The sequence below is a fragment of the Sciurus carolinensis genome, unplaced genomic scaffold (genome assembly GCF_902686445.1).
Source record: "Sciurus carolinensis unplaced genomic scaffold, mSciCar1.2, whole genome shotgun sequence".
In the NCBI taxonomy this organism is placed as follows: Eukaryota; Metazoa; Chordata; class Mammalia; order Rodentia; family Sciuridae; genus Sciurus; species Sciurus carolinensis.
Genome location: NW_025920152.1, coordinates 642,697 through 714,785, shown reverse-complemented (window position 1 = coordinate 714,785; position 72,089 = coordinate 642,697). Strand labels below are relative to the sequence as shown.

Genomic DNA, 72,089 nt, shown 5'->3' with positions numbered 1-72,089 from the left:
TAGAACATGCTGGGCTGGGTGGTGCTAGCCTGTTCCCAGTGGAGCAGGGATCTGTCCCCTGGACCTGGGGATGCCAGGGAGCCCAGGGGTGCTGGCCCAGGACAGCCCCCACAGCCCAGAATTATGCAGACCCTGCTGTCAAGGGGAGGCTCCCAAGTGAGGGACTCCAGGCTGTTCTCTCTCCCCTGCATGAAAGCAGCCCAGGATGGACAGAGCCTGGCAGCCAGGCACAGGATCCATGATTTGGGGTGGGTACAGTGTCACTAAGAAATCTCTGGGCCTTTTCCTTCCCTGGACGAGGACACAAACCTGCACTCCCATCCTGAGCAATCCAAGGCAGATGAGCATCTGGCTCAATTCCCCAGGATGCTCCAAGGGTGCCTCTGCTCCCTGTCGCCCACCCCAACAAACACTGCCACCATCTCTGGCCTGAATGGCGAGGCCGATGCCAATGGAGATGGCAGAGTGGACCAAGCACCCGTGAGAGGTCCGTCCCCCGGTCTATTCGCTCACTTGGACAGGTTTAAGCATAATGGAAACTCCAGGAGGGTCTGGCTGCCACTCTGCCACTGAGATTCTGGGACTGAGGCCCCCATGGTCAGGGCAACCCAGGTGACCTGCCCCAGGTCCCACCACCTGGAGAGGAGAAGCCCATCTGCCCGCCCAGGCTGGCTGGCCCCAGAGCTGGCTATGACGCTCTGCCTGTGCCCTTCCTCCCATGTGGCCCTTGGTGCCCCTTCTCCACCCAGCACCAGGCTGAGCTTGTAAAAGTGCAAATGGAGCCTGTCCAGGTCACCTCCAGCTTACAACCCTCCAGGGGCTGCCCCTGCCCGAGGACCTCCGGCCTCCCCTTGGCACCTGCCATGTCCCCCAGGTCCTCCTGAGGTCTCTGCTCCAGTGGGCTCTGCTGGAGGCCCCTCCTGAGCCCCGGTCCCCCAGGACAGCCTCCTCCCAGCCTTCACCTCCCCCCCCCGCAGACCCCACCGCAACCCCCCTGCCATTTCTCTCCTGCTCAGCCTCCTGCGCCCCGTTTACTTCCCTGTGCACCATCTCACTTGGCCGATGGGCTGACTTTCCTGCACCTGAGTCACATCCCCACTTGGCGAGCACCCAGAGGGGGTGGGACTGGCTCCCCTCTGTGTCTGATTCCCAGAGACCCAGCATGCTGCTTGGTCCACAGGTGATCACCTCCCCCGAAAATCACCAACCCGGCCACTTCAATTTCCAGTTCCCATTTTACAGATCAAAAAGTTGAGGTGGAGGGAGGCTGAGCCACTGGGCTACGTGCACACACCAAGCCTCCCTATGTGGGCGGGAACAGGAGGCCGGAACTGGGCATCCACCCTTGCCTGGGCAGATTCCCCAGGAAAGCCATGGACTAGTTGGAAGGGCTTGGGGCAGGGCCACAGGCCAGGGAGGCACAGGACTTGGAAACTGGGGGCTGAATTTGGAGCCTGTAGAAGAGACGGTGGGAGGGGGCGTGAGGGAGACTTCTTCCCATCAATTAACGCAGGCCTCATGGAGACGGGAAGCATATTCCTGGCAGAGCAGCCACTTAATACATCATATCTCTAATCCCCGCGCCCTCTGACTTTACCCATAATCCTTCTCTTTTGTACTGCGGCCTAAACCCTTCCTACCGGGACCAGGCATTATATCCCTGGTGAGGTCTGAGCCGAAGAAATAGGGTAGCTGGGAGCAGCCCTAGGGTGGGGAGGTGGGAGAACATATTCTCCTAAGTGTTTGACCAACAAAATCTAGCTAAACTCCCTGCCAGCCATGAACTGTTCTTCTGAGAGGCCCTGAGCCTCCCAGGGTCTCTGTGGAGCCTCCCAGATCCCTTCCTCTCCCCTCCTGGCTCCCCTGTCAGAGCCCAGACACAAAGTTGGCCCTGGATTATCTCCATTTCCATATGGAAGGCTGTGTAAGCCTGTTCAATGCATGGACAGTCATTTTGTTCACAACTTTGCAGCAAGCAGGAGCCAAAGCCACTGGGAAATCAGCTATTCAGCCACCTCATCTCCTGTGTGCGCACATCAGTAAATACAGAGGACAGGAATCCGGGCTCCTTTGTTAATTACCAGGTTGGCCAGCCAGCCTCACAAGGCTGCTTCCCCTGAAATCTGTGGTAACTCCTGATTTTAAAGAGAGGAAAAAATGCATCCATGAATGTGTTGTGCAGGGGTTGCAAGCTGCCCGGGGACTCGACTCCCTTGCTTCTGTTCCTGGACCTTGGAAGCGGGGAGCGCCCTCTGTCTCTGCACCTGCCTTCCCTCCACTCAGAGAGTAGGCCGCCCGACCCCTTGGCCCAGAGAGCATCTGGCCCGTCCTGTGATGCTCATGCGCTAGCCGTCTCCAGTCCCTGACTCAAAGAGTTCACCCATCCCATCCCAGCTCACTCCACATGCATGCCCCAGTTCCATCCTGCCATGCACATGCACACACACGTGCACATACAAACATGCACACGCATGCACACAAATGCACATGCACAACCACCCTCACACATATACACATGCATATCCCCACACATGCACACATGCACACACATGTGCACATATACACACACACATACCTATGTACATGCACATGCATGTGCACACACACATGCACACACATAGCCCCACACATGCACACACACATGCACATGCACATACACACATGCACACGCATGCACATGCACACACATGCACACACATATGCACAGTCCACCCTCTCCCCACTCAGTTATAGCCCTGGGTGACTATCCCCTGCCCTGTGGGCTGTCTCACACCTCCATCTGGGTCTCCATCCTCCCCATGACCTCCAGTCTCTCTCCACCCTGACACTCTCCCCAGGACCTGGTGGGCTTCCCTGCAGCCTTTAGGCCAGCCTCACAGGCCCCCCTGCTATCCCTGAGTCTCCATGCACCTCCTGGGACTGGGAAGCTCCCCGGTCCCTGGACACCTGCCACCCACCCCCTGCTGCCAGGGACCTCTGCAAAGGTGGTGCTGTGTCCATCCCCCACACTCAGGTTGGAGGAGGATCCTGAGCCCAGGTGGCAGTGGGAAGAGGAGAGGAGAGAAGGGAAGATGGATAAGGGAATCAACAGCCAGACTGAGAGAGAGAGGGAGGGAGAGAGAAAGGGAGAGATAGAGAGGGGGGAAGGAGAGGGGAGAGGGAAAGAGGGAGAGAGAGAGGGAGAGATGGAGGGGGAGAGAGAGGGAGAGGGAAAGAGGGAGAGAGAGGGAAAGAGGGAGAGAGAGAGAAAGAGGGAGAGAGAGAGAGAGAGAGAGAGAGAGAGAGAGAGAGAGAGAGAGATATCAGAACAAAGATAGGCCAGGCCAGCTGGGGGCCCAGGGGCTGGGACTGGACCTACATAGACATCACACCTGTGTCACTGTTTCTACCGGCAGGGAGGGTAGCCATGGATGGAGTGCTGGGCTCACATCCAGGGGCTGCCAGGGCTGCCAGGGACCTGGTACCACCTCTCCTCAGGGCAAATCCCCTTCACCCGTCTGAGGGCCACTTGTCTCAGCTGAGAAAGGGGCCAGGACAGGGCTACCCTGGGGCTGCCATCTGCATCTAGTGAACCATCAGCCAGGCAGGTGGCTGTGGCAGCATGGCTCTGCAGACAGGGAGGGAGGTGTCAGCTGCCATGGTGCCCTGGAACCTGGCACACAGTAAGTGCTCAATGAACAGTGCACACCAAAGTCCTCGCTACGGTGCCCAGTGCCTTGGGGGCTGAGATGCCCAGGACAGCCCCCATCTGCATCTGTGGGTCCATTCAACCAACCACGGATGGAAGGTACTGCGGGGACAATGTGCCATGTGCACAGTGCTCTCTGGAGGGTCCTGATGTCCTGATCAGGACGGTGTGGCCACTGCCCACAGAGCGTGCACCTCGTATGAGGTGTTGCGAGTCATCAGGATGATCTGACGTGTCTGGGAAGAGGAGTGGAGGTTATGTGTCAATGCTCTGCTGTTGACGCGAGGAACCTGAGCATCTTGGAGGTGGGTATCCATGGCAGGTCCCGGAAGCAGCCCCACGGAGGCCCTGTGGCGATTGCAAAGTTCGCTAGGGCACTTCTACCATGATTACAACTTCTTCTATGGACCAAGCCTGGCATACACCAGGGGCTTAATAAAGAGTAGCTGATATCATCCTTCTAACCAAGAAACCCAGTAAAATGGTCCTGGCACAGGACGCACTGATGCAGGAGGAAATGACCGAGGATGAAGGGCTGTTTGGCCTGGGAGGCTCCCTGGGGCGGGGCCCTCTTGGCAGGGCTCTGTAGGGTGGGTAGGAGTTGGATGGCAAGGCTGGGCTGGAGTCTTGCTGATGGGTGAGGCTAGGAGGACTGGACAGGCTGAGGTCATAGGAAGAGTGGTGGAGACTCCTCTAAAGCTGGGGAGGGGACATTCTGGCTCAGCCTCCCCCACCCCAATGGGCAAAGGGAGTCCTGAGAGGGAGAAGGCCTCTGTGTTTTGTGAAGGCTGAGAACTTGCACTCTGGAGTCAGAGTCCAAGTGCCTTTGGCTCTCAGAGCCAAGGGTCCTCATCTGTGAGGCAGGGGTGGCACAGGAGTCTCCCATCAGGCTGATGGAAAGAGGAGGCCCAAGGTGGGCATGCCCAGCATGGAGCACAGGATCAGGCACCAGCAGGTGCCAAAGAGGGGCAAACAACTGGCTTCCATCTTGACCAAAGCCCTTCCTGCCCTGGGCCCTGGACGCACCTCTGGGCATTTCCACAGCACTTACTCCCACGGTGTGGGCCTCCCCACCCCAGGCCTCACACAGCTGGAGCCTCTGCAGCCCCATCCCTGCTTTGCTCTGGCTCACCCACTGGCCCTGTCTGCCAGTGGGGTCTGAGGTTCGTCTCGGGGGCCCTGCATTCTGTGATTTTTCCATCAAGCGCATGTCCCAGGTCAAAACTGTCACCTAGCAGTGCCAAGCCGGGCTGTCGCCCCCAGTGGTTGGATACACCCACGTGAGCCACTGATCCCTGTGTCCACCATGTGATGTCGGAGCCCCTTCCTGCAGGCCCCTAAGTCCTGGGTCCCGTCCAGCCCAGCACCCGTGACCTGCCTTAGATGTTGTCTCCAGGTGTCCCACTCAGTGCCTCCCGCCTGCCTCCTCCAGAAAGCCTTCCTGGTGCCCAGGAGCCCAGGCTTGAACTGTGGTCCACCAGGTCTTCCAGGCCTTTCCACGTGGGTGGTGCTGCTTTGTAACTGATGGCGGGTCTGCACACCGGTCGTGGCTGGCTGACCTTCCACAAGGCTGAGACCTTCTGCCTGGCCTAACTCTTGGGGCCTCCATGTTCTCATTTGCCTGAGGAGAAATACGGAGCCTCCCTCTTGGGAGCATTGGGCGTAGCGGTGCTCAGGCATCTTAAAGCTCTGCTGAGAGCAGGGACCCAAGCCAACCTGGGCTGCTGTGAAGCTGTCTTCTGCAACTGCAGCAGCACCCAGGGCAAATCCCAGCACACAGTAGGTGCTCAGATAATGCCTAAAGATGCAGGAAGAAAAATACAGGGTGTCTCTAGCTAGGTGGTCTCAGGGCTCTGAGGCCCCTTAGATCCAGCACCTGTGAAATGGGAGTGATACATGGACGTACCTTGCTTGGGCTCCTTGGAGAGGTAGGTGACAGCCCCAGGCAGGACTTCAGGGCATGTTCCGGAGTGTCAGGCCCTCCTATCATGCACTGAATCTTCCTAACCACCCCTTGACGGAGGGTCTCCCATCACCACCATGAAGAACCTGATGCACAGAGAGGTGAAGCCACTTGAACCAAGTCACACAGCAGGAAAGGCAGAGGCAGAAGCTTGGTGTGGGCCCCAGGGCCCCTGCTCATATTCATGTTCTCTGGCCTACCATGATAGCTGTTCCTTCCCACCCCCAACTTTACCCACCTGCCCCAGGGGGAGAGCAGCTCCCAGCTCTGTGTCTAGAAGATGGTTGGGCAGGTACTTGGCCTCTGTCCGTGTCCTGAACGTGCAAATCACTTGCTAACCTGAAAAGGCAGGCTCTGGGAACAGCATGGCAAGGTGCTTCAGATCACAGACTTCCAGGTCGACAGACCTGGGTTCCAGTCCCCACGTTGCCTCCACTCTGCTGTGTGCCCTGGGGCAAGTGAGTGTCCCTCTCTGAGCCTGAGTTTCACATCTGAATAACAGGGTAGAAGAAGATGCCCTCCTTATAGGGCTGGGGTGGGACCTAGTGAGGGAGACCCTTGAGGCCCACAGTGCGCCCGTGGCCTCTCCTGGTCCCCCAACCCATCTTGTCCTGCACGCAGAGGGGCAGTGGAGATTCCAAGATTGGCCAGTGGGCTTCCAAGCTGCCACCTGCCTGGTATCAGGCGGCATGATGGATCACCTGGACACACACAGCAATAGCTGCAGACACGCTATTATGCCGTGATTGTCTGCCCGTGGCCCGGCTCTGCTGCGCTGCCACAGATAATGGCCTGGAACAAAGATGGCAGCTGTGCGTGGGACAGACCTGTGGCAAGTGAGATAAAGAGGAAGGAACAGGCGAGGGGTGGCAGCAGGGGATGCGAAAGGAGCAGGGCTGGGGTGCAGGGAGGAGGCTGGGAGGCAGGGAGGTTGGGCGTGGGCTCAACCCCGAGGAGACCTGGGCGACATAGTCCAACAACCATGACAGCATGGATGACGGTAATAATAATGGCCCCACTTGGCCAGCTGCCAGTCACGCCTTGGTGGCTGGGGCCAAGCTGACAATCGTCCTCCCTGCCTTACAACCACCCTGGCTGGCCTCTGGGAGTGGGTGGGGGTCTGCATCCAGAGGTCCCCCCAGTAAGGAGGTCCTGTTTCCAGCCTCCAGCCTCTTTCCAGGCTGAGAGAAGGCCAGAGACTGGGAAGGGGAGGGGTTCTTTTTTCAGCTGGGCGGCTCCTTGTAAAGAATCTCCCAAGACCCCCTTTCCTGCCCAGAGCCAAATCCAGGATCCTGGATATAGAAGGCAGGGAAGAGAGGGCCTCGGTGGGCACTCAGCCGCCCCCTCAGCCTCCATAATGAACCTCTCTTGAGCGTTTTGACCTCCCTTGACCCAGAGTAACCTTGCCGCAGGTGCTCCCTGGAAGGTGCTTTGCAGTTGGGAGGACGGAGGCTCAGAGAGCTGGAGGTCGGCTGAGGCCACACTGTGGAGGCTGGCTGGACCCAGCACTCGGCTCCAGGTTTCTGCTGGGCTCCTTCCCTTCCCCAAAAAAACTTCCAAATGAGCCACCTGCATACGTGGGGGCTGCCATGGGCCCAGTTAAGAAGTGGCTCCTTGCTATAAGGAGAGAAGGTGGGGCAAACTCAGGGAGGCAGCGAAGGTCATAGCTGCAGAGTAAGCTGGGAGTGGGGACCCAGAACCGGCCATCCCAAGGCCCAGGGACAAGCCCTTGTGGGCACAGGATGTGCTGTACAAACAGCACCTCTCCAAGCCGACCCCACGGCCCACAGCAGGACAAACGGATCCTCCCTCCCAGGGCATCGTGGGGCTGAGCAAGGCCAGCTGAGGGACATGCTCAGAGCAGAGCCAGTCACACAGCAGGTGCCCTGAGTCCTGAGTGGCTGAAGGGCCACTGTGAGGTCCCCTGGTTAACTTCTGGGCCACATCAGCGCTGGCCAACTGGAATGAACTCCCAGCAACCCGCTGGACTCTCCATCAGCAACAAAATCCTGTGGCCTCCTAAAGCTCCTACTGTGCTCCTACTGTGTGCACAATCCAGAGTCTAAAGCAGAGGCATCCATCACAAAGTGGGTGGGAGGGAGTTCTATACATCATCACCACGTGCCAAGACCCATGTGTATGGAAAGCAGAGAACCCAAGAGCCGGCTGAGGTGGTGGCTCAGTGGGGGAGAGAAATAAGTCAGTGACATAAAGTCCATTGCCAACTAAAAAAATATTTAAAAACGCAGCAAGAGACAGGTGGGGCTGCCTTCAGCCGCACGGGCTGCGGGTGCCTCACCACCTGCCTCTATGGACCGTGCCTCTCACATTTTCCCTGCTAAGTTTTGCATTGACAGCCGGACTCGATCCAGACCGGCCACTGCTCCAGTCCCACAACTGTGCGGGGCCCATGGCCACAGCCTCCGGTCACATGATTCTAGACCAAAATGGCTTTTTCCTCCACTGGCTTGGAAACCAAGTGGTTTAAATTTTTTTTTTTTTTATATTTTAAGGAAATAAGGGCTTTAGTCCATCCTGTACCCAGTCTATGTTTATGTTAGAAGGTGTTTCTCCAGAACATTCTTCCAACAGGCCCTGAATGGTTGGCAGATTTTTTTCCCTCATCCAGAGAACCTGGCCACAGGGATGCATCCAAGAGAAACTGTGGTGTCCTTGTCACCCCTGAGCCCTTGCACAGGCCAGCCCCCTCTCTGGAGAAAAAGATATATAACACCGAACCCTGTGAAATTTGCCACTGTGAGAACATTTAATTTTTCACACCTAGACAAACTGACTGGGTTTGTTAAAGCCCAAGATAATCAAATAATTATTATAACTCATCTTTGCCCCACCTGTCTCTGGCTATTTGTACCATTAATGTCCCAGTGAGGAGCAACTCTGGGTTAGCTCAGATACAGCCTATTTAGATAACCTTCTGGCTGGTCTCCTGAGAACAAATATCCCTCCTGGAAATCTTACAACAGATGAAGCGATCCTCTCTAATCTTCTTATCATTGTAGCCTCTGCTCCACGCCTGGTTATCGCACAAGATTGCAAGAGAGAGAGAGAGAGAGAGAGAGAGAGAGAGAGAGAGATTGAGAGATTTATACATATATATTTATGTTGCATAGAAATTTATATCAGTGTATATAGATTCAGGAAGTAACAAAGGGGAGATAACAGGCAGGACCGGCGGGCCCTCCCTCAAGGCTGCAGGGCAGGGAGGTCCTGGCCTCAGCCTGGCCAGGGTGTGTGGCAGCTCCACTCTGCACCAGCAGCAGCGGCTGGTTGCACAGGGCTCGGGGCTGGAGTGGGGGCCAGCGCCCAGGTGGCTGTACTGGGACCTGCCTGCACCGGGCACTTTCCCATGCTTGCCCTCCCTCCTTCCTCTCTCTGGGGTTTTTTTTGACTCTGGTATTTTCCTTTTCCTGCTTCTCTCCTTCTCCCTCTCCTGGACTCTCTCCCTCTCCCTCCCTCCCCACCTGCTCCATCCTCCTCTCTTCTCCTGCCTCTGACCTGGCCTCCCTCCTCCCTCCCAGCTGCCCCCGCCTCCTCCCCACCAGCCCCAGCCCCTTCCCCTCCCGGCCTCCTCCCTGGCCCCACCGTCCCCCCGGTCCCTGGCCGCCTGGCCACCTCCCTCCACAGCCTCCTCTTACTGACCCCATCACACCCACCTCTGTCCCCCTTCAGCCTTAATTTCTGAGTAATATGTTCTCAGTCAAGGAATGAAAAAAAAATAGAGAGGAAGCGGGGAGAGGAGAGGAACCTTCTAAATAAGCCATTTCGTCATGTGAGGAGCTAATCTGTAAATGACGAGCTGTTGTGGAGTTTTTAGCGCTGCATGTTAAGTAGGGATCGGAGGTCGATTCAGACCCTCGGAGGCAGCACAGGGGAGGACTGAGCACCTCCTGCCCAGAGAGAAACCAGTGGAGAGAAAGGTGGGAAGCCCTGGGCCTCATGGGGCTGAGCTGGCATCTCGGAGTCGGGGACCCAGGCCCAGCCCTCCCTGCCCGTCGCCTGTTGCTCCCTTCACAGGTGGGACTGGGGGCTGCAGCCCAGCCTCTGTTTCCTCGCCTGGACCCTGGGAGCCTCAGGGTCAGACATGGGAGGAGGATGGTCCCTCCCATGAAAGGAATCAACCTTCAGAATCAAACCCGAGATTCGTGTCTGCCTGGAGGTGACAGACGCCCTCTGAGTTATTCTTCACAGAAGGTGGGGTGCCCTGCCAGGTGGGGCGAGCCAGCGGTGGTTTCACGGGAGCCCGTGACGCAGGCCTGCTGCAGATATGGCCACCCTGGGAATGGGGTCTGCTCCTGGGTTTGGGGGTGTCATGCCAACCACACAGGCTGGGCCAGGCACCGGGCTCTGATGCTGCTCGGTCGAGCAGGATCCACGCCTGACCCTGAACACTCCTCTGGGAACAGAGAGGACAGAGCTGGAGGCGCCGCAGGGACTGCCCCCCAGCTTGGGCCCTGAAAGGGATCCCTGCTTCGGGGGTGAAGGTGGGTTGGGTCCTGGAGCTCAGCTGCCCCGATTTGAATCCTGGTACTGCCATGTTCCCAGTTCCCAATGGGAGGTGGGTGCAGTTAGAGCTCATGGCAGAGGGGTGGAGGCAGGCAGTCCAGCCGCAGCCCCGCCCTGTGAGTGGCAGTGACCCATATATCCCAGCCCTGCTTCCGCTTGCCGACCTCCAGGGGGCTAGGGAGGGGCAGTGACTGAGGCTGACTCCCTGGCAGGCAGCTGGCCTGGGTCTCCAACCCCAGGATCTGGCTCCCATGTGCTTTCTGATTACGTCCTTCCTGGGCCTCAGTTTCCCCACCTATAAAATGGGGATGATCAGGGTGGATGTGGAGGCTGTCCTTGCACAACGGGAAGGTAGTGGTCATGTTAGTAGCTATGACTAATGGTGCAGAAGGGGGGACTCAGGGTGCAGGCCCTGGGTTCAAATCCCAGCACTATCCTTTACTACATTACTAGCTGTGTGACCTTAGGGAATCCCCTTCACCTCTCTGTGCTTCTGCATCTCACCTGTGAAATGTGCCTGCCTCACTGGGCTGTCCTGGTGTTTCAGTCTGGACTCCATAGCTAGGATTTCTGATCTGGAGGCAGGACCCAGGTCTTGGGCTTCTCTGTGGCTCGAGGTTCAGGGCTAGAAAGTAGAGTGTTGTGGATTGATGCTTTGTAAAGATGCGAGTCACAGCTACGGCCAGAAGCGGCCGGAGTTGCTCGGTCACTGCACATGCCTCCTGTCCCCCTCTGGGTCGTTCAGAGGGCACTTCTCGAATGTGTCAATAGCATCCTACCCCTGCCACCTGCTTCTCTGTGCTGTGGCCTTCCAGTGACCACAGGTGTGAACTTGGTCCCCACACAGGGTATACTGGAAGTGCCAGGAAGCTCACGGCCCAGGAAAGACTTGGAATCCATGACCCGGGAGGTTGGGTAGGAGCATCTCATCTTCTTGCTCCCTGAGCGCTGTTCACAGCTGCCAAGGCATCCCTGCAGACTGCACCCTGCTCATCAATGCACCTGCATTGATCTTCTTCTCTTCCCCTCTTACCTGGGGAGCACCCGACTTCTGAGGGTGGCCTACATTGTATCCAGCAGAGGCCCTTAAATTCACCCTTTGGCAAAATGATTTTCTCCCATTTTACTCTGTTCATTCTGAAGGACACTTTCAAGAGGAACAAGGAGTGCTGAGAAATTCCAAAGGGCAAATCTGCCCTAGACTCGGGAGAGGTGGCTCCCACAGGCAAGTGATGTTGAATAAAAGAAGTCTGAAAGAAAATCAGAGTGTGGTAATCAGCTTTCTGTTATTGTAACAAAACACCTGACATTATCAACTTAAAGAGATAAAAGGTTTATTCTGACTCACAGTTTCAGAGGTTCTGGTCCATGAATAGTTGGCTCTGTTGCTTTGGGCCTGAGGCAGCCCTACATGGTGATAGTGGGGAAAGTGTGTTGGGGCAAAGCTATTTACTCACAGCAGCCAGGAAGCAGGGGACAGGGGCCAGAGTCGCACTATCCCCTTGAAGGGCATGCTCCCAGTGACCTACCTTCCTTCCACGAGGCCTCACCTCCTCATAGCCTGGAGACCAAGCCTTCAACACATGGGCCTTGGAGAGCATTCAGGATCCAACTACAGCAATGAGTTCATGGAGTGGCAAAATGGGCACAGCTTGGCAGGGGCCCTGTGGTGGGGGCAGAGGGAACCATTTTGGCCTCTGTTTCATCTTCTGTCAAGTGGTCCAAAGCCACCTGCCCCCTCTCATTGCCTCTGCAGAGCAGGATGAGGGACTTAGAGGTTCTAAAAGGGAACACCCCAGAGTGGGACCCCAGAACAAGGATGCAGCACTTACCACTGAGGCACCAGGCCAGGCCCTGCATTTAGTTTGCTGTGTTTTCCTCCAAAGCCGTTGCCCTCCTGGAGGGACATCAGTGCTGTGGGGTGGGGGACCATCAAAGAATCACATGCCAGCAACTGCCATACACCATACACGGTAAGAAATTCAGTGAAGGACAATAAAGCGAGAGAAGACAGTGCAAGACAAGGGAAATATTCTAAATAAGGTCTCTGGAAACAGAGACTGGAAACAGGCAGAGGAGGTGACCCTGTGAACACTAGGGTAAGAGCAAGCCAGGAAGAGCCAGCAGTATGTGCAAAGGTCCTGGGGCAGGAGGGATTCATTGGAGACACTGCAATGAGGCTGGTGTGACTGGGACATGGTCAGCAAGGTAGAAGGGAATGATGGGAGAGGAGGGTGGAGAGACGGTGGGTTCAGGTCCTCCAGGGCTTCATGGATCCACAGCAAGGGGTTCAGATTTTAACCCATGTGAGCAGGAGTCCAGGACTCACAGCAGGCCTGGATGCATCCCTGATTCACAATGACAGGTCATCCCACTGACACATGAGAATGGCCCAGCGTAGGGCAAAGGAGGAGGCTGACTGATGGCCCTGCCCCACCCACTGCCACACATCTGCTCCTGACACACCTCACCACAGTGCCCTGTGCCCGGACAACGTGCCAGCCCCAGGTGATGAGCTGCAAATGAGTGGGCCGGCCAGCGCCTCTCATTTCCACCAGCACCATGGGTAAAGGCTGTGGCGACAGGCAGTTAAGTTCTGAGCTCTGAAAATGCAGACATAAGGGGGACATGGCCGAGGAAGCTGCCTGGCAATGCAAATGAGACCCAGCTGGAGCGCGGAGTGTCGGGAAGGTCTCTCCCGAGATCTACACCAGCAGAGAACAGCCTCATTCACCAAGCTAACCAGCCAATGTCGCCAGACTGCTAGCACTGTCGGTGGAAGAGAGGGACCCGGTGGCCCCTGGGGACGTCTCTGCAGAGCCCGACCAAAGGGGACGAACGGTTGGTCCTGGAGACCCGCTGTGTGCCTGGCCTTTGGAATGTGGGTTGTGGGAATTAGAAGGGGTGTCGTGTGGATCCCCATGAGGAGCCTCATGAGGAGACTGAGGCACAGGGTGGAGCCGGGACTCGCTCAAGTACAGGCGGCGAGGGACGTGGTGCAGCGCCCTGCGTCATTGGAGGCCCGACGTGGACACCTGGGTTTGGTCAGCTTCTCCACACCAGCTCTGGTCTGCGTGGCCATCAGTCTGTCCTGAGGGTCCTGCACCCCACCCACGGCCACTGACCTTCCCCTGGGCGGGCTTTCAATGTCACCAAGGCCGCAGGGGCTCAGTGCCTGCAGGAGCAGGAAGGCCTGGGCAGACCCAGCATAGCCAGGCAGCCGGGACGAGGACACCCAGCTCTGGTCGGCATGGCCCCCAGAGTCTGGCCCCATGGCAGCTGGAACTGCAGGTCAGTGACAGGTGTCAGCAGTCAGAAGGTGGTCCTGCCCATTCCTCCTGGTTCTGAGATGAACTGGGTCACAGACGCCCAACCAAGCGCCTGTGTCTGGAGCCACGATGCCACACAGAGGCCCCGCTGAGTTCTGTGTGCCCTCTTTGGCCGCATCTGGCCGGGCGGATGTGAGACTCAGGCAGTGCCACGCTCCCAAGGTCAGGCCAGACTTGAGAGCAGGGCCTGCCCTGCGTCAAGGCTGCCCAGGGCCCCGCGGCCCTGCCCAGCCTGGCCTCCCTCGCCCTTGCGTCCCCAGAGGTCCTTCTGACCACCCAGGCTTGTCTCCACACCCTGCCCACGGCACACAGCCTTCATCCACTGGGGACTGCTTCCAGAACCCCCTCTGCCCAGTGTTACCTGGGCTCTGGTTTATCCTTTACTGAGAGTTCCTTTAAACTCCCTTTTCTTCAACCTCGTGATTTTAAAAGAACACTTGGAACCAGCGCTACACACACAATGCACTTCAGCATAAATAAAAAAAACAGAAAGGAAAGAAGCAGGTGGTGATAAACTGTAGCCTATGGACCAAATCTAGACCACTACTTGTTTTTGTAAATAAAGTTTTATTGGAACACAGTCCCCCCCAAATAAAGGAAAGAGAAAAGAGAGGAACTCCATACAGTGAGCTCAGCAATGGTGTTACATTCCAACCAGTTGGAGTTTGACAAGGCTCTGTCTCCTGGCCTCTGCTCTCTCTCTGTTCAAATAGAGCCAAGCTAACAAATGCCTACCTGACCCTGGGACACCTGGCTGTGCCCAGCTGAAACAAATTTGTCAATGACCTCCCAAAACTATTCTTCCAGCTTTATTCCTAACAGTGCCAAAGGCCAAAATGGAAACCATCCAAATGTCCAGCTACAGTATGATGGAGAATAAACAGAGATATGTTTAATTGAGGGAATATTAGAAATGAAAAAGAATGACCTGTGAACCGAGTACAGCCAAGATGAACCTCACAGAAACAACAGAAAGCAAGAGAAGCAAATTCAAAATGTGTGCATTTGTCCACCTGTGGATGAACAGGTAAATAAAATGCAATGTATTCACCCAGTAGACTATTATTCAGCCATAAAAAGGAAAGACTATGGAATCACGGGTGGATGAACTTTGAAAATATTATGCTAAGTGAAATAAACCAGACACAAAAGACCACAGATTGCATAAATTCAAAAGCACGAAACATTCAGAATAGCTAAATCCATAAAGACAGAAAGCAGATGAGTGCTGTCAGGGACTGGAGAGGGCAGGGGACTTTGGGAGTGATAGGAAGAATACAAGATTTGTTTTGTAGGTGATGAAATATTCTAAAATCAACTCTGGTGCATTTCTCCAGTATCGTGAACATACTAAAAGCCACTGAACTTTAAATGGATGAAGTATGTGGAGTGCAAGTCATATCTCAATAAAGCCCAGTGAATACTATCCAGTTCCACTAAAGTGAAGTTCAAGAACAGGCAGAAGGACTCTTGGGGGCCAGCAGTGGGAGGGACGGGCAGGCGTGGAAAGGGCTGGGCACACCCCGCTTCTCCCAGCGGCTACGTGAAAATCTTTGCACTACCCGCATAAGAGGTGTGCATCACCGCCGGTGTTGGAGATGGGGCGGCTGCAGGTGGAGCCCTTCTCCTTGACGGGGCTGGTGGCCGAGAGCTGGGAGGGACTAACTTCCTGACCCTGCAGCTTAGCACTGGTTAATGCTGTCCCCTGAGCAGCAGGGACAGGGGCCCTGCCTCTGACCAGAAGATCAGCTGGGAGCAATCCTGGAGGCTGTTATCAAGGTTCCCATTTCGCAGTGAGGAAACTGTGGCCTGTGGAGTCCTCAGGACTGCTAGGTCCCTGGTACAGCCGGGCCGGGGTTGGCCGGCCTCAGCCCTGAGATTCTGCCATGCGTTTTTCTGAAGCCAAGACACCCCTAAAGTCCTGCCAGGGTGTCACCGAGCTCTTCCCAGGGAGGAAAGCTCGCTACCCCTACAGGGGACTTGTTCCACCACTGGACACTGTGGTCCCCCAGCCACCTTGAGCCTGGGCCCTGGTGCCTTCTGGTGGTCACTCTTGTTGCCATGGCCTCTGGACTAACTCTAACAGCTGGACAGAGGGAGGTCACCTCACCTCCCCCCAACACACACACACCCAGCAGATGCCCCTGGCCTGCCTGCATCCAGGGTCCTCCACCCGAAGGACATGGTCCCAAGGCTCAGGGTCACCTGCCGCCTCCCTGGGTCTATATCCCATGGCGTCCAGAGAAGGAGGCACAGTCTTGTCCGCTGCTTGCTGGGATCGGACACCTCCTGGGTCTGCAAAGAGTCACTGTCCCCTTCGGCGCCTCAACCTCCTGATCAGGAAAAGGAGGGTCACCGTGGCAGCGCTCCGTGGTGGATGGCGAGGGGCCACCAGGATCTTGGCACAGTGGCGTTGCTGTTGGTGGCAAGACCAGCGTGTCTAACCAGCCCATCTGCGGGTCTGTGACCGCACCTGGGCAAGCCGGGCACTAAGGCTCTTTGTAAACTGCAGGCACTCAATAAGTGCAGGTGCTTCTTGAGCAGACAAAGGTGCAGAATCTCCAAAGCCTTAGACTTCTGCGTTTCCAGTGTCGCCTCCTCTTGCCCAGCCTGTCCCCCATGCTCTGCTCCATGATTCTCCCCCCAGGGAGGTCCCCCATATCCCTGTCTCCCGTATCCCCCAGACTAGTGCCCACCCCACGGGTTCTGGGGCTGCGTCTCGGCTGCCACGGGGGGTTTTCGGGAACAGCTGCCAGCAGCCGAGATGCAGTCGCTGCCTGGAGAGTAATTAGTAGATAATTAATACTCACGGCACAGAGCCACGACTTCTGGGCTCCTCCACCACACAACCGGGCCTCCAGCCCTCCTCTGGCCAAAGATCCCTGACCCTCAGTACAGGAATCCCTGGGGCAGTAGGCAGGTCCTGGACACAAGGGCCATGGCTTGGTGGTCGGGGTCTGTCCTTGGGGGGCTCTGCCTACAAACAGTTGTTGGAGCTGGGGAGCCCAGGAGGCCTGAGGCTGAACACACATGTCATCAGCTGGTCACAGGGGGCAGCAGGGCCAGGGTGCAAGGTGGACGCAGCCCTTCCTCACACCTGAGGCCAGTTGACCTTTGGTGGTTGCCATGGTGATGGTCGTCCCCAGCAGCTGGGCAAGGATGTTGCCTCAGCATCTGTCATGAGCTTGCGTGAGAAGCACCGCCTGGCCCCCATCCACCCGTGCTCCATCTGTGAGGCCAGCCACCTTGCCTCCCTGAGTTGCCACACTGGGCACCTGCTGCATGTGCCGCCAGGCTGGGGTCGCAACTCTGGTCCGCCCCAGGAGCCCATCAACCTTCCCAGAGCCTCAGTCTCCAGGTTTATAAAATGGGCTCGCCATGCCCCGGGCGGCGCTGAACGTGGCTCAAATGCTCGATTCTCCCAGATGGGGGGGGCTACCAGTTTACAAGTTAGGTGGCTTCTCCTTCCATCGTGTGCATTCACATCATCTCCTGAGTGCCTACTGGATACTGACACTGCGCTCCACTGGTGACGCACATTCCTTTGGCTCCATCCTGTCCGCCTCGCATCTTGGCCTGTTTAATTTCCCTGCTGTTCATGCGAATTTGGCCTCAGCCTCCCCACTGGGTGGACGGAGAAACCAAGGCTGTGAAGGTCAAGCCCCTGGATCCTGAGGTCTCCCCCTGCAGACTGCTCCAGCTCCTTCCGGGTTGCCTCCTGTTTGCCACAGACCTGGATCAGAGCCTGGATCTACTGTGTCCTTGCTGGGTTACCTGAGCCAAGGACACCTCTTCACAGTGCCTTGGCTCCCCAACCTGGGATGCCTCCGGGGCCGCTCTCCGTCAGTGTGCAGGTGAACTGCCCCTGCATGCAGTGTTTGGTTTGGGAAACCTCCCCTAACAGCAGCTCTTATTTTCACTGTTGTTATCGTTATTATTTCTCCATCTGTGGGACTTGGACACTGTAGGGTCCTGGTCTCTGGCATTCTGGGGTTTGAGCTGGCATGTGTGGCCGGGGACCTGCCCCTGGAGGGAGGTGGTGGCAGGAGGTCTGCGGTTCTGGATTCTCAGTCTGCCTCCTAATCACCCACCTGCTCCACCATGCAGCATTAGGCTGGGTGTGGGAGCTTGGAGGAGGCTGGGAGGGGGCTCCCTTCCTGGGAGGTTGCCTTCTGTCACTAGACAAACACACACGTAGCACCCACACTCGCTCAGAAATGGAGCGAGGTGTTAAATACAAGAAAGTGGCAGAGGCTGAGGGGCGAGGGCGCCTCCCTGGCCTTCCCTAGGCCCAGCTGGCTGTTGCTCAGGAAGCCACTCATGTTCTCTGGCGCCTGTGGCCACAGCCTGTGCCCTCCCAGCAAGCTGCAGGAAGCAACCAGAGGTTCCTGTGGGCTGCACTGCCTGCCTGGAATCTGCTGCTGCCCCTCTGGAGCATGGTAAGTGACCTCCCCAGGTGTGGTGGGGGCTCCGATCCCTAGGGGCCTCTCTAGGTGCAGGACTGTCTTCTTCCCATCCCCAGCTTCTCAAGCACAGCTCCTGCCCCCACTACCCAGGGTCCTCACGGTACAACCTTGGGAGAAACAGGCTGTGCCCACCCCACTCTGCCACTTAGATGCTGTGTGACCCTGGAAAAATCTCTTCACCTCTCTGAGACTTCTCTCTGTTAAATGGCACTGTCCGAGGGTCAATGGTGTCAATGAGGATGGCCATGGTTTTGACTGTGGAATCTTGCACAAGGGACCTGAGTCTCACTTTCCAAATCTGACCAACGAAGATAGTCACACCCCTTCCCTTGAGGGTGGTAAGATAAAGAAATGGGGAGCCGGTCCTGCTGGATTCATTTTATTCAGTGATAATAATTGGCGCTGCCATTTGGGAACACCTGTACTGACTTAGGCCTGTGTTATCCAAGAGGTATTTTTGTGGCTATTTGAACTGAAATGAAATAAAATGTAAAAAGTCAGTTGCCTGATTTTAGTTTCTCTATTGCAAGTGCTCAATGGCCTTGTGTGGCTAGTTGCCATGATGCTGGGAAGGTGAGAAACTTTAAATCATTCCAGAAAGTTCTTATGGATGGCACTGGGTTCCGCCATGTGTCTCAGACTTGATGTGCCTAAGATTCCCTGGAGAGGGGGTTCGATGCAGATCTGGGTTTGGAAGACCTGCAGTGGAGCCCACAGCTCTGCGTTTCTGAGTATCTTCCAAGTCTAGGGACCACACTCTGAGTAGCATCAGTCTAGGTGATGCTGTTTTGGGTTTCATAGGCAGAGCTCTCTTGGAAAAGGTGACACTCACACAGGGATGGGAGGCTGAGGATGGAGGATGAAGACCTGAGGACTCCTTAGCGGGTTCAAGTTCTAGCACTAACCTGATACCCCTGGGAAGCCTTAGTGTCCCCGCATAGAAAATGGGCATGACTCCCACCTGCTCCCCACCTCCCTGGGCTGGTGTGAGGAGCGCAAGTGTGGGCAGGGGGCATGTTCGTGATGACCTGGGTCCTGCCAGGCAAGGGGAGGGGGCCTGGCCCAGTGGCCCCCATGGTGGGGCTCCCATGTTGCCATGGAAACAGCCCCAGGGATGCTCTTCATGGGGGTCACTGCCCTCCTTCCTCTGAGGACGGGACGGACTTCTGTCTTCCTGCTCCTGGGTGGCAGAAAGGGGGACCCGAGGCTTGTCCCAGAGGAGCCCAGTTCCCCTGGCTCAGAGCCACAGTGTGCAGCAGGGCCACCCAGGGTGCAGGCAGTGCTTGGTGCTGCTCTGGGATCGAACAAAGGCCATGGCACTGGGTCAATTCCAACACCATTGTCATTAAGCCCACCTCCCAGAGACCAGGACCTGGGCCCAGGGAGCTGATGTCACTTCCCCAAAGCCACAACCCAGGCGGCCGAAGAGCTGGGCTGGGTCCCAGCCTGTCACCGCCACAGACTGGTTCCTAGTCCCAGGCTGAGGGCTGATCCTCCTCTCAGGACCCCAACTGGGCTCCCAGTTGTGCAAGCAGAGGGGACCCCCAGGGAAACCCGTGTGCACACCTGACACATGCATGTGCATGTACACACACACAAACACACAGTGCCCTCCACCCAAACGGTAACCTCGTGGGCTGCCCAGCCCCCTTTCTAGGTCCCTTCCCATCCAGGAAAGCCAAACCAGCCGAGGAGGAAGGGGGTCTCACAGAAGGGACCCTGTGTCCCTGCTGCCACCAGGGCCACCACTGTGGCTGGGAGGGTTCTGTCGTGCTGATGCTCGGAGGCCTTCTCTCAGCAGAGCCTCCGCCACAGGCCTCTCTGGAAAGGGGAAGAAGCGTGTTCCATCATGTCCCGTCTGCTGGGCAGAGGAGCCAGGGGGAGGTCGTGGGTGGGAGGGGGTCCAGGCCTGTCTCCCGTGGGGCGCCCATGCGCTGCATGTGACAGAGGTGTGGCCACGTGCGAGCATGTTGGAGGTTGTGTGTGCATTGTGAGCGAGTGTGCAGGAGCGTGTGTGGGCCTGTGGGAAGTCCCCTGTGTGTTGTCTGTGCTGAGCTGCAGAGCAGCCTGAGACCCTCGCCAGCCCCTGTGCACGCTCTGGGTGAGTGCACCAGGTGAGGCAGCCACTGCCAACCCGCCGGGCCCCTTGGCCTCAGGACCTGTCTCTTCCCAGTCCGCCTTTCCCTGCCTGGGTCCCCTTCTCTCTGCGGTACTCCCCAGCTGATCTCATGGTCTGAGTGGACCCCAGAGTTAACAAAAGTAAACACAAAGGACACTGAGGGGTCTCTGAAGGGCCACTTGCCATCCTCAGCCCCTTAGCCTACAAACTCATGATGTCCCCCTGCAGCCTGGGGAGGTGGGCCCTGTGATGACCTCCCCTGGGGACAGGGCACCGGGTCTGGTCCAGAGCTGAGTCCCTCAACTTTCACATTCGGGGCTGCAGACTCATTCCCAGTGGGCCAGAGGCTCAGTCTCCAGGCTTCGTGGCCAGTTCTGTCACGGCCATGGGCTCTGCTGCTGTGGAGACAGAGCAGCCGAGATGAAAACCCAGGCCCTTCTCTCCAACCGCAGCTGCCCACTCTCATCTTACCCACAGAGCGATGGATGGCAGATCTGGACCCCAGAGAGGGTGTTCTGGTGGGAGAGAGCCACTCGCTGACCATTAATTTTGTATGTATTGCCATGTGCCCAGCTCCATGTGGGCCAGAGAAAACCATGGGCAAGATGAAACCCCTCTTTTCTTCTCTTCTTTCTTCCTTTCTTGTACTTAGGATTGAACCCAGGGCACTTTACCACTGAGCTACATCCCCAGCCCTTTTTATTTTTTTTATTTTTAGGTAGGTTCTCTCCCACTAAGTTGCTGAGACTGGCCTCCACTTGTGATCCTCCTGCCTCAGCCTCCCAAGTTGCTGGGATTATAGGCATGCACCACTGCATGGACCAGAACCTGCATCTCCATCTGAGGTCTGTCAACGGTCAGCAGCAAGGGGGCCAGGTGCCTCATTCCAGGGCACAAGCACAGGGGCCCTTATTTCCAAGAGAGGGGCAGGGAGTTGGGGAAGGGGACAGAAGGACATAGGAGAGGGTGACAGTGGGAAGGCCAAGGTTAGGGAAGGTGCAGAGGCAGCAGGGACAGGGGAGAGGCTGGCAGCTTGAGGACCTGCTCCTGATGAGGCATGAGTGGGGTGGGGCCTCGAGGTCTCCCATGCAGATTCCTCTGTGGGCAGTGGGGGCCCTGGAGGCATGAAACCCACAGGAAGCCCCTCTCCTTGCCTCTGTCTCCAGGCCTTGGCTGGGGACCCCTGACCTTGACCTCGCCCAGTGTGGTGAGCTTGTCATTTAGCTGCTGGCCCGTGGCGCTCCCTCTCACTGACACGCACTGTCTGTGCCTTGGTGGCTCTGCTCACTCCCAGGAGGCCACTCTGGCACCGTGCCTGGCCCTGCACTGGCTGAGGCCTCCTGGATCTTTGGTCTGCCCCTTTCTGCTCTTGTCCCAGAGCTGATGACACCTGTTCCTGCAGGGCCGTCCCACTGTTAGCGGCTCTGTGTGAATCAGCCAGGCGCCTGCTCCACCCAGCCTAGCTCCAGGCCCGTCACCCTTACTCGTGGCTCCGGCCCACAGAGCTGGCACATAGTAGGTGCTCACTTCACCAACATGGAATGAAGGACTTGACCCCTCTCACTGCAAGGAGAGGACACTCCTGCTGGAAAGTTTGCAGGAAGGAGGGGGGAGAATATAGGCCCTCACCACCTGCAGGTTTCATACAGGGACACAGACCATAGTGAGAGGCAGGGGCATGGATGGAATGGCTGTTGGACTTTCTTCTTGAGTTCAGAGCATCCATGAGTGGGACATGAGGCCCCTTGAGGGAGTCTCATGTGGTCCTGGGGGTGAGGCAGGGCCTCAGGGCAGTCTAGGAAGTGGGTGCTGAAAGGTCACAGGGGACTTCTGATCCTGGCCTAGGGCTGGACCTTCATCCTGGCTCTAAAGTGAGCCCTGAATGTTGCTCCAGAATGAGCCTGTCCCTGTTACAGTCTGAGCCCTGATCCCAGTTATAGTCTGAGCCCAGATCTCAGTCACAGCTGGACACTCTGACACTTGATACAGTCTAAGCCCTCAGTAGTCATAGATTAAACCATTAGGACCTGAACCCTGATCCCATTTAGACTGATCCTTCACCATAATCCCAGACTAAGCCCCAACTATTGACAAAGATTGAGTCCTGACCCCAGTCACATTCTGTACACCAACCCTTGGTACAGCCTAAGCCCTCAGTAGTCATAGATTAAACCATTATGTCCTGAGCCCTGATCCCAGTTACAGACTGATCCTTCACCATAGTCCCAGATTGAGTCCTGAACCCAGTCACATACTGAAGACTGACCCTTGTTGCCAAGCAAGCCCTACCCATGGTACAGGCTGAGCCCAGAACCTAATCCCACACTAAAGACCAACTCTGCTATAGACTGAGCCTTGACCCTGGTCCAGCCCTAGACTGAGCCCCGACCCAGCTCCCTTGCCCCCAGGTTGGCCTGCCAGCTCTTAAAGTTCCTCTGTGCACACAGCAGCCCTTCTGGCCCCACGAGTCTGTGTGGTGGCCACAGGGTAGGACTGCCCTCCTCCTGCCTTGTTGCTGTGGCCAGTGAGCTGTGGGCAGGGAAGCCGGGCATGCCAGGTGGAAGTCCTACCTGCAGTGTGACTCTCCACCCTGCCTCCTGCCAGAGTAACCAGGGATATTCCCTAGGGTGGGGCCTCCATCCGCCTGATGCCCTGAGCCAGGAGAGTAGCCCTGAGCAACCACACTGGACACAGCCTGGCCAGACGGGAGCCTTCGCCCACTTCTCGGGCACTGAGATCGGGGGCTGCTATCCCTCCGCACAGCCTGACCAATACATCCAGAAACATTCTCTTCTTGAAGGCAGCCACCCTGGGTTCTGCCCCTTCCTGAGCATGATCAGGAGGGCCCAGGACCTGGAGCCAGGGAGGGTGCCAGCCAACCATGCCCAGGCCAGGCCCATGGGGGGCACTGCACTAACGCTGGGGCTGGAGCTGGGAACCCCACCTCTGCCTCGGCCTTGCAGGAAAGTCTCATCACCCCCCACAATGAGGGGTCCTGAAGAACCCTGACCCATCCCCAGGATGGGCAGTGAACTTGCCACCACGGTGCCTGCAGTGGAATATGAGACGGACCCTGCCCATGAGGGTCTCCCTTCCAGGTTTCTCATGAGATCAGGCTGGTCCCACCCTCTGCGGGCACAGGTCCCACCCACCGCCATTCCTATGTTTCCCCACTCGGCCAGGCGGTGGTCCCTGCGTGGTCGTCATTGTGCCTGCTAATCTTTGCCGAGAGCTCTTGCTGGGCGCTAGGTCAGCGCCTTCCACGCCTCCACCCCTTACAGGACCGAGGTCAGCTCTGCCCCCTCTTCCTCCCAGGCTCCCCCGCCGTCCTCCCCATCCCACCCCTTCCTCCCTGTCATTCATTCAACTGCAGCCCCCAGGGTGGTTGGGGACAGGTGCTCCAGACAGGGAATGTCGGCTTCAAATCCCAGCCTCAACCTCTACTAACCAGTGTGTGACCCTGGACAGGTTCACACACTCTCTCTGCTCTGGTTTCTGTGGCTGTAAAATGGGAAACAGAGTCCTGCCTGCCGAGGATTGGTGCAGAGAGGCAGAGATGCTTCCAGTCATGTGCGGTACAGAGTGAGCCATCAGTGATGCCCCCATGGTTATTCAGAGGGCCAGGGGCTTAACCTTCAGGTCTTGAGTTTCTGGTGGGCCAACCTCCAGGTTTCAGAGATGGGAAAAACAGGTAAATAATGACAGTGGACATAGGAACGTCACTGTATGCAAGGTCAAAATTCAGTCCTCTCAAAATCCTCATGAAATGTACACTAATTTTATCATTTTGTAGATGAGCGAATTGAGACACAGAGAGGTTAAGTGACTTGTCTGAGGTCACACAGCTCATAGTGGGTGATTGAGCACACATACTAACTAACAGGCACCACAGGCAAAGAGGTGACCCATAATGCACAGGGCTGAACCTGCGAGCAATGAGGGCCAGCTGGCCACTGCCTGGCCCCCTCAGCAGGCCCAGCTTCCTTGCCTCTGTTTCATCCAGTAACATATATTATTAATGGTAACAATCATTGTAATTGCTTATCGATCTCTCTGGGTGCTCCCAGCACTCCACCCAGCCCTGAATTTGGGTCATCGACCAGCAAATTCACAAATATGTCTCCAGCAGTACACTGCATACAGCTGGTGCCCAACAGAGATCCAGTCACATGACCAAGTGCACAGTCGGCCACATCCAGATGCACACACTGGTCCAGCCGGTGCCTGACACATGGTCAGCTGGCAGCTGCACAACGTCCCTCTCTGACCCAGAGGAACTTATCACTTGCTTCATTTTTTCAGCATTTGCCCCGGATCAAGAAAGTGCTCTTGTGGAATGTAAGCGAGATCAAAGGAAGATGTCATCTCTGTGCCCCAGGGTCACTGGGGACAGTGCTTCTCAACCCTGAGCATGCAAGTCCTGGCATCTTGCTAAACTGTGGATTCCAGTTAAGTAGGGCTGGGGCCCAGCCTCTGCACTGTTTTAATTTCCATTTTTGTCTTGGTCCTGGGATTGTACCCAGGGGTTCTCTATCATGGAGCTACATCCCAGTCCCTTTATATCTTTTATTTTGTGACAGCATCTCACTAAACAGCTAAGGTTGGTCTTGAACTTGCCATCCTCCTGCCTCAGCCTCCCAAGTACCTGGGATGACAGGCATGCACCACCACGCCCAGCAGGCCACATTTTGGAAGAGCTCTGGCAGATGCTGAGGCTGTGGGTCTGCAGTGATGCCCTGAGTGGCAGGATCTTGTTAAGGACTAACAACATTCACCTGCAACATAAGTAAGGGTCACGAGGGGCAGCGGGAGAGAGGTGGGAAACAGCACAGGTTTTGGAGTTCGGGGGTTTGGCCCTATATTTTGCTGACTTTAGGCGAGTGGTGTCATGTCTCTGAGCCTCAGTTTCTCTGTCTTTGGAAAACATGGATAATGTTACCTATTGCAATGTTTCTTTGGGGTGGCTTTAATGAGATAATGGATGTGAAAACTTCCTGCACAACTGGAGGTACTTCCAACTCTCTCCTTCCTTCCTTCCCACCTTCCCTCCCTCCCTCCCTCCCTCCTTTTTCCCCTCCTCTCTTGCTTCTATCTGTCCCTCCCTACAGTTTTGTTCAGCACATGTCACTTAAAACCATTAAAATCGTTTGAATCTGGTCACTTTTTAAGGGGACCATGATGGTGGGGTGGCCAGAGGAGACTTGGGGTGCTTCTGAAAGGCAGGTCTGCTCAGGGCGTTGTCATTGGAGACAGGGCAGAGGCTGAGGAGTCTGCACCCCGCCAATCTCAGAACTCACCTATAGCAGGCACGGACTTGGATGACCCTCAGCTGCCAGTTGCCACCCCATCCAGCATTCCTGATGCCCTGCTTTACTACTGGGGCTCTTTCTCCAAGGGATGCCACCAGCTGGGGCATCGCCTGGTGGCCACCTGAGGACGGGAGGTGGAGAGGGGTTTCCCAACTGCAGCGACCCACAGAGGGGGACTCTGAGGGTCTTCAGGGTCCCCTGGGATGGAGCCCCGGCTTCCCAGGCCAGTAACTGCTCTTTAACACCTTTCCTCCTTCCCCTTCCTCCCGAGAAAACCACCTGCTCCCAGCACCCTGCATCAGGTCTGCTCTGGGGGCACCTGATCAGCTAATCTGGCCAGGGCTTGCTGTCCTTGGTGCTGATTAACAAGGTGTGCCTCTCTCTCCCTCTTCCTCTCCTCTCTTTCCCTCTCTCCCTCCCTCCCTCTCCCTCGCCCTCTCTCTCCTTTACTCTCTCTTCCTCTCCCTCCCTCTCCTCCACAGCTCTCTTGTTTCTATTGTTGTTTTGCATGGAATGTTCCCACGCTGCCTACCTCCATGCACAGAAGGGCTCACATCTGCCTCCCATTCCACAGAGGCGCAGACTGAGGCCTGGAACAGGTAGGCTCCTTTAGGGGTTCATTCAACCAGAATATGTTGGGGACTCAGGTCAGGCACCGCATTGGGCACAGCCATGGATGGGGCTCCATGGCTCCCCCAGCATTTGGTGGACCTCACTGGGCATCAGGACCCCTCTGGGAGCTTGTTCAAGTGCAGATTCCTCCCCTAGAGAAGGGGATTCAGCAGGTGCGGTTCAGGAGGCCAGAAGCCTGCATATCAAAAACAAGCCCCAAAGAACCACAGGTGGTTTTGGGTCAAGGGGTGCTCCCTGGAAACACCTCGAGAAGCACCAGCTCAGAAGACTGGCTTTGGGCTTGGCAGAGGACGTGTAGGACTAGCTGTTTCTGGGCACTGTTGCCCTGCCCTCCGGGGCTCCTGGCCACCCTCCAGCAGGCCCAAGCCTCTGGCATCCCAGCTGCCAAACAGAGGCCACCCAGAAACTGCCTTCCTCCAGGAGCTGAATCAGGCAGGGACGGGTCAACCAGAGTTGACACTCTAGCTTCCTCTCCCGTGGACAGCACTCTACAGTTTACAAAGTGCTTGCCATGGTTTGAAGTGGCACATGAAGGATGCTACGGAGCTCCTCATCCCCACAGCCGCTCCTTCTCCAGCCAAGGGATGAGTCCCAGGCACCCAGCCCAAGGGCCCCCCCCCATGAGCTGAGACCAGTGCCCACCTGCCCCACGTCCAAACCCCAAGTTTCTCTCATGAGGAGACCCCAGAGGACAAGGTGTAGCCCAGCAGTGCATCTAATCCCAGAGGACCAACCCTGCCACCCACAGAGGACTGTCCTAGCCCCAAGGGCCCCAGTGCCCATCCCACGGGACTTCCCCTTACCCAGGGCTTCCTGCCTTCTGGCACTTGGAGCAACATCTTTGTCACTAGATGAGGCCAGCTGTCTGCACATCCGCCCCACCAAGCCCCCCTCCACTTTTCAAAGAGCCCCTGTTCATGTAGCAACTCCAGCCAGCCCTGACTTTCCCCCGACAACCTGTATCCTGAGTATCTTTCCTGAGTCACAGAAGCAGAACCAGATGGTCCCGGAGGTCAAGTCACCTGCCTGAGCTCATATCTGCTAAGCCAATGTGACAGACCTGGGTCCAGATCTTCCTAAGTCCTGCACCAGCACACTGTGTGGCTGGGCTGTGGTCTCTGTGCTGTCCTTGAAGCCTGGAGCCTGCCCACAGTCCTCAGGTGAGCAGAGACATGGGCAGGCCTGTCCCCAGAGCAGAGGGAAGGGCTGTGTCTCACTATTCAGACCACCACCTGGTGGAGCCCACCTGTGGGAGTTTGGGAACCTGTCATTGCAGAAGGCTGTAGCAAGGACCTGCACAGGAAAACAGGGGCGAGGGAAGGGAGGAGGGAAAGAGGTGGAAAGAGACAGAGAGAGACCCAGAGACAGACAGGACAGAGGGAGAAGTGGCTGACCCAAGAGCCCTTTGCAAAGCTCCTGCATTGGCAGTGTGGGAGATGAGAATGGCCTTCCTCCAACCTGCTGGGCTACGCTTAAGAGATGACTGGACAGTCCTAGAGATCAGGTGTGATCCAAGAGCAGCAAGACCATCCATGGCTCTGATCCCCTGTGTGACTCCAGCAAGCAAGTCCTGTGGGTCAGACAAGACTGCCATGTACTGATGGACCTTGGAATCTTTGCAGAAGTGCCAGGTGAGGGAGACGCAGGGAGGGAAGGGCCTGCTGGGAGGCCACACACTTGGGCAGTAGGATACTCTTCTGTAATTTGCACAAGAATGTTCTATGGGCTGATGATGGTCCCAGCTCAGGGCTGCGAGAGCCAGGTGACCAGCGACTGGTAGGGCTTCCCCTGGAGCCAGCAAGAGTCTGCAAAGAGAGACTCAGGGTCAGCCTTCTGAACAACAGGGGAGCCTGACCTCACCCCAGGGAAGGAATGCAGACCACCAGAGTAGGGACTGGCTGCCATGTTTTCTATCAAGACAAGCCCCTATTGCCAGGTGAGTGCTGGTTTTGTTTGTTGGTTAGATTTTCTTCTTTCATAGTGAGACTTGCCTTGTTTCCATTTTGTTGGGGATGATGTTTTAAACTGGTTTTATTTACATTCGAGACTTTCTTTTGGAGGTTCGAAGTATAGTAAAGTGAGCCCTTCCCCACCCCTCTGGCTGCTTAAAATCCTCCATTAATCCATCCATCCATCCTTCTGTCTATCCTCATCCATTCATCCATTCATCCAAGTATCCCTAAATCCATTACCCATCCCTTTATATATCTATCCTTTATCCATCCAACATCCATCCATCCATAGTCCATCCATCCATCATCCATCCATTCACCAATTCATCCATCCATCAATTCATCCACCCATCCATTCACCCACCCACCCACCTATCCATCCATCTGTCCATCCATCCATCCATCCATCCATCCATCCATCCATCCATCCATGCATCGGTCCATCTATTCATCCACCCACCCATCCATTCACCCACCCATCTATCCACCCACCTATCCATTCATCCATCTGTCTGTCTGTCCATCCATCCATCCATCCATTCATCACCCATATACCCATTCATCCATCCACCCATCCATCCACTCATCAATCCTTCCATCCATTCATCCACACATCCATCCATCCACCCATCCATCCACCCATCAATCCTTCCATCCATTCATCCACACATCCATCCATCCACCCACCTATCCACCCACCCATCTATCCTTCCATCCATCCATCCACCCATCTATCCATCCATCCATTCATCTACACACCCATCCATCCACCCATCCATCCACCCATCAATCCTTCCATCCATTCATCCACACACCCATCCATCCACCCATCCATCCACCCATCAATCCTTCCATCCATTCATCCACACATCCATCCATCCATCCACCTATCCATCCACCCATCTATCCTTCCATCCATCCATCCACCCATCTATCCATCCATCCATTCATCCACACACCCATCCAACAAAGGCAGTCATTCAGTCATTGACTCAACACAAATACCAACTGAGCACCCCACTGTGTGCCAGGCCCCCTCTTGGCACCAGGGATCCAGTCTACACTATGCAGGTCAGATCCCTGCCCATAAGGGGCTGGCATTCCAGCACAGACAGACAGACCACTGACAGGCCAACATCATCCATGCCAGCAACCAGAGCACGTTGCCTTGTGGGGCTGGGGAGGGATGTCTGACTCTTGGCACCCACAGGGTCAGGAAGGCCTCTCCCAGGGAGGACTCAGACCCACGACCCACATTACAAGCGGGACACTCTTCCATGCAGACAATCAGTTGTGCTTGGATGACAATGTGGTGCATCAGCGTCATCAGCATTAAAGTCCTGTGGTTGTTTTTTTTTTTTTTTTAAACCTGGAGATAGTCACAGCCAGGCTGATGTCAGTTGGCAAGGTTAGTCTTTCAAGGTGGCAGGAGGCACCTGGCCTTTGGTAACTATCTTGAGTTGACATCAGAAGCCATTTGTCCATCTTCTCGATGACCACAACAACCTCTACTTGAGGGGTGGAGTGAGGTGCCAAGGGAGGGTCAAGGGGATCACTTCTGTTAGCCCTTCCTCTGCTGCTGTCACTTCTAATCCTTTCTTCCAAGCATCCAGTCACATGGTGCTTGGATTTCTGGGCAACAGTTCTGGCTCCATCATCTATAAGCTGTGTGGCCTTGGGCAAGTAACGTTGCCTCTCTGAGCCCCAATTTCCTCATTTGAAATGGAAACTTCCCTGTGTCCTTGATTCTAAAATACCTCTATCCCCCACCAGGTCCCTGTGTGTTTTAATGATTCAGACATAGGATTCATAATCAGTTCTTCTCACACTACAGGGTGCACAACAGACCCCCTGGGGAGGGGGAGCTAGTTAAAATGCAGATCCCTGTTTGGCATGTCTGCACTTCCACCGTGATCTCAGGTGACCACGTGACTGCACTAGTCCAAGGACCACCCTCGAAGTAGCAGGAAAGCTGCTGACTTAACCCATTTCATGTGGCTGTTATCAAATCAAGGGGAAAAATCCCCTGTGGATGGAATTTTTAAGTTCAGGAAATACATTAACCCTGTGTTTCATTTTATCCCCCGCCTCCGTAATCCCATAAAAATGTTTGTAAAGTGCCCAGCACATGGGCTGGCCCATGGAAAACATTAATAGATGTTGGCTGGCTCCTTTGGAAACCTCCAGAGCCAGTGCGGGATGTGAAGGCAGATGCTGGAGCTTGTATTTTCCTTTTACCTTTGTAGTTATCTTTGAATAATCAATGTGCAAACAATATAATGGAATGAATTACATTTAATTGTATGCAAATGGCTCTTGAACACCTTAGTAAGTATGCCAAGGCAATTATAAATAATTTTTTTCTTAGTAATATAAAAATAATACAAAGTGTTGCCATATCTAGGGTTCACTGGAAAAGAGCCATAGTGCCATCCTGGGAGACCACCTCTCTAAAAGTTCACACTTCAATTGTGAAAATTCTAAAGTATACTAGTTTCAGAATATATAGTCAAGCAGAAGGTTATGTGGGTTAAAAGTATTTATTCTTGAAACTTGGCAGGATCTTACCTTTCAGTCATTGCACAACCCCTATTATTTTCACTACACTTAGGTATGCAGCAGACTTTCAAGTAAAATTCAGGTTCTAGTATTTTCAAGCTCATTACCTTTAGAATAATAAATACTATCTCTTCAGGAGAGCCAATTCAGACACGGATATAGTTAGCAACCTAACAGAATGGCGAAATTTTTTATAACATCCTAAACGTTGCAATGAAGCGTTATCCTACATATGCAACCTTATGTAGAGAAAATTTTAGATCTGAGAATATTCCAGAGGAAATCAGCCTCAGACATATTCTTCATGTGAAAGTTTACAAGGCACTCCCCTCTCCCAAGAAACCATCAGATCGTGGATTGGTTTTTAGGCAACAAATAAAAAGAATAAGCATCTAAGTTCCTACTTCAGTTATTTAAAAAATAGAATTTACAAATACAACATAGATAGACCTGAATATTTTGTTTATATAACAAGAGATTAACTGAAAGAAGCATATAATCAAATACTTTTTCTCATAGGTAAAGTGTGTATTGCATAAATATATGAAAAAATATTATTTATAGTCAGTTTTATAACTAGAATTCGAATTTGGCTAATAAATCTTAATTTTATAAGTGTATTGATTTTGAAATACAACATGAAAGAGTCAGTATTGTCGGATGTACAATTGAATTATTATAACAGAAATAACAACAATGAACAGAGAAAGAGGATTCTGATAGAAAATTCCTTTTGTTATCAGTATATAGAAACACCTGAGTGTATTTCAGATTATTTTCATTCAAAGGCTATCAGAATTCACTGCTAAGAATATTAAATAGCTTCTGGAAAAATCAGCAACACTCAGGCAGCTGTAGCATTTACTTGGTCTCATAGAGTAATTTGCTAGAGAATAAAGCAGAACTCAGAGTATTGCAAGTTTTAAGAATAAATTTTTATCCCATTTTATTGAAGCTAGCCTCTTCACAACTTCTGATTTTTATGGGACTTGGAAGTGAGAGGATGGGAGGAAGTGGACAGGGAGTGGGTATGGAGGAGGGCATGACAGATCATGGTGACAGCCAGGGATATACATCAGCTCACACTGAGTTCAGCAAACCCATTCAGCCTCACTTCATAAGGAATCTCTGACCCTTCACAGCCAGAAGCCAACTTAAATGTCAATGTTTTTAAAGCTTTGGCATCATCAACAATCTGCTCTAAGTTAGGAGCCCCTATAACTACATCAGGACTATCAACCAGGCCAGCAGAAAAGAGCTCCTGTGATATACCATTGACCATATCTCTTCTTTGAGGAAACTCAAATAAATATTATTAAGTCCCTTCCTGGAGTGTCTCAATCTTAAAACATGGTTCACAGCACAAGAAGCATCTCTGTAGTCTTCACTCACATTGTGTTGACCCCAAGATTTGTGAACAGAGGATGACTCTATTTGCTGGGGGATGCTGCTGATATTCACCAATACCTCTGGATTTTCTTAGTTTTTATGACTTTTCTTGACAAGTAGCTGTTTTCCCCTCTTCACTTTTCTTGTCCACCTTGTTGTCACTCCACTCCCAGTTCCTACCTTTAGTTTTATGGAGGTGTCCACTTGACAACGGAACTACTCTTACCTTCTTGGCTCTTTGGGCTATGTCTGGCAGGTAAGCAGACTCTCAATCAGGTACTCTCTGCTGTTGGATTTCTGGAAGTGTTTGTATTTTGAAAGTTCTGTTGCTGTAAGCCTTTTGCAAGACACAGTGAAAGTAATTTTCTAAGGATTTGCTGTAATTTTTCATCATTTATCTTCTACTTGGGTTTCTAAAGTGGGTGCATAATTTTGCAAAGTCAGCAATAACACTTTCATGGAAGGGTATTTGTGATAAGGTGCTGCTCTTGATACTATTACAATGGTGTAATTCCCAAACTCCACATGTCAATCTTGAAGTCATAGCCTCTTACGAGTTTCATGACTTCAGGTGCCATCCAACAAGGCATGCCAAGACATTTTTCTTACTTTATTACTTGTAATATCACCCCCTGTTGCTGAGAATGCACTTACCTCCAAATCTGCTATTTGTGCCAAACCATCCTCACCCAGAGGAATATTACCAATTTCAAATCCCTGTGAATGTGACCATTTCTGTGTAGATAGTCTAAACCTTCTAAAACCTCTTTAAGAATTACTGCATCTTCCAGAACTCTGTTCTTGAGCTGTCTTTGGTTGACAATGTATCTGATGACATCTAACATTGAGCCTTCACTTATCAATTTCATGACCAGCCAAAGTTCATCTTTTACTCCAAAAGAGGTGTAATAGGTCACTACATTGGGATGGCTGCACTGACCCATGGCTTGAATTTCTTTTAATGATTCCTTCATACTTGTCTGTCATTTTTCTGCATAACTTTTCTGATAACTTTATTGCTACACATTCTTGCCTGGGCTTGCACAGGGTAGGCTGAATCACTGTAGTAAGTCTACTGTCCATAAATTTCTGCAGCTTATATGCACCACTCTAGATGGGTCAGCCAACTGTCTGTGCTGCCAGGGCCTGGGCCTGGATCAGCTGGGACTGAGGCAGGCACTGCTGTCATAGTCAGAGGAGCCTCTTGCTTGCTGTCCCATGGGCCACCTCCTAGGGAAGCTGGATATGCATAGGCAAGCTGCTGGGCTCCAGTGTGATGCTGCCAGAGGAGAGCAGGACAGCAGAAACCTTTTACTTGAAACTTCCCTTGCCTCAACACAGACACCTCTTGGCCACCACACACCCTCCCTGCCTGAAACTGCCAAAGAATTATTGATCATTCTAATTGACATGTGCAATAAAATTCTATAAACCAAAGAGTAAGAAAACAGGTCATTCTCAATTCAAAAAAGGAGAGCTATTAGGTTTCAATACAAAAGTTAAGATATTGGAAGTTTTCTTTGTATAGGAAATTATCAATTCAGGAAAAATTAGCTATAAATGTTGAGGAGTGATGTTATTCCATAAGAAGGGAAATTATCACCTTAGTTCTGTCCACTAATTAAAATACATATGCATTTCAATAAGATTTGTTTTACTACTTTTAAGGCAACTTCATGAATAATCAAATATATGCAGGAAACAACTTGCATGAAAACAAAACAAAACCAGATATGTAATAAATTCAATTTCAAGGATACTAAAAACATGCAATAGGAAACAGAAAAAGAAGATTTTGAATCCATCCAATTTATTGACTCTTGATTTTACTTTTTGCATTTTAGGGATCTTGTTAAGGAAGTCAGGTCCTAAGCTGACATGGTGAAGATTTGGGTCTACTTTCTTCTATTAGGTTCAGGGTCTCTGTTCTAGTGCCTAAGTCTTTGATCAACTTTGAGTTGATTTTTCTGCTGGGTGAGAAATGAGGTTTATTTTCATTTTGCTACATATGAATTTCCAGTTTTCCCCAGATAGTTGAAGAGGCTATCTTTTCTCCAATGTATATTTTTTGCACATTTGTCTAGTAAGAAATAATCATATATGTGAGAAAATAATTACAACATGCACCTCAGATAAAGCATGAAACTGCAGTATATATAAAGAACTTAGAAAACTTAACACCCCCCCCCAAAAAAACCCAATCAATTAAATGGGCTAAGGAATGGAAAAGACACTTCAGAGAAGAAGAAATATAATTGAATAACAAACATATGAAAAAAGTGTTCATCATCTTTAGCAATTAAGGAAATTCAAATCAAAACTATTCTGAGATTTCATCACACATCTGTCAGAATGGTAATTATGAAGAATGTAAGCAATAATAGGTGTTGTTGAGCATGTGGGAAAAATGGTACAATCATACATTTCTGTTGGGGCAGCAAATTGGTGCAACCACTCTGGAAAGCAGTATGGAGATTCGTCAGAAAACTTGGAATGGAACCACCATTTGACCCAGTTTTTCCACTCCTTAGTTTATACCCAAATGACTTAAAATCAATATACTACAGGAAAACAGACACATTAATGTTTATAGCAACTCAACTCACAGTAGCTAAACTATGAAACCAAACTAGATGCCTTCCAACAGATAAATGGATAAAGAAAATGTGATAAAGAAACAATGGAATATTATTCAGCCTTAAATAAGAATGAAATCATGTCAGTTGCAGGCGAGTGGATGGAGCTGGAGAATATCATGCTAAGCTAAATAAGCCAATCCCAAACAAACAAAAACTGAATATTTTCTCTGATATACAGATAATGATTCATAATGGGGGTGGTAGGGAATAACAGAGGAACTTTGAATGGTGCAGAGAGGAATGAGGGGAAGAGGAGGGATGTGGGGAACAGGACAGTGGAATGAGATAGCCATTAATACCCTCTACACACATATGATTACACTATGGATGTGAATCTGCACCATGTATAGCTACAGGTTGGAGTGGTTGTGCTCCCTTTGGGTACAATGTGTCAAAATGCATTCTACTGTCATGTATAACTAATTAAAATAAGTTGAAAAAATTCAGGAAACAAAATATAAAATTATGGGAAATTAAAAAACCTTACACTCTAAGTGTAATACTGTTTTACATAATAAAAATATACTCTTTATAGCATCATTGAGTTTTTCTATACTTTCAAGTTATATGCTACCAAAAAAACAAAAAAGGAACAGAAAAATTAAAACATATTAATATCCCAAGACATGTTTTAATCATACAAAAACGTGATACTTTGTAATGGTAATTTTAGAGAAAAAAACGTAGTACCCAAAAAAGGAAAACTTAAATAAAGGTGTATTTATTTAGATAAAGTTACCAATGCAATGGAAGCCAAACAAAACATGTAAGTATTTATTTCTCAAACTTATTGTTTCACACAGTTGTCTGTAGCAAGTAGTTACCTATATTTCATATATTAAATTAAATGTAGATAAAATATCAGAGAATATTTTGCTGAGGAGGTTACACTTGTATTTCAAAATACCTGTCTGTTAAGTTCTCTGTGCGTTCTTTCTGAGAGGTAATATTTAAGAAAAGAAAAAGAAGAAAGAATAGTGAATTAATAAGAATCAGAGCCAAAATTAACACATTTGAATAAAGCAGTATGGTGGAATAGGTAATGCATGTATATGAATATTAAATCATATTATGTAAATTTTGAAATAAAAAAATACATAAATATAAGATGCATGTATGATTATACCACATGTAAAGTGTAAAGTGAATGTTATATTACAAATGTATAAGTGAAAATAATAAATATTAATATAAGATATTTAAATTTATAAAAAATATATTCAACATATTATATTGTATATTTTATACTGCTAAAAATTATACATAAGTTCCTACTGAACCATATGAAAATAAAATTAGTTATTTGTAACAAATAATTTTCTAGAAAAGCTGAAAATTCTGAGAGTTGATGACAAAACATTTGGAAATATTATCATTCAGTATAATGAGAAAATGCATAGAAAGTTTAAAAGAACAGCCCATAACCAAAATACCATTCCACTTTATTCAAATAATTATTTGAAAGATAATTATAAATCATTTAATAATATTTTAAACATATACAAAGAAATGTTTATAATTCGAAGATAACTTAGACTCCATAAAACCCCCAAAATAAACACAAGTCTTAGAAATCCTACTGAGAAATATTCTGAGCACCTTGGCTAGGAGGAATTCTTGACCTTCTTTTCGATGTCTGTTTTTCTTTCTGTGTTCCATTGCATTCTCTGCTGCCTCTGCTACATCTGCCTGAAGTACTAGATTTACTGATTCTGACATGTCTTAAAGAACCAGTGGTCTCTCTGACCATAATGCAGTGCACTCTGTCCCCAAATCCATAAGTTGCAAACAAGAGATTGGATTAAAAAAATGTGGAGATAAGTGCTCTATTTGAGGTGCATGTGGTACGGATACTCTCCCATTCTGTGGGCTCTCTCTTCACATTCTTTACAGTAGGAAGTTGAATCTATTTGGAAAACTGTAGATGAGTGGCATGAAAGGTATCAGAAAAGTTGAGGGAGCATGGAATTGCTGAGTTTTAGATGCACTATTTTTAAGAGGGCATTTTTGGAAAACAGTACAAAATTAATGCAAATTGGTGTGATATTTTTAATGAAAAATTTTGCTAAGCTGTGAAGATCAGCTTTTATAAAGTAGCTGGAATGTCTTTCCCACTTGATTTGGATTCACATTCCTTTTGCTTTTTAGAATGATTCACTTTTGGTTTTTCATCTTAGAAATAAATTTAAAGGTGCATTCTATCCATTTTAAGCTGCTTTTATTTGCTTTTCACTTGACTCAGCAGATTCTTTGGGGGTTTTGCTTTGTTCTTTCAGAAAAAGCACTAAAGGCAGAAAATGAAAAAAATATTAATGTGTTCTTTTTGTTTCTGAACAGCTACCATGTTTACTACTACAATATATTTTGACTAATCAGTGCAATGTAATGAATCTTAAAGTTAATTGCGATCAATTGAGTCAATAAATCTTTTTCTTTCTTTCTCTTCTTTTTTTTTCAGTGTGGGAGGCTTTATTTCACTGTGGGGAGCCTGGACAGAGGGCGGCAGGTGGGGTTGGAAGGGCTGGTGGTCAGTGGGCCTGGGTGGGGGCGGGCTGCCCCAGGCCTACTGAGGAGGAGAGACTGAGGCCTGGCCTGAGCCGGACCCGGGTGGGGGCGGGTTGGGGAAGGGTGAGAGCTGGGTGGAGGAACAAGGGCTCCTCCTCTGGGCTGCACCCCACTTTCCTCCTAGGGGGCCTCAGTCCCTCCTGCTTCCTGGGCTTCATGACCCCCAATCCTGGCTGCCCCCAGTCCAGAGGGAGCCAGGCCACAGAGGACAGTGGACAGGAAGCTGGGGAGTCAGGAGTGCAGGGTGGGGTTCACGGTGTGCAGAGGGGTGGCGGCCACCGGGTCCCTCAGTTCCTGGCAGCAATGACCACAGAGAGTGCCACGTCCACCAGAGCAACAGCCGTCCCCCCTGAACAGCCACTTCCAAGGGATGGACCAGGTGCCCTTGCCGGGATACTTGGCTGGCAGCAGGCTGGGGTTGCCCAGCATTTTCCGATAGGGAACCGTCTCTGTGCTGCGCTGAGCCATGTGCTTCTTCACTACTTTTGGCAGCTGCGCGTGGATCATCTTGTTGGAAGGTTCCAGCTTCAGGGCTGCCCTCAGGATGGGAATGGCCTCACTGTATTCGCCTTGCTGAGCCAGCACCCTGCCCCTCCAGAAGAGTGCCTTGATGTTGTCGGGCTGGTGCTCCAACACCAGGCTGCAGGAGCGCAGGGCTTCAGCTGCGAGGCCGCCAGGTTGTTCGACACTTCACCTTCAGTTGCAGGAGCTGCTTCTCCTCGAAAGTCATGTCCACTTTGGCACTCAATGTGATGGCCTTGATGGCAAGGTCGAAGGAGTTGGCTGCCAGTACGAAGTCTGCTTGCTGGTAGTGGGCGTTACCATACTCCTGCTTCTGGTTGATCAGGGCCACCCGCTCCTACCGGGTCAGAATCTCCAGGTCAGGCCCATCCACAGCTGTCTTCAAGGTGACCTCCAGACACAGGGCTGCGTGGGCTGGGGGATGTAGGGGCTCCTGCTGCCCTGGGAGCCATAGCAGTACTTGGAGTCAGCAGTGACCCTAGCTGTCTCACCCATGTCCATGAGCGGGACACTGAGGTCCAGGGCCTGGATGATGTCGCAGTTGCCCAAGGTGAACACCAGCTCTGGCTCCTCCTGTACCTGCATGACATTCTCCAGCAACATCTGCAACTGCATGGTGACCATCTGCCCCTTGGCTGGCCGGCTCGAACCAGGTAGGCCTGGGACCAGTGTCTTCTTTCTCAATAGCCCATTCCCCAGGATGTCCAGCCTCTCTTCTGGAGCTGGGACTGGAGCAGGCTCCGGCTCCATGGCTGCTAGGAACTCTTGGGTCAGAGCCCAGGCTGCTCAGCCTCCTCCAGAGGGGACTGTCCCATGTCCTTGAGAGGTGGCAGCTCACTCAGGTCATCACCCTCCTCTTCCTCCTCTTCTTCCTCACCCTCTGCATCCTCAACCCCATCCAGCACCTTGAAGTCTCCAAGAGGTGAGACACTAGAAGGCGGTGGGACACAAGAAGGCGGTGGGACACAAGAATGCGGTGGGACAGTGGGCTCCGAGGATTCAGCACAGGATGCCATACTGCTGGGGGGATGGGAACTGACCCTCCAGATCCGGGACCCCCGCCTGTGGTCCTGCGACCCCCTCCCTGCCCCCTGGGTCAGTAAGTTTTTTTTCTACTATTGTTAATTTATTAAGTGGTACTGGGTAATCAACCCAGGGCCTGGCACATGCTGAACACAACCTCCACTGAGTGTCACTTCTGTTCTCATTACTTTTATTTGTTGTAAACCAACATTTAAAAAAAATCTAAAATAATTCTTACAGACCACATTTTGATTCATTGTACACAAATGGGGTACATCATTTCATTTCTATGGTTGTGCATGATGTAGATTCATACCATTCGTGTAATCATAAATGTACATACATGTAAATCTTTGATGGATAATTTGCTTAACTGGAAAACCTAGGTACCCATAATTAAAAAAAGAAGATTCATTCTCTATGAAAACTCTTTTGTAGGAATCTGTTTTCATTTTCATTTGGATTTATTTCTGCTCTAGGATTTGTTTTGAATATTTTGTGAATATAATCACTACATTTTTAAAACTCTACCTTCATTAACAGTTGATAAGACCCTTTTCAGGGAAGTTCGTTGATGTTTTATTTTTAAAGGAAAAATACTCTGTTCACAATAGTGTTTTGAAAATGAACATGATAACAAGGACTTTCAAAATAAATATACCCAATTTATATTTGATGACAAGTAAAACTTCCTGCTGCTGTGATCATTTACAATTCCTTATTTTTAAGAAAACATTTCCATTTTACATTATCTTTAAACGTTTAATGGGCAAATGCTGGTTATATTAAAAAGTATCATGACCACAGCACTCAGTTTTTCAGCTGACTCTTTTGAGTCTGTTTATGATCATACTTTCATTAGGTTGAAATAGTTACATTTATAATTGATAGAGTGGGTTCACTTGGCTAAACCTGAGGAAAATTGGTGCAACTTTCTATTAATGGGGAGCTGTGTCTTTAAGGATGACTGTACTTTATCCACTGATACTGATTTGGCAGTTGGTACTGTTGAACATTTTTATACATGCTACTGTGAAGCTATGTACATTAGTGTTGAAGAGGCTAAAGGGTATCCTATGAATTTTGGTGTGTCGACTGGCTGTGATTTCCTTTACATTTGGATACTTACTCTACAGAATACTTACTCTACAGAAGTTCACAGATTAGACATCAGGCAGTAGTTTTTGAAATTATAGCCAGGACAATAAGAAAAAGTAAAAATATTATTAAAAAAAATTGGTTTTATTAATTTCTGTCTCTCTTTTTTGACTTCCCCCTTTGCTCAACAAATACACATAAAGGAGTTTGTCACATTTCAACTTTAACTTTCCCTGTGTTCTGATGTTAGTTGACATGTATATGACTGGATGTGTTTGTTTATTATGCTTCTAAATATCATGAAGTTCATCACTTTGGAGGAGCATAGATAAAATTAAATTGATAGCATGTCAGAGTTATTTTTCTATGCACCATGACATCATTAAAATAAGTGGTATAATGTTAACAGCTTCTCAGGTTTGTAAAAACAAAACCATAAATTACATTGATATCAGATATGAGTTGAGTATCTATAAAATATAATGTGCATCTCAAAATACTGGACTGCTGTTTGATGACTGGATATTGCTACATGATTTTTTTCTTATTCTTTATATTCTTTTGGAGAGAGAGTTTTAATGGGATTTGAAATGTGCAAGCTTTATAAATAAGATGCAGTCAAATAAAGCATGATTAATTTGTGTTTGCATTTTTCTTTTTCTTAAAAATATTTTAGTGTATTTAAATTTTTAGGTAGAATATGAAACCAAATTAATAGCTAGTACCACAGAGTGGACTTAAATGTTTGGTGTTTAATAAAAACAGCTTCTCCATAGGATCCCAAGAGATTTACAGAAAAGGGGTAAAGTCCTAATAGTAAGCAAATAAAACTCTTGTTTCAAACAGATTATATAAAAATTAATTTGTACTTTATTTCTCTTTTTTGATATTTATAAAGTGCAGATTTAACTAAATGTAGTCGTATCCTTTCTCTGTACAATGCCAAATATAATTATGCAAACAATAGTCAGTCTGTTACCCCAAAATCCCAGTGTTTAGCTCTCAAACTTTAAGTCAATGAATTGAATAAAGATTAAAGAGGGTTAAATGTGAAAAAACTATGACACATTCCAGATAAAGGGAAGCAACCAATACATTAACCTAACAACAATAGGTTTAACATAAAACTTTTCCAAAAAAGCTTGACAACATTTCATTATTTTGTACTAGAATATTATGGATTATTTGGCAATGCAGCTTTTTACTACTAACCAATTATAAAGTCAAATGAGGGGAAAACCTAAGAACAAAAACCAGCATGACATATGAAATTGTTGGCACTATCTGAAAATTCATGAATCTTCAATGTAGATAAATCCCTATGTTTTTGTTCATGTAATCCAAAAACTCATTAAAATGTGTGTCACAACACAAAAAGAATTTTCAAAGGAAGCTTCTTTCCTAAACTCAGACATGCTTGAATTGAATTATCCTAATCACAATTACTCCAACAAAGGTATCACCTTAGGATGCTAGCAACATAGCAAACTCAACCTACCCTATCATAATGATAATCAATGAAGTAACAAGAAAGATGCATTGAAGAATGAACAGGGTTAGAAATAGCTAGAGGTCTTATATTTACATGGGAAGACTTTTGTTGTCCTTTTTCAAAATCCATGTTTGTTCAAGATTTCTAAGAGGGTATGACCATAGGATTTAAAATTAATAATATTCTAAAGTATTACTACAACTTAGGGTAAGAACAACTTAAGACAGAAAAAGTGTTCCTCAGAGGCCAACACATCTGGCAAGCATGTTAAGAAAATACACTTTGTTTCCCACTTTTTTAAAAGAATATTTACTGGGGTGCCAAACTGCCAGAGTAGTTGCCAAAATGAAGACTGCTAAAATTTAGATCCAGAGTTATTCTAAGAAAGTGAATAGGATATACACACAATTAAGACAAACCACACCATCCAAACACCAGAGCATGCATTCAACTCTTCCATTTCATAAACTCAATGGACAGACAGGAAAAGAACAAAGGGAATCAGAGGTACATAGAAGTAAAACAGTCAATGAAATAATCTGGGACAGAGGTTTTAGGGAACAGTATACATGAAAGGAAGAAAGCAGTTAAGTGATATTTGATATTAGGCAGTTAGAATTTATCTTTCAGTTTAGTTAGCAAGTTACATCAGTGCTTTACGTTAAACTTGACAAACTTACTAATTTCCCTCTTTCATTTTAAAATAACTCATACCATGAGGTGGTGGGGGAGGAAAAGCCAATAAAGCATCATACAGGAAGATGAGACCCAGTGAAATAAGAGGCCAAGGAGAACTGGAGGTGGGAGCAATTTGAAATAACAAGACCACTCAAAATTTGATTCAGCAAACCAAAGTTGTCATTTCTGCAATACCCTTTGTCCTCAATTAACTACACTTCAATTTACACCTAAGTAAACTACAAACATTGTAATGGTTTACATTATGTCTACTGCACATTCTTCCACCAAAACAAAAAAGGAAAAACCAAAGAAGTTCCTTTTCATATAAGGTACAGGATTAAATTAACCCCATTTTCATATTTAAGGTGAAAGTGAGTGATTTTCCAGCTTTCATTTTTCTTTTGCTATCAAATGCCTATAGATTACAGGGACTCAAGCACGTTAAGCATGACAGAAAATTCCTCTCTTGTAGAAAATAAAAGTGTTAAGTCTAACTTTTACACAATTTGTAGAATAGTTGACATGATTGCTGTAAGTTTTAATGTAGTTAAGAACTGGACTATAATACAACTGAAACATGGTGGTGAGCTGAGCAAGTATAATAAAAAATGAGGTAACATACTTGACTTTTCTACATGTTTTTGTTTGAATAAAATTATAAAGAAGTCAGCAAGAAGTCACAGATGAAAGAACAAATAAAATAGGTGAATTGTAGAGTTATGATGAGAATAAAAATCTGTTTAAATGGACATAGTAGTTTATTTTGCAGCAAGAAGAGAGACAGGTGGTGGATACCAAGGGCGGAACAGGAGAATGTTCAGCAACCTTTGCTCTTCCAGCCTGTCCCACCTCCTCCACTGCTGATATCTACATTTTCACTGCTGGGCTACTTTACCAGGATCGTTTGAAGGACACCTTCAACTAATAGAGGAATGCCTTTCCATGTTTATTTTAACTTTTGCACTAGTCTCTAAAAACCCTAATGCCATGCTCCCTTATGATCTATTCTCCTTTGCCTTTAGGTACAACTCTTTCACTGTCCATATCACACTTGTTTCCTAGTAACATTCTTTCCATATCTTCATTGGTATGCTCGTCTATGTTTCTAAGCCATTTGGTGATATTTTTCAAAATGTTTACTATTGATGGTGTCACGTCCTAGCTTGATACCCATTGCTCCTCTGTAGTAGGATATTGTGATGGTGTAAAATCGCTCCTGGCCTGCTATATTCCATATCTGTAACTTGATATTATTTCCTTGTAACTCAACTGTTTTCATCTTAAATTCTATTCCTATGGTGGAAATAAAGGTAGTATTGCATGTGTCATCCAAAAAAGGATGCAGGTATTCCCAATCCAGAGACCTCAGTCAGGAGTAGCTTGAAAAGCAGGTTGTTTGTCTTCTTCGACTTTTGGAGGAGCAGCTCAAGCTCTCAACCCCAATGACCCCAAGGGAACAGTCCTTCTCACCATGACCAACTTCTCACAAGAGTTTTCTTGGGTTGGAGAACTGTGGAAGAATGGGAGAAAAGGAGGGTTCTAGAGGACACAAGTGACCTATAGCCTCCTCAATGAAGCCTCATCCATGGCCTTGTCCTGTGCCTCCAAGGGTGGTGACCAAGGCTCCGCTGCTTCTCCCCGTTATTCTGACAAGTTCCCATGTTTATATTTTTCTTTAAAAACTTTATAACTCAATACTAACATTCCAAAAATACTGAGGAGGATGAATTTCAAGACAAAAAATTCAAAGGACGAATAAAAAAATACTCAATGAAATCTGAGATAATACAAATAAGCAGTTTAGTGAATTAAGAAAAATAATACAGAATAAATGAGCAATAAAATAAACATGTAGAAATTGGGGAAAAGAAACAAACACAAATTTTGGAAATTAAAAATCTCAATAAGTCAGATTAAAAATTCAGTTGAATACAGAAACAACAGAATGGATCAAAAGGAAAAGAGCCTATCTGAACTCAAAAGATGATTTTGGCAAAATATTATATTCAGAATGAAATAGAGAAAAAAAAGAAGCCTCCATAAACCATTAAAATATCAAACATTCATATAATTTGCACACCAGAAGAAAAGTTACATTCATAATACATAGGAAACAAATAAAAGAAGAATAAAAAATTTCTCAAATATTAGGAAAAAAATGGACCTTCATATTTCAGGTCACTTAGAACCCCACACAGAGACATAGTCAGAGATGAACATCTTTATGAAATGTCATAAATAAGTTTCCAAAAGTGCAGAAGAAGAAAGAATATTAAATTTGCAAAAGATGTGTCATGCCACAATAAATGAAAACCCATTTGACAAACATTTTACAGTTGAATCTCTAAAGGCCAGAAGGGCATGAAATAATATAATTCAAGTCCTGAAAGAAAATAACTGTCAACCTAGATTAATGTAAGAGCAAGGTTATCATTCAGAATTTAAGAATAAATAAATACCTGTTAAGCATAAACAGAGGTAATTCATAACCAGTAGTCCAGCATTATAGATTATATTTAAGAGAACTCTATCTACACCCAGAAGAAAAATAAAGACAATTGCAATCATGAGAACATGTGAAATAATAAATCACAATGAAGGGGTAGACAAGTAAATAGATATAGGAAAGAATCAAACATTATTAATGTTGTAGACCATCAAAATTCTAAAAAGAGTAAAAGATGAAGAAATGAACATAGAATATTCAAAACAACCAGAAGAAAATTACTGAAATGGCAGAAATAAACACATATCTTTTAATAATAATTCTAAAATAATAATATAATAATAATAATTCTGAAACACATATCTTTTAATAATAATTCTGAAATAAAACTCAATTCTCTGAATAAAGAGCAGACTGACTGAATACATTAAAAACAAAACAAGATTCAACAATATGCTGTATATAAGAAACTCACCTAAAATGGATCAAACCCAGTGTTTCACCCGTGCTAGGTAAGCACTCTACCACTGAGTTACACCCCCAGCACCTGTGTATGCTCTTATTATGGGAAGACTTATAAAGTACACCTGAGATTTCTTTATATTATTTATATAAATACATGTTAATCTACATTTTTCGTGATTAAGAAAAACCTGAGATATTTCAAATAAATTTTTTAAAAAATTGTCTACTTTTAAAATTCTTCTGAAAGTTTTCGTCAACAAAAAATGTACTTTAAGAATGATAAATAATGGTCCCATGCTGGTGGCGGCCCTGCGCAACAGTCAGGTCTGTCAGCAGAGCGGCGCGGAGGGCGGGACCTGCGGGCGGGGGAGGGGAACTGCGTGCGACCTTCAGGGCTCTAGTCCCTGTGCCAGGGCGAAGGTAACAAGGAGAATCCCTTGGGAAGGCCAAGCTCCAGTCGCCTGTATGGGGACCCCTGCCGGGGCGTCAGGGCCACGCTGCTACGCTTCCTGGCGCTATATCACTTGAGTTCAGAGAACTCTGGGAGATCTCGCTGCTGGAGCAGGAGGTACAGAGCCTGTGCAGCAAGCAAGATATCATGTGCTGGCTCATGGGTGTCAACAACTGCTGCGATGGCCTCTTCCAGGTCTCTTATGAGTATGTGATCCAAGCGCCCAAGCTCGGCCCAGCAGGAAGTGGCTGCCCAGGTGCCCCAAGTTGCTATGCTAACTGCGCCTGGTGGCTCCCAGTCCTTGCTCTCTGCGCCCCGCGCCTACTTCAAGTCGCTGAGCAAAGCCTTCCAGCGGCTGTTGCAGCTGCAGCAGGCGCGGCCACCAAGCACCTTCCAGCTGCCCTGCCTGGGTTTTCTGTAAGGCAGGGGCGTCCTGCAGCCTTCATCTCAGCAGTTCTGCAGTGGTTACCACACCAGCCAGGGTTAGCGAAGATGACTGGGACGATGAGTGGGAGGACAGCTCCATGGTGGCCTATGAGCCTGGTGCGCTGAGCATTGAAGCCTATTCTGACCAGGGCTTGTCGTCTGGGGTCTGCAGTGTGGCTGACCTCTACTGCTTCTTCATGTGCTGGGATTTGTTGCTGATCCGAAGGTAGATCTGCATCTCCGTGGTACTACCATTCAGGAGCCAACAGCTCGGCCATGGTGAATGGCAACTTCAACCTCTTCTTTACTTCTCAAGTCAGGTAGAGAGGCCTTCGTCATGAATATGGATATGCTATACATGGTGCTAGGGCCCTACAGTCCTAAGTGGCAGGAAAACCCTAACCCTTCCTGTGCACCATGGAGGAACCCACCAAGCAGACCAAGTTCAAGGGTAGGAAGAGCTACATCTCCTACAAGCTGGTGCCCATGCATATGCAGGTGCTGGTGCACCAACAATACAAGCAATTTGGCTGTATGTTTGCCTGACTGAGAAATTTCCTGTCATCTCTGTACCACACCTTCTGGAGAAGCAGAGCACTGACTTCTTGGAAGAGGACTTCCTCTCCAATGCAGAAAAGACCTGATCTGGTGGATGAACCATATGGCCAAACCACCCAGTGCTGACACAATGTGATGTCTTCCATCACTTCCTGACCTGAGATGTCCCAAAAAAAACTCATGTGTGAGAAAATCAAGAATGTTTAGGATTTAAATGATTGGGTTGTAAATGCTCTGACCTAATCAGTGCATTAATCTCTTGAGAGGGATTAATTGGTTGTAAATCAAGGCAGAAAATGTGTGGCCAGAAGAGGTGGGTCTCTGGGGGTGTGCCTTTGGGATTTATTGTGACCCTTGTCTGCAATGTCTCTCGTTCTCTCTGTGTCCTCGTTCCATGTTCCCAGCTGTTTTCCTCCTGTGCACACTTCTGCCAAGATGTTCGGGAAAAAAAAACAAACAAACAAGGAATTTTATTCAAGTAAAAAGAAAAAATTAATACCTAAGTATTTACTTCTCTAGAGGCATAGAGTAGAAAGAAAATGGGAGAGTTTTAGGGGTATTTAAAATTGACTATATTTCCATGCCTTTTCTATGATAAAGAAACATTGTTCATTTTATTTGCTGGTTACTCATATTTACATTTTCTTGAAAACACAGCCTTACAGGCATAGAGACATTGCTCAACAATAGGGAATACCTTACAATTTTGACTTTTTTGCTTTGTTTTGTTTTTTGTCTTTTCTTTTTTTCCATTTGAAAATTATCATAGAAGCTAGAAAACTAATGCTGCTGTCTTTGGAACTCCAATGGACTTATTTTCTCAATGTAGGATTTCTGTATCCTTTTTGCTTGATCACATGTGCTTTTGTTAAAGAGAAGACAGGGCGGCTTGGAAAATTGTGTGGGTGATAATGGGGAAGAGAAATCTAAGGAAATTCACTTATTCTATACCAGTCTAACTTTCTTGCTGATATCTAGGAAAACTTCAGGCCTGATGTTATGGAGAAGAAAGGGAAAAAATAATCAGCACATATGGATACGAATGTAAGTTGAGTTACTTCAGTTATAAAACTAAGAACACATTTTAAATATATGTTTATATATTTCTGGGTCAAAGGAAAAAGTCTAATTTGTGTCCTTTCCCAGAGATGGAGAATATTGTCTACAGAATCTACTTGCTATTTAATTTCTCCCAGGAATACAGATATTTTTCAAATATATATATATATATATATATATATATATTTACTTATTAAGAAGCAATAATAGATTTTTGAGAAATAAAAGCCACCCGTTTGAGTTGCAATGTTTTGATGCTAGGTAAAGTATTAAAGGAAACCAATGAAGCTCATTATCTATTGATTGTAATTGGGATAATAAAGTCACCTCCTGATGCCTGTAGAATTAAGCTTTACTTCAGGAAGATCTTGACTGTGAGTGGCTGCAGTGCCTCACATGCCTCGGTTCTATATAAAAAAGGGGACATTGACCAGCTCTCAATCTTAAAAGAACTAGGTTGTCACAACCATAATAGTATCAGCTCATATCACTGTTGCTTTTCATAGTCCTATTTTCACTTACTGAAGCTTAATGTTTATAAAATATATAATATGATTCATAGATATTAAATGTTTTTATCAAGTTAAATGATTGTTTTTCTACTTGTTTATTGTGATAGGATTTGTTACTTAAAACAATGTGTCATACAGAGAATAAAACATTTTTCAGTTTTTTGACAAACTAATGATGTAGTCTGTTTCTTTAAAGAAGTTATTAAGAAAAGAGGTTTTTATTTCTCCTCACATAGTAACAGGAAGGTTATTTTTCTTGAATTGGGTTATTTCTTTAAGTGGGTCAGGGAGCAGAAGGTTACACTATTTCAGATGAGAATACAATTCAAGGATTCACATAAAGAAAACTCATCAATAATAATTTTAACAAAAGAGATACCTCCAGCTGAATAAAATGACAGTGACGGGAATTCAGCCTGTCCTTAAATTTGTCAAATCAATAAGGTGTTAATATAATGGTCAATGGGAACATGGCCATGTCAAATATAAGCAGCTGCTTCCTGTAGTTCTGCTTTTAAAAATAGCAGCATTCAGCAATGCATTTACATATAAGCCTTTCAACGTCAAATTTAGTCTAGTGCAATCAACACTTTCTGCATTCATAGCCATTATCATATTTTCTTCTTGGGAAGAAGGTGAGAAAACCATACCAATATCAAACTTCAGATACTAATATTTATGTCTTTAATGGAAACAAATTGCTACCTTTTTACCCTTAAATCAGGCTTACTAAAAGTTAACTTTTAATTTTATTCCCAACCTTAGATAATTTAGCTAAAAATGACTCACAATTTACGGAGAATGAATGTGATTTTTCATTATTAAATTGTTTTCCATAAATATTTAAAGGAAATTTAAATATTGAAAATAGACAAAAAATCTTGCTTGATATAATCATTTAAATATCCTCTTTAGACAACACTAATAATTCACCAAAAGTAATTTGCTTACTTAAAATGTAACATTTTATATTAAGGAATCTGGAGGCTAATACACTAATAATGTCAGATTGAGTAAATCCTTAAAACATTTTATTTATAGAGGCACAGCGAATCCTAAGTGTTGATTATCAAATGTTTTTTAATATATAGATTCCAGGTCCCAAATCAAACATACATCAAATCTTACTTCTCAATTTGCTTATCTTTATACAACCATATTTTGAATTAACTATTCTAGAATTTAGCATAGCATAGTGTCTCAAACCACAAATTCCACACACCTAGTTCTCCCTTCCTCCTCCTACCACATATCATGGGTCATTAAGTTCTATTGGTTTTTCAACTTTGGTGACTCTAAATAACAGCACCTGCTAACTGGAAATGAAAATACAAATTTGTCGGGGTTTCGGCCGGACCCCTGGCCCTAGGTGGAGCCTGGCCAAGATGGCGCCTGGCAAGCTGCCAGTGCGGTTGAAAAACTGCTATTCTGCACGTATACAACTAACTTCACCTTGAGGAATTCTCAGTAATTGGTCAGGGCCTCTGCATGATTCTTGCGTGATTCTTAGGTGCTTCAAGTTATACCCATATACGTCTATCTTCTCCCCACATATCATGAATATTCTAATTAGTTGATATAACCTATATAAGTGACAATAACTTCCCTAAAAAGAAAAAAAAAAGAAGAAGAATCTGCTGTTAATAAAGAAGTTTGCCACCCATCACGTCTCCGGGTCGTTCTTGCTGGCGGGAGCGACACAAATTTGTATCATCTTTCTGCTAAAATATAGTGAATTCTACTCTGAGTCCCTCATCCATGTTTCTTATATTCTGTAACCCATCTTCAGCATTATAGCCACTGAGATTATTCTAAAATGTAATCATCATCGTGTTACTCCCACCTTAGTTGACATTATTTGTTCAATCTTCTCTGTGGTTCCTACTGCTTAATAATAAATTCTGAGTTTATTAAAGGACCATGCAATATACTCCCTAATTTCTCTTTTGCCTATTTTGCTTTTGTTATAGAAATATACTGTGCATTTCAATCAAACTAAAACTCTTCAGTTCCCTTAACTGTCTGGTGTATTTCTACTTTGGCAGATGCTACTCTGCCACCTGATCAACCTCTTTTCTCATCACCAACCTCTCAATATCATTCTGCTCCCATCTGGAAATATTCAACTCCTCTTTTGTGATCCTTAAAAATCTCCCTTTTTTGAATGTATACATACCTACAATCAACTTGTTGACTTGCTGATTTAAGTCAGTTCTATTTTGGAAATATTTGCAAAACTGCACTTACTACTTCATATCAAAATTATTTACTCATATCACTATCTTCATTCTATCACCATGAAAGTCAATAATGTTACATATTTATCTGGTTATCCCTAGCACTTCTGACATTGTCTGAATATATTGTGATGAGAGAGACATTTGTTGAATTTAATTGACTTAAAATGAACCAAAAACATGTACTTATCTAAGGTTCTACCACTTAAAGTATCACTGTACTCTAAAGACTCAGATCTTTAGAGTACAGTGCTTTGAGATATCTGTGGTCCAGCAAAGACAGTTGCCCTTTACTGAGAAGAGCTCATATTGATTACAAATAGATTATTAAAAAAGGAGTTGAAGTCTTATAAATGAGACAGAATAATGAGAATCAGTTTTTATTTCATTTTTCATTGGTTCTTTTGAAGACTCAAACTATCAATCTTCTTTTCTACTTTTTTTAAAGGTAGAATAACATTAACCGTCCTGAGAATCTTTGCTTGTTCATTGCATCAGTTTTGAAAAGTACTTTCAAGGAAAAATGCTAATAAATTGTTATTTGATCAAAAGTGATGCTTGCCTTTTTGTGGGACCAGCCTACTTCCAATGTTTCATTTCAGTTTATCCTCCCTCCATGGATGTGAGAAATTGTACATCCTCAAGACTTACAGAAACTGTTAGAGAGTGGCCAGAGAGATGAGACACTAAAGAAATAGGATTCGCATCAAATAAAATTGTACAAGGTAAGAGGAAAAGAGCAATTTGCTTCTGTGATGTTGTATATGTAATATAAATAGAAATCCTTTTAAAACCTTTACAAAATATTTAGGGTGCTTCCTAGTCATATGTTCCATATCAGTTGAAAATGTGAAATTTTCTAACTGAAAAATTTCTCCACAAGACATTCAATGTCACACTAGCTTGACTAAATACAATTTCTTTTCAATTACTTTGTGTATACAACATTTTAAAAGGAGCATTCATGTTTTATCTTAGTGCTTCTAACTCTGTGTTTGTGTCACTATACCTCAATTAGTAGCTCAAGAAATGTAAACCAAACCTTCTGAGTATTCTAAAGTGAAATAAGTTCAACATTATGTTAGCAGCCAAATGACAATTGAGAATTTTCAAAAATAGCTTAGGTTTCATCTGATTTACCAATAAAGGGCATTTCTTTATATCTATTATATGTAAAATATACTTAAAATGAATGATCATGTTAATATAAATAATAAATTGCCAGAATTCTCCATGTGCACATTCTAATCTGTGGAATAAAGCAATGTAAATAAAGAGCAAATGAGAATAAATATGTATTAAATAACAATTAAAAAACCAAGTAGTTGAACATTTTAGAAATGAGAGGTAAAGTATATAATCAAATACAGAAGATAACTTCAGTGCTAGAAGATAGACATAGTGGAAGAAGCAAAGACAAAAAATAGATTCAGAGGCAATTTTACTAAGAAATAAAATGAAATTCCAGAATTACCAAGTAACGAACAGCAACTTTGAAGAAATGGCAAAATTTCTGGATTACAAGAACACTTTTGTAGAACTGCTTAGAACTGCTTTTCTGACTAAAATGGAAATAAACCCTATTTTATTATAGGAATCCTTCTTAAGAAGCTCCTGAAATAATCTTTTATGTTTCCTATATTCCACCACAACCAAAAAATATCTGTTATTATACAAATCAACAATTGAGTTTACATATTTTGAAAATTATAAAATTGCAATTCACATCACAGCTGAGTTAGGTAATACTACTATAACATTGCTTATGATTGGATTTTCTATAATTAATCAAAGTCTTAAAGGTGGCACTTATAAATCTGGGACATCATTAATATATTTTATATCAATTTTATTTGGGTATAATTAACTACAGTAAAATACTAACATTTAATTTAAAATTAAATATGTTTTGACAAATTTACAAACCCTGTGACCACAAACATTATTATGGTATAAGACATTCATCATTTCCTTGGAGACAATTTCTGCCCAGCTGGTCTTAGTCAACTATGTATGATTCTGTTAGATTACATCAATGTATTCTTTTCTAAAATTTCACATAAATAGAATCATGTGATATGTACTTTTCATATCTGGCTTTTTTTACTCAAGGTAATAGTTTTATGAGATTCAGTTATTAAATTTAGATCTGAATACATTTTAATGCAGAATTATTTTCAATTGTGTATGTGTGTGTATTTATTATTATTACCAGATATCTGTTGAGGACTCTTTGTGTTCCCAATTAGAGCTAATGTTAGTAAGTGTCTCTTGGCATTGCCATTAAACTATTTACATTTGCATAATTTTTCACTTGCTTTGGATAAATACCTAAATGTGAAATTGTCTAGTTGTTTAAGTAAATGAAAGCCTGCTGAGCAATTTTCCAAAATAGTGCTTGAAATATTTTAGACACTCATTACCACAGTGTGAGAATTACAGTTCCTCCTTTCCCTTTTACATTTAGTTAACATCACTCTTTCTGATTTTGTCAGTCTAGTGAGTCTATAGTCACATATATTGTAAAAAATTTCCATAGGCTATTTGACAATTTAAGCAAGATACCTGTAGGACTGACATAATTCTTTCCTGATATTTTCCCTTGTAACTTCTTACTCTTTTTATCCATTCACTTACATCAGACTTCCTAAAAAATGATTTGCAAGAGGTAAAGCCTACAAAAATAACTTGTTTCTCCCAAACAAAATAATCTACATTTTTTATTTCTAATATTTTAAAATTAATTTTCTACAGTGTTATTTATTTTATTCTCTTATGTATCTTATGTAATTTGCATTTGAATGTATTTCCATATTCTGCCTTGAAAGGTGAGAAGTTTAGGTCATTAATTTTAGAATTATTTAGTTAATTATTATTTTATTAATATATAAGCAAAGCAATGAAGCATTGCTTCAGAGGGCTTGAAAAAAGTTTGATAAGTTGTTTGTATTATCTCTTATTCAATTCAAAATATTATAAAATTTTGTTAGGATAATCTAGAAGCATGTTATTTAGTCAATCAGTATTGGATATTTTAGTTTATTTAATTTTTTAGTGGGCAGTTCACTATTATGCAAATAATAAAGAAAAATTGTATTTTTAAAAAGAGTTTATACTGTCATCTAATTTACTCATTATAGTGACAATTTTTAAAAAATTTATTCTTACTACATATTTTTAATGGAATCCTGGAACAGAAAAGGAAATTTGGAAAAACTAAAGAAATCTGAATACAATATGGACATAGTAAATAATTATATAAAATTATTAGATGTTTCACAATTATAAATTTATCACTGCTAACACAAGATGCTAATATTATAGAAATTGGAATTAGGGTACATGGTTACTGTACATATTCATAATTTCTAATGAATGTCTAAAAAATTCACCACAGGATTACAAGTTCAATTAAAAACAATAGTTCTTAAGTAACACCAAATTGATTAAATGACAATAATTTTAATTACCACATACATTTTACTGTTTGCAGTTCTCCAATACATTCAACTCTTTTTACTCTGAAAGAAGTGAAAAAATGAGGAAGTCCCTTTAAATTGGTCTCATTAGTTTTTTTTATTATTTTATTGTAAACAAATGGGATACATGTTGTTTCTCTGTTTGTACATGGCGTAAAGGTATACCATTTGTGTAATCATAAATTTACATTAGAGTAATGCTGTTTGATTCATTTTGTTATTTTTTCCCGTCCCCCCATCCCTCCCACCCCTCTTTTCCCTCTATACAGTCCTTCCTTCCTCCATTCTTGCCCCTCTCCCTAACCCTAACTCTAACCCTAACACTAACCCCTCCCACCCCCCATTATGTGTCATCATCCATTTATTAGCAATATCATTAGTTCTTTGTGTTTTTGAGATTGTCTTATCTCACTTAGCATGATATTCTCCAATTTCATCCATTTGCTTGCAAATGCCATAATTTTATCATTTTTTATGGCTGAGTAATATTCCATTGTGTGTATGTGTATATATATATATATATATATATATATATATATATATATATATACCACAGTTTCTTTATCCATTCATCAATTGAAGGACATCTAGGTTGGTTCCACAATCTGGCTATTGTGAACTGAGCAGCTATGAACATTGATGTGGCTGTATTTCTGTAATATGCTGATTTTAAGTACTTTGGGTATAGGCCAAGGAGTGGAATAGCTGCGTCAAATGGTGGTTCCATTCCAAGTTTTCTAAGGAGTCTCCACACTGCTTTCCAGAGTGGTTGCACTAATTTGCAGCCCCACCAGCAATGTATGAGTGTACCTTTCTCCCCACATCCTCGCCAACACCTGTTGTTGCTTGTATTCTTGATAATCACCATTCTAATTGGGGTGAGATGGAATCTTAGGGTGTTTTGATTTGCATTTCTCTTATTACTAGAGATGTTGAACATTTTTCCATATGTTTGTTGATTGCTTATAGATCTTCTTCTGTGAAGTGTCTGTTCATTTCCTTAGCCCATTTGTCGATTGGATTATTTGCATTCTTGGTGTAGAGTTTTTTCAGTTCTTTATAGATTCTGGAGATTAGTGCTCTATCTGAAGTATGATTGGCAAAGATTTTCTCCACTCTGTAGGCTCTTTCTTCGCATTGCTGATAGTTTCCTTTGCTGAGAGAAAGCTTTTTAGTTTGAATCTATCCCAGTTATTGATTCTTGCTTTTATTTCTTGTGTTATGGGAGTCCTGTTGAGGAAGTCTGGTCCTAAGCCAACATGTTGAAGCTCTGGACCTACTTTTTCTTCTATAAGATGCACGGTCTCTGGTCTGATTCTGAGGTCCTTAATCCATTTTGAGTTTAGTTTCATGCATGGTGAGAGATATGGGTTTAGTTTCATTCTGTTGCATACGGATTTCCAATTCTCCCAGCACCATTTGTTGAAGAGGCTATCTTTTCTCCATTGCATATTTTTGGCCCCTTTGTCTAGTATGAGAAAATTGTATTTATTTGGGTTTGTGTCCGTGTCCTCTATTCTGTACCATTGATCCACCTTTCTATTTTGGTACCAATACCATGCCGTTTTTGTTACTATTGCTTTGTAGTAGAGATGAAGATCTGGTATTGCGATACCCCCTGCTTCACTCTTTCTACTGAGGATTGCTTTAGCTATTCTGGGTTTTTTATTCTTCCAGATGAATTTCATAATTTCTTGCTCTATTTCTGTAAGGTACATCATTGGGATTTTAATTGGAATTGTATTGAATCTGTATAGCACTTTTGGTAGTATGGCCATTTTGACAATATTAATTCTTCCTATCCAAGAACATGGGAGATCTTTCCATCTTCTGAGGTTTTCTTTAATTTCTTTCTTTAGTGTTCTGTAGTTCTCACTGTAGAGGTCTTTCACCTCTTTTGTGAGATTGATTCCCAAGTATTTTATTTTTTTCGGTGCTATTGTGAATGGGGTAGTTTTCCTAATTTCTCTTTCTGAAGATTCATCACTTATGTATAAAAATGCCTTAGATTTATGTGCATTGATCTTATATCCCGCTACTTTACTGAATTCACTTATGAGATCTAAAAGTTTTCTGGTGGAATTTCCTGGTTCCTCTAAGTATATAATCATATCATCAGCAAACAGGGATAGTTTGAGTTCTTCTTTTCCTATTCGTATCCCTTTAATTTCTTTGGTCTGTCTAATTGCTCTGGCTAGAGTTTCAAGGACAATATTGAAAAGAAGTGGTGAAAGAGGGCATCCCTGCCTTGTTCCAGTTTTAAGGGGGAATGCTTTCAGTTTTTCACCATTTAGAATGATATTAGCCATGGGCTTAGCATAGGTGGCCTTTAAAATGTTAAGGAATGTTCCCACTATCCCTATTTTTTCTAGTGTTTTGAGCATGAAGGGGTGCTGTATTTTATCAAATGCTTTTTCTACATCTATTGAAATAATCTTGTGATTCTTGACTTTAAGTCTATTGATACCGTGAATGACATTTATTGATTTCCTGATGTTGAGCCAACCTTGTATTCCTGGGATGAAACCCACTTGATCATGTTGCACTATCTTTTTAATATGTTTTTGTATGTGATTTGCTAACATTTTGTTGATAATTTTTGCATTGATGTTCATTAAGGATATTGGTCTGAAATTTTCTTTCCTCGATGTGTCTCTGTCTGGTTTAGGTATCAGGGTGATATTGGCTTCATAGAACGAGTTTTGGAGGGTTCTCTCCTCTTCTATTTTATGGAATACTTTGAGAAGTATTGGAATGAGCTCTTCTTTAAAGGTTTTGTAGAACTCGGTTGAAAACCCATCAGGTCCTGGACTTTTCTTTGTTGGTAGGCTTTTGGTGACAAAGAAACAATACAAAAAATTGACAAAATAAATAGTTGGTTCTTTGAAAAAATAAACAAAATTGATAAACCTTTAGCCACACTAACAAAGAGAAGACGAGAGAAAACCCAAGTTACTAAAATTCAGAATGATCAAGGAAATATCACAACAGACACGACTGAAATACAAAACATAATTAGAAGCTATTTTGAAAATCTATACTCCAACAAAATAGAAAATTTCGAAGACATCAACAGGTTTCTAGAGACATATGAATTGCCTAAACTGAACGAGGAGTACGTACACAATTTAAATAGACCAATTTCATTAGTTTTTTAATTATAAAATCACGTCCTATGGAAAGCAGCATTTTATGTATTCATTATTATTGATCCATACCTATGCCAGAATAAACAGTAAATATTTTGCCTTAAACAGAACATTACTCAGCTCACTATGTTATTAATATTTAGAAAAAAACCCCATAATTTTTTTCCTTAAAAAGTAAAGGCTTAAAGAGGCATATTAAAATTACCAAAGTGAGAATTCATAAAAATCAAGGCTGTCTTGCATCTATTATCTATTCTTAGGCATCACATAGTCATAAAATTTAGGCTTTCACAATGACTCAATGGTTCTCAAGAATTAATTGCATTAGGGACTAATTAGAGGATTGGTTGAAATTGAACATGTAAATTTTCTCAATAACACATCTGACAGTTTGAACATTCCTCATTAAACTTCATAGCCTTCACTATTATTTTATGAGCTCACAGGAATGTTACAGATGGCACAGTTGGAAACTTCAAGGAAGCTCCTGAGGCCTGAACTCCAAGTTGTTATAATATAAGTTTCATCACATTTACTTTATCAAAAAAAATCACAGGTCTTCCCTCTGGATGTAGGATCAACAATGCTGTGGATACTGCCATATATATTGGACTGGAAGGAATATGCGGACTTGAAATAATGTACCACAAATGCATACATTAGCATCAGGTGTATTGACAGTGTATAAGCAGGAGGAACAACTGGTATGACAGAATTGTTTCACACAGTTGCTCTCATTCTCAACATCAATATCACCATTATCATCTTCACTATTAATTCTGATTCCTTTGAAAAGGAAAGCACTTTTCTAAACATTTCCTAATTATTTTAGCATAATAAAAGTTCTGCAATATTGATTGTATTATTCTTATTTTAATCAGGTTTTAGTATATGTATTAGGAAAACATTTTTATTAAATGTTCACTTATTTTTTTCATAATTGAGATCTTATTAACTATATTGAGAATCAGTACACAGACATTTCACTCTGTATACATTTTTTTTTCTTTATGTGGTTCTGGGAATTGAACCAGGGCCTTTTTCATGCAAGGCAAACACTCTACCAACTGAGCTATATCCCCAGATAAGCTATATCTCACTTTGTACACAATTTTTAATACACATACCAGAAATCTAAAAAGCCTTATACTGTGATTCTTTTTTAGTTATTCCTGTGACTTTCCAGCTTTGCATTTGGAGGCAAATATTTATTAATTAAAATATCAAGTACTGGTGTCCTTGAATGCTGTTGTTACTTAGGTCCTGCTAATTCAAAATGTCACATACTCAAATTTTCCATCTTTCACAAAACATTAAAATTTTATTAGAAAAACTAGACTTTCATGACCAAAGATGTTACAGAGTACACATGATTCTAACAGCAATGATCCAGTAGTAGTGTTCTTCAGGAAACAATTCTAAAAAGCACAGGAATAGAAGTCATTTAAAATATTCAAGACATTAAATGCATGACCGTGGCTCCAATTGCCATTTAATATGCTTTGAATTGTAGGATACAAAAAGTAAACCCCACCTATGGAATGTTAAGCTAACAGCCAAAAGAGCGTAAGCTTCCCATAATTCAATATCCCAAAATTGTATGTACCCGAAAATAAACAAGTAAATAATTTCACTTCTAAAAATAATCACTTAGAGTTTAAAAAAATGGGATGAGCTGGGAGTCTCTCCTTTTTAAAAATGTTTCTAGAGTACACAAAAACTTGCATTTACATAATAATTGATAAAAATATTCCTCTGGATTGTACAAGAAGGGAGACAGGATCACTGTTAAGACATGGTGTACAAATGATTAATCTGACTTGGCTTCTTTCTATTCTGCTTCATCAGAGGTTGGACTCTCATGTTTTCTTTCTACATTTTCTGCAGTTAATTCTCTAATTTCTAGTTTAGCCACTTCAGTCTGTTTTCCATTTTCTCCCCTTTTCCTTTTTATTGGAACATTTTTATCCCAAGATTTACCCTTGCCCACCCTCTTCCTGGGTCTGATATTTGTCTTTGTAGGAGCAAGCTTATAAGACAGACTTGGGGACCTCCTCTTGGGCTCCTCCTTCACCTTGCCTTCTGCTGAGCTGACCTTCCTGAAGGGCATCCCGGCTGAGCACAGGACACGTGTGGGTGCTCCGGACCACAGCTGGCTGGACCCTTCTGAAGCTGTGCCGCCTGTCTGTTGCTGCTGCTCTTGCCTCCTGAGCTGCTGCAACCCACTAAATATTCATTTATTTTAATGCATTTTTTTACCATAACTGGAGAAATAACTATGGACGATTTCAATGTCTCTGAACTTTGTTATTTTAAACATATAAAATAAGACAGTAATAATAAAAATTAAGGTCACTACCAGTTTTGCAGTTTGAAACATTCAAGAATGCCCTTTCCTATTGATCAGATCAGCATATATCTTGTATTCAAATACACATATCACAACATGGAGCTTTTTGCCATTATCCACCAATCTCCATACTATAGAACGTGTCAACCATAGAGGGCATTCATCACAAGACACTTTCTTAAACCACAATATGGCAGATGTATCTCAAGAAACTTATTTTAGGAATAGGATGTCAATTTTTTTATATTTATGAAATAAATTTCAATATAAAATAGAAAAGAATTATACACTATTGATTTTGGATAAGATCCTATATTTAGGCTTATAAATCATTATTGATGGATAAGTATTTTCAAAACCAGGATCAAAAGTGTTTTTCAACTCTCTTACCTCTTTATACCTATTGACCAATTCCAGTAAATAAATTTGCATCATAAATTTTGTTTCATGTAACGGATATGGTAAAATTTAATCCATCCCTTAATATGTACATGTAGAAGCTGTACCCATTATTCAGATACTGTAAATAATGTCATTATAACCATCTTGATATATAAATATATATAAATAGTGGTTTGTTTGTTCATCAACAAACTTGCCATATTTTGGAAGAATATTATGAGTTAAAAGGTGTTCATATTTTTAGTAATTTTTCATATAAGAAAATACATTAATTTGCTCTTAGTCCATTTGCATCTTAAAATTTGTCCATTTTCCTATATATTTTACAACACAGGTCTTTTCATTTATTAAATCGTGAAAATAATTAAGACATTATTCTGAAACCACTCTGAATAGACAAAGAAAAATTTAAAAAAACAAAATATATTCATTAGAGATAATCTTTAATCTTTGTGACACTCAGGTTAGTTCTAGGCTCTAAAATCAACAAAATTCCAGGCATATTTATAAGTTGGTAATTATCTAATAAAATAAAAATAACTTTTTGATTTTCCTTGTTTTAGCTAATATTATGACTTTTGTGTATGTAGTAATAAATTTATTGTTTTTTCACCATAAGTAGATGAAATTTAAATCCAGTAAATTTGATCATTCTGCTGTGCATTGTTTTTGTTTTTTTCATTATATTGACTAAATTGACGGATTTTGATTGCTCCTCCCTCCCTCCCTCCCTCCCTCCCTCCCTTCTTCCTCCCTCCCTCCCTCCCTCCCTTCCTTCCTTCCTTCCTTCCTTCCTTCCTTCCTTCCTTCCTCTTTCCTTTCTTCCTAGTTGATAGCCAGCACATTTTAAATCTCTAATTCTCTTTCCCTTCTTTCAAAGCAAAGTTTTTCTTTTAAAAAGTTTTTGTGTCGGCGGGACAGCGGCTGGGAGCTGGGGGCGGGGGTACTGGTTATGTTTCCCTTTGGGCCCCGGAGCCCAGGTGGGGACTTGGCCGCCGGGGTTGAGGAGCCGGCGCCGCTTGGGGAACAGGCGGCAGCCGCCAGGCCGCCACCTCCCGCTGCCCTGCCCGTGCCTGCGCAGCCCGGGGCTGACGCGACCCTTCCCCCGCCGGCCGCCGGGAGACCTCGCGGCCCTGGCTCTTCCGCTTTGCCCCGGGCCGCGCTTGTGGTAGAGCTAGCGCCGCCCGGAGCTGTAGAGTCCTCTGCAGCCTCCGCCCAGGGAGAGCCATCACCTCCCTCCCCGCCGCGTCCGCGGCCCTGGCGGACTGCAGGACCAGGAGCCGGGGTCCGTAGGGCCTCAGCGCGGTCCTGGGTGGCCCTGGCGCCAGACTGTCCGGGTGGCTGAGAGAACGCAGCCTGGGCCGCGGGCTGTTTGTGGACCCGGCGGCGGACAATTTCCGCACCATGACTAACCTCTATGGTTCCATCCACCCCGCGGACTCGGTGTACCTCAGCACCCACATCCATGGTGCGGTCTTCAACCTGGAGTACTCGCCCGATGGGTCAGTGCTGACAGTTGCTTGTGAACAGACTGAAGTTCTGCTTTTTGACCCTATATCTTCAAAGCACATAAAAACTCTTTCTGAAGCTCACGAAGACTGTGTAAATAATATCAGATTTCTTGATAACCGGCTGTTCGCTACCTGCTCTGATGACATTACAATAGCACTATGGGATCTGAGAAAATTGAACACCAAAGTATGCGCTTTACATGGTCACATTAGCTGGGTGAAGAATATCGAATATGATACTAATACAAGACTCTTAGTAACATCAGGATTTGATGGAAATGTCATTATTTGGGACACTAACAGGTGTATAGAAGATAGGTGTCCACATAAGAAATTATTTCACACTCGTTTTCTTATGCGAATTAGACTAACACCAGATTATTCCAAAATGTTGATCTCAACGTCCTCCGGATATCTCTTGATTTTGCATGATCTTGACTTAACAAAGTCTTTAGAAGTAGGCAGCTATCCCATTTTGAGAGCAAGAACTACATCAAGTTCAGATTTGAGCACTTCATCAAGTTCATCTGGTCCTAGAGTTTCTGGTTCACCTTGTCATCATAATGTTTCTAATTCATCTTCTGAGAAGTACATGTCACGAACCTCCCAAAGAGAAGGACTTTCACCATGAAATAGTCTTGAAGTCTTAACTCCTGAAGTTCTGGTGAGAGAGACCATGGAAAATGCATAAGATCCTTACAGCTGCATCCCAAAGGCTGGGCCACTCTTCTTGGTGCTCAAGCAACACTGAAGATCAGGAGTAGACTTGTGTCTGTGAATTCCATGAAGGAGCTCCAGTGTGACCAGTCTCAGCTTGATGTTTCCTACAACTGACCCATAACATTGAAGAAGCCAATGTAGGCAGGGGTTATATCAAAGAACTTTGCTTCAGCCCTGATGGACGAATGATTTCTTCCCCACATGGCTACAGGATTCGCTTGTTGGGATTTGACAAACAATGCAGTGAACTTGTTGACTGTTTACCCAGAGAATCCAGTCCTCTTCGTTATCCCATCTCTGTATTCTCACAATGATGTGGTACTGACAACAAAGTTCTCACCAACACATTGTCAGATAGCCTCAGGGTGCCTTAGTGGATGGGTCTCTTTGTATCAGCCAAAGTTTTAGGCACAACTTACATCAAATAAGGAACTCTTCTGGTGTTGACTTACTAATTACTTCAATTTAGGTGAAGTGTTTTCTTTTCAGAAGATCTTATGAGTTTGGGTCAAGATCCTGGTTCCTATGGGTCCATGAACACACCTGTGACCTGAGTACTTGATCATCCAGCATCATACAGGCATCTCCAAGTAGACTATGCAGCATCGTCCTTTTCAGCATTCCTCTGCTCCTGCTGGCTTGTGCTGCTGAACTCCAGTTCTTATGGTTATTTTGCATGGTAGTTAAATTCCCTCCTACTCTCTCTGCCTCCCTCTGCTCCCTCCTTCTTTCCTTCATCCTTCCTTTCTCTTTTTTGGTTTTGGTATGTTGGTATGAATTTTATGGATATTTGGCAGAGGAGTTTTGGTTGGGATAAGAGAAACCCATGACACGAATATTAAATAAAACTCAGAAGTTGGATGTTGGCATACCAGTTGTTGAAAAAAAAAATTATCTTTATTTATCAATGTATTTGGCCTTTTAAAGTTGCTGTCATTTCCCTATATTGAGCACAGATAATAGCATCTATCTTATAACTATTAGAGTCTTGCAACGAAATGTCTTTTAAGTTTCCTGTTAAAAATCATACAGATTTTTTTCATGTGAGAGATTTTGTGAAATTCTAGAAGAAATGCTACCACCTCTCTTTGTAATTTACTTGTATGAATTTATAATCTCTCACATGTGCCTTTAATTGGTATTTAGTTCCTATCAACATCAGAAAGGACAGGAGGACAAGGAATGAACTTTGGTCATTTCTGTTGTTCAGAAGAGGATTTAAACATTACTCAGTGTGTGGCCACAGAGTGATGGAACAATGTGATTAAGACTTTCTGTGTTTTCTCTGCCAGAGTGATATATTAACAGTATTGGGGGGGGCAGGAATTAAGAGTAAAGAAATGGCATTTTACTCATCTTTCTTCCTTGAGCCAAGGGTCAGAAGCTTAACTTACCATTAGCCAGCAGAATACTGCAGTCCTCTTCAAGCTATTGTCATAACCCTGGCAGTGACCTGGGTGTCAAGACTAAGTGCTGGTAAGAATACCTTTTTTCTGTTTGTTATGGAGCACAGCAAGTGAAAGCATCAGGCAGGGGCAAGCACAAGACTGCTGCTCTGTTGAATGGACAGCTTTCTTCCAGTCTCCCCCACATGGAAGCGTTATGTTTAGAAGGAATTTTCCAAAGGCTGGAGTAATTTAAGCCATGCACTAGCCTTGCCCTCTTTAGTCACAAACCATTTAGGCTAATGGTTCTCAAACATTAGGGTGCATTATAATCATTGAAGAGAGAGTTCATGAAAATGCAGAAACCTGTGCCTCATCTTAGGAGATTCTGGTTTAGGTAGGGAGAGGACAGGAATCTGTAGTTTTAAATAGAGCCCAGGTGATCTCTGAATCACAATTTTAAAAACATAGTCTTAAACAGCAGTACATACTTCTATACCCATCTGGTGCTTAACATAATTCCCACAAGGTGTTTTGATTATTTAATAAGTAAACAAAAGTGTTTTAAAGATAGAAAAAACTTGGAATGTAATTAATTGCATTATTTGACAAGTGAGAGAAGTTAAGTGTCTCGCCTAAGGTCATCCTGCAAAGTTAGTGGCAAAACCAGGACAGGGATTCAAGTTTCCTAATTCCTTGCTCAGGGCAGTTTCTAAGATATGCTGGCTGTTAATTCAATGACTTATGAACACTTTGTCATTAAGTTGCATTATTGTGACTACCCTTAAACTGACTGATAGATTGAGAAAAGAAGACTTGAGAGTAGATGCTGAGATTCCAGCCATAAGAAGAAAAGTACTTGAAATCTTACAGAAATGTTTAAATAACCAAAATAAAAATGATGAATAAAAATGACATTATGAGACCTGCCAAATAGCCATTCACACACATGTAAATGTGTGTAATGTGTAAGAGGTTCTGTCTCACTTAGAACAATGTTGACTCTAAGACAGAGTTTAAAATTAGATTATCTTACCACAGATGTTGAAAAAATTGGAAATTTTGTAGTTATTGAAAAAATCAGCATGAAAGGACAGTGAAAATGCAGGCTTGCCATAAATTTCATAAAGATAAAAAATATTTAAAAGAATAAAATTTTGTACATAAAAACACTGAAAATTATTTTAAAAAGCTATGAAGTACAAATCAAACTGATATTCAAAAGAAGACTCTGCAGATTGTATTAACTTTGGAAAGATTCTGTCAGATGCTGGACCCACATGTCATTCAACTCCAGGTTTAGCCAATGATTTTTTTTTTGGCAGTGCTGGGGATTGAACCAAAATCCTTGTGCTTATGAGGCAAGCACTCTACCAACTGAGCTATATCCCCAGTCCCAGCCAATGATTCTTGAACCCCTTTAGGGAACTTATCATGTTAAATAATGTACCTGCTGTACTATTAGCCCCCACAAAAACTTTTAAAGTATTTGGAATGAGCCCCAAGTCTTTGGAGGTTGTGATGATGTGTTAGAAACCATAAATGACTTGTCTGAAATGACAGAGTTGGCAGTGGGTAGCAGAACTTGGATTCAAACCTAGGTTTGTTTGTTTATTTGATTTGGTCCAAAGATAGTGCAAAATACTCTATTATTTTGCCCTTTCATTTATAAGGGATGGTTAATTGGCCTGTTAATTTACTTTTTCAGTATCTTCTGGAAGGTTTTTATTACAGCACTGGCCTTATCTTACCTTCTATACCATGTAAAAAAACATTTACAAGATTGATTTTTTCCATGAGAATAATTCAAATACCATAGACCCAGGGCATACATATAGTCCATTCCTCATTAAAAAACCTCAAGCAGGGTAAGTGTCTGTGAAATAGAAAAGAAAATGGAGGATATGAAGCAATGCATAAAAATAGAGCTGTACAAATGAGAATTGAAAATTAACAGCAGCAGGCTGGGGGTGTGGCTCAGTGGTAGAGCACTTGCCTAGCACTTGTGAGGCACTGAGTTTACTCCTCAGCACCACATAAAAATAAATAAAGGCATCATGTCCATCTACAACAAAAAAAAATTAACAGCAGCAAACTCAACAAAAGAACCTTTGTTCTCCTTGACATATGGTCATGATCAAAAGGTCATCAGGGAATTAAAGGGCATCAGGAATGTTGTATTATTGAAAGTAATGGCATTTACCATTTCAAGATCCTGTTTCACTTTCCATGTAAAAATCAAATCTGCTATATTTTATTCCAAAATTTATTCAATGTTTTTTGTCATGATGATTGATAAAGGTATCATAATTGGCAATATGGTACAATTGTTGATAAATGTAATATAAATTATTCTCCTGTTTTGAAAAGCTTTCTCCAGAACAGTATATTTATTACAATGCTATGTTGAATGAGGTACAACAAATATGGTATCTTCTTTCAGTTTTGAAATGAAGTAACTAAAGCAGGAGGAGACCTCAGTTTTAGTCTTTTAAATATGTGTGTGGTCTTTTTTTTTTTTTAGAAGCCTAAAACTTCTAAGAATTGAATATATTTCATTTCTCCTTCTTACATCCCTGAGAAGAGCCCATACCAAAAATTTTAGAAAAGCAAGCAAGGAAAAGGTAAATCACATGTTCCCTGCTCCTGTGTCTAGAACCAGGACCACATTATATCTTGTTTAAGGTTGTGTACACTAGAAAGTGCAATATAGGGAAAAAACTCAGAATGTTTCAGAAGCCTGGTGTTTCCTATATTAGACAGAACATATTGGTACTGGCATCCATAAGTATGTTAAACTTTTGCTTAGCAGAAAAAAAATCTGATAACTTACTGATGACAATCATCCCCATTTAGTGACCAGCAGTCACTGAGTGCTATGAAAATCCACTCAGTTACACTCTGTGTTGGTCATGAAGGAAATCATATATATGAGTTTTGGATAAGTAATGCATATCTCTTAAGTGCCAAAATTAAAACTTGTAATTATTTTTGATGCAAGTCTTCCAGGTGTGTTAGTACGCCTCCCTGCCTTCTTAAACAGTATATTCAGTATAATTTACTTTTTCATGATGAAAAGTTATATTCATAATGTGTTATTATAAATACCGAGTGAGCTCTGCTATATGTAAAACATTTCATAGACTATAAAGGCCTAAATCAAATATGAGTTAATATCTCTTATGAAGTGATTCCCTCAACTCTGAGATATATCATTTGCCTCAGATTGCTAACTTTTTAAAAATGTTTTTTATCTTCTAAGTTGTGTGTTCTATCAACATGCCTACCTCTCACAGGCTTCCCACTTCCTTTTAATTGTGCAGTGTTCATATCTCATGAGCTGAGACATGAGATAACCAAGCCTATTCAGAATGTCTACAGTCAGAACTGGACAAACTCTGGGTACACAGTCTGTGAGACAACTCTCTTGATTGCTTTCTGCTTATTTTCTGGATAATACAAGATCCCAGTTAAAGCCTAGGCTATTTTTTCATTTGCAACTAAGTAAGATACTTCAAACTAAGGAAGCTGCTAGAAAAGAAATAAACAGCAATGTACCAAAGTAGAGCAAAGCAACAACAAAAGCTCTCTATTTGCATAGAGATCTTTTAGGCTTTTAAGAAAAGAAGAAGAGTGCAGGAAAAAAGAAAATCCAGATAGAATTAAAACTATTTTAGATGCCATTTTAGTTCCCATTAAACTTTGTCAGTAACTATTAAAGTGTATGCTTAAATTATCAAATGTTGTTACAAAGACAGTTTAGACTCATAGAATAAGATTGTACTAAAATTTATATCCTAGAGATGATTCTAAATGATGTCTGAAGAATTTCTCCCAAATGTTAATGGAAATTTTTATTAAAAACAAGTCTACAGTTTACCTTTATGCTGCTCTAGTCTCTTCATCCATCACATAGGGATAAGGGCATTGTTCACCTTGTATTCTGGTTGTGACAGCTAGACAATGTGATGTGGATAAAACCTGTGGTGTTGCCTGGCGTTCACAAAGGGTTGACTTTGTAAATGCATGTTTTTATTCTTCCACTTGTGTTTTTTCACCCCCTGCAGCAATTCTGGGAGAAATCTAGGTAACTGGATTAGTCCCTGGTACCTATTAGGCACCAAATAAATGTTTCAAGTGTCAGGATCTCTTTCACACATCTTAAATTTTTGATAGACCTCTTTACCAATCATGATCATAACTGTACTTTGATTATGTATCAATTTAGAAAATACTAAGGACAAAAGACTGAATTAGTAGTGAACTTGTGTTTTGTTCATCATGACACTCACCCCAGCCTTCAGTTGGAGAGTGGCGGTGCCCCTTCACATGGAAGCATTGCTCATTCACCTCACGGAAGTGCTTGCTGATTACATGCATTGGTGACGTAGATCTAGTTATGCACAGATGGAGCCTGGACCATAGGCTGTTGGAAGTGGGGGACGAAGGATCCTGGCATCTGACCCCTGAGGGTCAACCTCTTTTCACCTGTTCTCCAGGTGCCTCTGGCCCAGCCTGCAGGTGCTCCCAGCTTCCCAGAACCTTGTGGCTCTGCCCATGCCTCGCTTTGGAGTTTGTGCTCCTCCCCTAGGCTCAGGCAGCAGGCTTAGGGGTTGTTAAGTTAATGGGGAAGTCTACTGGCTGTTTCCTGGTAATGCCTTCTTTGCTTCCTAATTGTCGCCTTCAGGTGAACACTTGAGATCAAGGAGAGGGGAAGCTGTTTGGCTGCTGATTAAGATGTATCTTAGGACAGAGAGATGAGGGATCTTGGAGAGCATCTGGGAGTGTTGTTGAAGGTGGGCTGTGTTCCAGGTTCCCCGTGAGTTCAACTGACTGGTGCCTGCCTCCTGGAGCTTACACTTAGTGTGGGGACAGTAAGGCACTAGTTAACAGGCACTTCCCACCCTGTCAGAAAAGAATTCGCCGGGAAGAAAATTCAAAGAGGGTAAAGGGGAGTGCAAGATGGAAATGTGCTGTTTCAGAAAAGATGGTCAAAAAGGGTCCCTCTCTGCAGAAGTGACAGGGCACTGGTCCAGAGTGAAGTGCTGGGGAGAGAAGGGCAATTTCCCGGGTGAGGATAGGGCCAGGTGTGGCTCAAAGTCAGGGAGCTGGAGCCTGTTGGGAACCAGAGGAATAACCAGGAAGCTGGGGTGGCAGAGGAGATGGGGCCACCATGGAACTGCATGAAGATCTGGGATCTCCGCTGAGATGGGAGGCCTCAGAAGGCACAGGAGCAGACAGGTTTGTCTGGGTTCTTTCTAGCTGCTGAACTATTTACAGGGCATTGAGGATGGAAGCTCATCCACTGCTCAGGAGCCTCCTGCATCAGCCAGTCAAAACCAGGTTGATGGAAGAGACAGGCCTGGTCCAAAGGGAGAGACCAGAGTTGCAGGTAGGGGGCAAGTGAAAGAGGAATCTACGAATGCTGTCTGTGCACCATCTGACTTTATCCATTTTATTAATAGCATCTCCAATTCTCTCTTGCATTTTTTTCTTCTAGCTGCATGAATGAGAGTCTTACTGAAAATGGTCAGTTTTCTAAGCCAAAGGAAACAAGGAAAAGTGTGTGGACTGCATTTTTTCTAGAATTGATCATGCAGAGAAAGAGGCCACCCTATTCCAAGCATGTTTCCTGGAGTCCTACAGACAGTGAAGGACCAGGGCAGGAGGTGGACATGGAGTCAGATGGACAAGGGCTCCATTTCTGTCCCTTGAGCCACTTCCTTGCCCTGTCACCTTAGGCATCTTGGTTTTCCAGTGTTTCAGTGCTTCTTATTAGCAAAACAGACCTGATATAAGGGCTCATCTCATTGACTTTTTAGGAGGATTAATTGAGATAAATCAGACAATACACTTAGCACAGTGCCCTGTACATGGTCAGTGGTCAATAAATTTGAGTCATTATATCAACAAGTTAATAATCCAATCCATGCCTTGATTTCCACATTAGAATAGGGTGATGAAAACGTCCTCTTTGGGTTGTTGGGAGAAGTAACATACTAATATCAGCAAAGTTCTTGAAACAGCACCTTGCACACAGTAAGTGGTCAATAAATGTTGAATGATTAAAATCATCACTGTAACGCCAGCTTTGTCAATCTTGAGGGACAGATGTTCTGTCTGTTGCTTTCAAGTCCACAAGTCCCAGCACATACTTGGTGCTCTAAAAATGTTGTTTGTAAGAATTAAGGCCTGACACATCTGGCATGAATGTGAGAAAAGCTAAGGAGAAAGAGGTGTGTCTCTACAGAACGGGTTACAGACCGCTAGCTCCAACTGTCTCCTTCCATGGAAATTTCTGAGGGCTAATCCCTTGTCCACGTCTGTCAGTTCCCTGTAGATTCCCACCTTGGCCACCTTTTAACCCAGGGTTGTCCAGCTTGGGCTGTCATACCACAGGTGATGGTTGTAAGAGTTACATAGTGAAATAAAGTCTCCCTTTCAATACCATTTCAGCTCCTCTGCTTGGATCAAGAAGACAGGCTTTGTCTGGTGTTCGCTTGGTATTAGGATCTCTCTACCTGCTGTTTTTCAAAAACAGAGTGGACCTGAGATTCAGAAACTTGAGTGATGCCGTCCAGCAGAGTCAATTTGGCATGGGAGACAAATGAATAGCGAAGCTTCTGAATTTGGAACGGTTTATTGTAGATTCAGGAAACCCGGGAACCCTGGCGCTCAAGGAGACTCAGTTTTTATCCCCTCCAGGGGGCAAAGGGTAGGGCTGATGCCAATTGTGCGAAGATTAGGCATGGAGCTAGATGTCCGAGCAGGCATAATTAGGAGCACTTGGGAACACTTACGCATGCATTGTGTGTGTGGACTTAATTGAATATGGCCAAATCATATTCACCTGGAATCATATTCACAAATCACCTGGGTGTGCTTATGTTAATCAACCTCCTCACTGCCAATGTGACCAAAACAACTTCTGGCTAACTGCCAGGCGCCATCTTGGCATAGTTCATAAGGCATAGCCCCCAACACTTGAGCAAGGAACAGTGTCCAGTGAAAACATGAATCCACTGTCTAAGATTTTCCTTGTCTGATTGTAATTGATTGATGACAAATGACAGTCTGATTTGCCCCAACGTATTTGTTTTAAGATAAAATTATGTAAGTCAATGAAACTGGGACTTGTTTTAAACAAATATGCAAAGACATCAATATTGATGGGGGGCAGAGGCCACATGGGAACACCGTGGATGTCAGTGGAACCAGGGTACAGGGGTGGGCTAGAGCTGCCAAGGCCCACCTTGTCGAAACACTCCTGGAAGCCAGAGATTTTCATTCAGGCTTCAAAAAACATTGAAAACTGGAAGGAATCTCCTCTCCTAGGACATCAAAGGGAAACTCTAGAAAGTCTTTACATCTCCAAGGAAACCCTGAAAATACGGAGGACAGGGATAAATGTCTTGACATGGCAGCTCGGATAGGGCAGTGGTTCTGTCTGTCCTGGGTGCACTGGTCACTCAGATGCTCCAGCTGGTGTCTTGAAGATTCTGACTGCATGGGCGGAGTGGAGGCCATGACCCCAGAGGTCCACCTGCACCCCTTGAATTTCAGGACCCAGGGAGAGACCTGTGTGATCTGTTCGCCTTTTCTCCTGCTGCATCCCCCTGCCTCCTCTCCTGCATCCCTGCCCCTCTCCCAAATGCCAGAGCACTCACATCTTAAAAATTGTTTGATGAATCCATTTTCACATCTAGCTTTCCATCAACAGAAAAAAGGACAAGTAGCCTCTCTGTCCTCCCTCCCAACTCCTGCAGCAGTTGCTTATGTTTTTAGAAATACATTTCCCCTATTGTATTCCCATTTCCCCTATTGTATTTTGACAGGGAAAGACATCCATTAATGCATTTTCTCTGCCTGGTCACAGCATCAAACATCAGAACCCAGAGAATTACTATGAAGAGGAGGAAGGCAAGCAGCCCACAGATGCCTAAGGAGGGCAGCGCCAGCTTGGGCATTGCTGGCAACCTGGGCACCCTGTCAGCAGGTCAAGGAGGAGGCATCAGGGATCTCTCAGATGTGGCTTCTTGTCCATTATGCTTTCTAATATTCAGGCACCTGTATAGAATGAGAAGCAGAGAATCTGGTTTTACCTTTTGGAACCTCTGCTTTCTTGGCTGTTCAGTATTTTCTCATACTCTCTTTAGGGATTCCTCCTCTTCTATTTTCTTCCTTGATTCCATGTTTTTTCTTTCCTGATTTCTCCCAGCAATTGGACTTCCAAGTCCTTTCTGTCTGTACTTAGGTCATAAGTGAATGCAATAAAATTGTGCTGGTGATCATAACGGAGACGGTGCTGGTCATAACTGCCATCATCATAACTGCTGCCATTTCTTGACTTGTGCAATGGTTGCTGGCTGACATTTACTGGGCACTGATTACATCCCAGGTGTTTTCCCACAGTCTCCCTGAGCTGGATACTATTAGCACTGGCACATTATTAGTGTATATGCAGTTCATGTACAAACCAAGTTCTGGAAATTTTCTGTAGCTTGACTAAGACGCACAAGGTCTAGACAAGCATGGAAACCCAGGTCTGTGGGTCAGAGTCTAGGTATGTGGACACTATGCTCTGTTGCTTCTTACAGCACTTAATTCTTAACTGCAAAGTGTCACATGCGTGAATGTGGATGGCCTAGTTAGGGATCAGAGGTCAAGGCATGAACTGAAAGTCAGTGTGTATGTTGGGCTAATGTAGTGAAGGGGGAAATAAATTAATTAAAAAGAGCATCCTGCCTCTCCAAATCCCCAAGCACCATCTTTAAAACTTGAGTCTATGACAATTAAAAAAAAAAGTTAAACCTCTTACATGTCTCCCAATCGATTTTGTAAATCAATTCCTGTTTTATTAAACAAATGTAGAAAAAACCAGGAGCCCCGCTGACACAACCCATCTGCGGTGGCTCTGTAGGATCGTGCTCACCCCATCCTGCTGGTCTCTGAGGACGTGTCCTGAAGGCAGATGCTGCTCAGCTGTTC

At 45.2% G+C, this 72,089-nt stretch overlaps 1 protein-coding gene and 5 pseudogenes across 1 annotated transcript; 2 read left to right on the top strand and 4 right to left on the bottom strand.

Annotated features, from left to right (window-relative positions):
* Positions 1 to 13,146: 13,146 nt before the first annotated feature.
* Positions 13,147 to 37,293, bottom strand: LOC124974522 (STE20/SPS1-related proline-alanine-rich protein kinase-like; annotated as a pseudogene).
* A 129-nt stretch (positions 37,294 to 37,422) lies between these two features.
* On the bottom strand, positions 37,423 to 38,673 carry LOC124974521 (peptidyl-prolyl cis-trans isomerase FKBP8-like; annotated as a pseudogene).
* A 4,095-nt stretch (positions 38,674 to 42,768) lies between these two features.
* LOC124974520 (ras-related protein Rab-10-like) lies at positions 42,769 to 44,171 on the bottom strand (annotated as a pseudogene).
* Positions 44,172 to 45,156: 985 nt separating this feature from the next.
* LOC124974519 (sorting nexin-18-like) lies at positions 45,157 to 46,458 on the top strand (annotated as a pseudogene).
* Positions 46,459 to 58,564: 12,106 nt separating this feature from the next.
* On the bottom strand, positions 58,565 to 58,843 carry LOC124974516 (non-histone chromosomal protein HMG-14-like). Its single transcript, XM_047537724.1, has one exon. The coding sequence runs from the start codon at positions 58,841 to 58,843 to the stop codon at positions 58,565 to 58,567; it is 279 nt and encodes a 92-aa protein (XP_047393680.1).
* A 1,594-nt stretch (positions 58,844 to 60,437) lies between these two features.
* LOC124974514 (DDB1- and CUL4-associated factor 10-like) lies at positions 60,438 to 62,124 on the top strand (annotated as a pseudogene).
* The last annotated feature ends 9,965 nt before the right edge of the window (positions 62,125 to 72,089 follow it).

Bases quoted from the DNA above. Each gene is read 5' to 3' on its own strand.
- LOC124974516 (XM_047537724.1), bottom strand. From the start codon at position 58,843: ATGCCCTTCAGGAAGGTCAGCTCAGCAGAAGGCAAGGTGAAGGAGGAG.